The sequence below is a fragment of the Cajanus cajan genome, chromosome 10, assembly GCF_000230855.2.
Source record: "Cajanus cajan strain Asha chromosome 10, NIPB_CcT2T_4, whole genome shotgun sequence".
Taxonomy (NCBI): Eukaryota; Viridiplantae; Streptophyta; class Magnoliopsida; order Fabales; family Fabaceae; genus Cajanus; species Cajanus cajan.
The window spans coordinates 30,055,187-30,110,492 of record NC_138526.1 but is presented as its reverse complement, the minus strand read 5'-3'; the positions used below and the strand labels follow the sequence as shown (position 1 = coordinate 30,110,492).

General features: G+C 34.9%; 4 protein-coding genes across 4 annotated transcripts; 2 read left to right on the top strand and 2 right to left on the bottom strand.

The window, feature by feature from the left end:
• The first annotated feature begins 15,163 nt into the window (after positions 1 to 15,163).
• On the top strand, positions 15,164 to 18,891 carry LOC109818807 (RNA methyltransferase family protein). The gene is made up of 3 exons (XM_020384332.3): positions 15,164 to 16,120; positions 16,606 to 16,851; positions 18,494 to 18,891. The coding sequence occupies exons 1-3, from the start codon at positions 15,407 to 15,409 to the stop codon at positions 18,623 to 18,625; spliced, it is 1,092 nt and encodes a 363-aa protein (XP_020239921.1). The 5' UTR covers positions 15,164 to 15,406; the 3' UTR covers positions 18,626 to 18,891.
• Positions 18,892 to 35,084: 16,193 nt separating this feature from the next.
• On the bottom strand, positions 35,085 to 35,924 carry LOC145952421 (uncharacterized). The gene is made up of 2 exons (XM_083064784.1): positions 35,619 to 35,924; positions 35,085 to 35,405 (listed from the first exon to the last, which is right to left on the bottom strand). Exons 1-2 carry the CDS (start codon positions 35,922 to 35,924, stop codon positions 35,085 to 35,087), a joined length of 627 nt encoding a protein of 208 aa, XP_082920910.1.
• Positions 35,925 to 38,690: 2,766 nt separating this feature from the next.
• On the bottom strand, positions 38,691 to 39,275 carry LOC145952420 (uncharacterized). Its single transcript, XM_083064783.1, has one exon. The coding sequence runs from the start codon at positions 39,273 to 39,275 to the stop codon at positions 38,691 to 38,693; it is 585 nt and encodes a 194-aa protein (XP_082920909.1).
• A 5,575-nt stretch (positions 39,276 to 44,850) lies between these two features.
• Positions 44,851 to 52,986, top strand: MST1 (mercaptopyruvate sulfurtransferase 1). Its single transcript, XM_020384337.3, has 12 exons — positions 44,851 to 45,103; positions 46,060 to 46,257; positions 47,058 to 47,117; positions 47,295 to 47,357; positions 48,383 to 48,507; positions 48,618 to 48,780; positions 48,918 to 48,977; positions 49,923 to 49,981; positions 51,151 to 51,232; positions 51,702 to 51,765; positions 51,862 to 51,929; positions 52,580 to 52,986. The coding sequence occupies exons 1-12, from the start codon at positions 45,002 to 45,004 to the stop codon at positions 52,673 to 52,675; spliced, it is 1,140 nt and encodes a 379-aa protein (XP_020239926.1). The 5' UTR covers positions 44,851 to 45,001; the 3' UTR covers positions 52,676 to 52,986.
• Positions 52,987 to 55,306: the final 2,320 nt, after the last annotated feature.

The window sequence follows — 55,306 nt, the reverse complement described above, 5'->3', positions numbered from 1 at the left end:
ATATATATATATATATATATCAACATACTTCTTCAAAAAGTTTTAGAAAAGTTCTTCAAAACCAAGAAAATTCAGTAAGAAATTTTTAATAATCAATTCATTCTTCTCTTGGTTAAGCCTTTTTCTTTAACATTTATAATAAAAACTTATATCTTGAGGAATCAAAATCATCTTTTCACATAACACAAAACACTAAAATCTTGTAAGATTACTTCCCAATTCATTAGCCTCTACCAAATTCTTAAGAGGATTGATGATGTAGCTTACCAAATAGCTTTACTCCCATCCTTTTCAAATTTGCATAGTGTCTTTCATGTATCCCAACTCCAAAAATATGTCCATGACCTTCCTCATATCTTTGAATCCAACAGCATTTAGTTGAAAGATAATTTTACCTATGAAATTGTTCCTTTAAGGATCAACGATAAGTGAATGAAACAACTAAGAAGAAATGACATTTCTTTAGTAAAGGTTATTTGGGGGCAAGAACACGGAGAAAAGTGGTAGCTAGAGAGTCAGATGTAAGAATCATATCCGAACTTGTTTACTTCAAGTAATTTTTGGGATGAAATTTCAAAAAGGAAGAGAGTTGTAACACCCCAAGTTTTCAGAATAAATTGGTAAGATTTTTAAATAAATAATTTGGTTATTTTATAATTATGTGTGTTATTAAATATAATTATGAGTGTTATTATTTACTAATAGGTTAAGCATGGGATAGGGTTTTAGAGTTTTTTTTTATATAAAGAATAGTAAGTTAGGGTTACCTCATGCATCTCATAATTTTAATTCATGCTTTAGTGCTCTAAAGAGCTTAGATAACCAAAGGCAGTTGGAGATGGTCTCAAAGATCTGCACTCAACATTTGGTGTCCATAAAGGTAAGAGGGAATAAATAATTTCGCTCTCGAGTGTGGGTTATCTACAGGGTAGCGAGATTGATCTTTAATCTTGTTTTGTTTATGCATGATGTATGAGGGAGAAATCCCAATTTTTTATTTTACTTTGTGATTTTGTGTCTTATTTCTTCCTTATGTGCCTTAATTATAATAATTTATTAGTAGTCATGTTTATAATCGGTATAATTTCCTGTAATTGTGAATTTATGAGTGTTTGTGGGTTCCCAAGAGAACCCTAAGTATAAAGTAAACTAAATTAATAGAAGTAATGAACATAAGTATGTAAATTTATGAGTTAGAAGTGTTTATTAGTGTTTGATGTATAATTTCATCAATTAGATTTGTCGAATTGTACGTTGTTGAGATGTACAAAATTAGCATTTGATACAGATGTATCTGTATTAACACAATGTCGAGTGCCATGAAGGGTTGGTCTCTATGACATTTACATTGGGTGTGGGTAATGTTACGTCAAACGTGGGAGTGCTATGCGCTCTCTATTGTAAACTTGTTGGGCACAAGAAGGTTGTATTAGGCGAGACCTTTCCAAAGAGTAAAGTGTGCTTTTTACCTAGACTGTGCCAAGTGTAGGTGGCCCATGCCAAGCATCATCTTGTTCTTGCATTGTAATTGTACTACGAATTGCTGAGGGAGAATATGATAATTGAATGAATGTATTGAGTAATATTGCTTATATGATTCTAGTTGTAAGATTAATCTGATGATGATGATTTAGAACATGTGATGTATTGTGTGTTGGTCATGTAATGGTCATACTTGATGCATTGTTTAAAATGAGTATATAATACATTTGGTGAGTATGTTATGATGAATGTGTCGAGTATGAATATACAAGAGTATGGTATGACATACATCATGTGCATCAGTTGTTTTTATGATGGGTACGATGTAGAATATGTTGACAAGGAAGGTTCTCTTGTGTAAAAGATTGAAGATTCATGACCTTGGGGATAACTAGATTTGGGAGCTTAGTTCCCCCCATTGTGTGCATGGGGTATAACTTGGCTAACACTATTATGCTAACATGCCCTGGTGTATATCCTCCTAGTATAGAGTGTTGTGATGATTTAACTCAGCATGTTCTCCTAAGCCACTCTAATTTGGCCTTCAAGCAACAGTTAAAATCGTTTTATTAGTGTCACATGCATATAGTTTAGGATTGTCTGTGTGCCAATTGCATCATCATAGTGATAACGATTAAAAATGTGAATTGTGAATATAATCTATGTTGAAATGTGTAACCATTGAAAGGTGTATTTGATATTTATTGATCTTAAATATAAATGCATATTTATTACTTGTTTTGTGTGGCTACTCGCCTATAACTTATATCGGTAGGTAAAGTGAGATGTTTTTCACTCCCTTTTTCTTTTGGACTAGAGAAAAGATTTAGACCTTGTACTAGGTGTTTTCTAATAGGATGTGACATCAAGAAAGTAGTTCAAAATTTATGTTTTTTGTTGATTGATTTAAGTTAGGACTTCATTAGACTTTACAATGTATTTCTTTTGTTAGACATTTAGTTTGGTTATAGTTATAGTTTTGTTTTTGAAATGTAATACCTCTATCTAAGGGAATACACGAACCATGTTTATCTAGTAAAAATTATTTTTTTAAAACTCTTTCTTATATTTAATAGTTATGTCTATAATAGAATGCATGATAGAGAATATCACACCTATAATCCTTCTTGATAGTTCTCTAAGCAAGATGCTAGCCTCAAGTCATTAGCTGAAAGCATTAGAAACAATCCAACAACTAACTTTAAATTTATGGAGCCTATTCGTTAAACAACTTTAAGTTATATATATATATATATATATATATATATATATATATATATGTATATATATATTAAGAATAAATATTTCTTTACAAGAAAATTTATTTTTCTTCTCTTCATTTTTTCTATCCAACTAAAATAGTAAAAAAAAAAAACCTTAACTTTTCTTTTTATTACTCCTTATTATTTTAATCTAAACAATTTAAAAGTCTAATAATTTTCTATGTTTTTTTTTTCTCTCTCTCTTTTTATGCAGTTTTGAACTAGCCTAAAGATAATGGCTAGGCACGACTATCCCATCACCCCTAATTGCATTTTTAACACTTATTTATTTGGGTTAAATGAAAAATCATATTAATAAATTTTCTAGAGTCAACAATTGATGGAAGAAACTTGGAGAAGTGATTGGAAATCTCCTCCTAACTCCATCTTCAAGTCCAATCTTCTCTTGAGGTTTAGAATCTTCATGCTCAAAGTATCAAACTCCAAGAGTTTGATGGAAGCAACTATGGAGGTGCAGTTATCTTCTTGAAGAAGAAGAAGAATTTTGGAACCTAGGCACAAAGGAAGGATTCCTTTGTGAAGGTTCTTAAGGATAGAATTTTCTCCTAGGTTTGGACCTTTGAAAGTATAGAGAATTTTCTGAAATTCTAATCTCATTAACATCAAAAGTGATTACAAAGCCAAGGGAAAGACTTATATTGGGGAGAAGCTTGTGGTGCAAGCTAGACTAACTATGGTTCAAGAGAACCATGGTTAGTCCTATTACACACAAGCTTGACCGGCCTAGTTAGTTTAGGAGGCTTGTGGAGCAAGCTTCTAACTTAGAAGCTTGGGAAGCAATCTAAGTTAGAAGCTTGTAGCACAAGTTTCCCAAGAGTGTAGGAGAAGCTAGGTAATTCGACCATGAAGGAGGCTAGGCGGCCAAGGTTGTTTTCCAACATTTAATCCAATCCAAAAATCTTGGAGTTGGTTTAGTTAGGTTCACCAAATGATGGTGAGACCTAGCTAAATCAATTCCTTGGAAAAAAAACGGAGAAAAACAAGCCCAATATGTAAAATTTAGCCTAGGCCCAATTCTGGCCCAATTACTAGTTACACCTACACACCTTATTATCACCCCACTTCTACTACTAAAAATATGAAAATAAATGATCCTTAATACAAGATCAAATGGAGCAAAAGTCTCCAAGTAACATACCTTAAATACTCAAAGGCATATCCTAAAATAAAAGAAAGAAAGTGTCTCACAAATACAAAGGCAAAAAGAAACCTATACAAAAAACTACTACGTACAAAAGAGTTAGGCCACTTCTCAAGATGTGATGGCCCACATGAAGAGTAGCTTGGGCTTAGAAAGTCCACTAACCTCCAAGCTAGCCAATCCTTCTTGTATGTTCCTAGCCATAGCTCGAGTAATTGGACCCTTGGCCCATGGTCTTCCATCAACAATACTCACTTTTGAATGGATAATTAATTTTTTTATAAAAAAAAACTACTAATTAATCTAATCTTTTATTGTGTACTAGATGTGACACATGTGTTGGGCATAAATGGATATGCAATTTTTCGTACTCAATAGATACCATCACCATTCAAACGCCATCACCACAAGCTACTATTATGTATATACATCTACAATAGAAAAGACCCACCCACAAAGAAACTGATAATAAATGATAAACTTTTATACAAAATAAGATGTGAAATCACAATATCAAAGAATTATATATTTTTATAGTGACATTATTCCTCAAATTTTAAATCTCAAAATAATTATTTTAAAATTTTATTTTTTATGCTAAGAAGACGTATTTTAATCTCTTATTTACACTGTGAGATTAATTAATTTTAAATTCACATATTTTACTTTAAAACTTATTATTTTCTCAAATTTTCAATCACTTATATCAATTTAAAATATTTTACATATTTATTTTCTAATATCAAACATATTTTCCAATATTTTAAAATTTTACATTTTAATTTTATTTAAATTAAAAGTATATGTGAAATATAAAAGAAAAAGTTGTATAATTATATTATTATTTTTTAGGCTTAAATATGTTTAAATTACCTCTAATTAGGTCAGTTTTTAAATTACTACATATTAAAAAAATTGTTTTAATTACCTAACTAATTTTTTTTCAATTTAGTACTTAACATTATTCTCCCCTCTGTTAAGTGATGACGTGACTGACGAACTGCCACATCATCACCCAACAATGTTTGTCATATCAACTAAATGTTCACATTTTACGATTAAGGGTTTAGGGTTTGTCTTTGGATGAGAAAAAATTGAAAGAAACCTAAAAGAAGAAGAAGTAAAAGAGGGCTCTCCTGAATGAAGAAGAAAAACCCTAAAAGAGAAGAAGGAGTTAGGGTTCTTGTTCGTTTGTTGTCATCTTTGACCCAACTTGGGTTTGTCTTCATCAAATGAGTTCATTTTGTGGTTCATCGTGCTCGTCTTCTACACGACAACAAGTCAGTTGCAAATGTAAGAAACCTGTTGTCATTGTGACATCCCACAACAAAGAAAATCTTGGTAAAAGGTTTTGAAGATGCCTTAATTGGAATGTAAGTTGGAATTCATTTTCTGCTTTGGGAATGACATCTGTGGGTTTAGGGTTTAGATTTTTTTTTTTATAACAATGTTGTTTCAATTTTGATTGCAAGAACCTGAGTATTGTAACTTTTTTCTTTTGGTTAAAGATGGGGACAACACATTTGTGAGTGGATCTATTTTAGGGAGTCACATGCGCAAAATTGAAGAGTTAAAGTTAAGGATTAGTGTTTTAATGGATATAGAAAAAGAAAATGAAGAGAAAATTGTAAAAAGCAAAAAAAAGATTGTAGGGCTTTAGGAAGAATGTTTTGATCTTATCAACAACTTGCATTATTGAAGTTAAAAATTTCATGCAAGAAGAAGAAGATTTCAATTGAGAGAAATAGGGTCAACATGTTAGGATTTGTAGTGATAGTGTTTTGAGTTTTTATTGTCGTTGTAAGCATTGTAATAGCAATCAATGTTGGTAGGAAAGATGTTCACTTTTAACAATTTGTAATTGAATGCAATTTTATTGTTTGAATGCAGATTTATGATTTGCACTTTGTTTCTCTACACTAGAACTGACTATGTTCTGAACTATATTTAATTAAATTGATTTGCAACAGCAATCAAGGTTTCTCTACATTGTTTTGAATTGAAATTGTATTGAATTGAATTGAATGCTTCATATTTGGTTTGAGTTGTAGAAATATTAAGTTATGCAACTTACTACCTCAAAATATATATGATTTCAAAATACTACTTGCATAATATTAAGTTATGCAACTTACTACCTTCAAATATTAACTTTTTTTATAATATTACCTAAATAATGGTACTTTTTCCAGAACACGACCTAAAAATATGTCTTACTTTACTACCTACAAAATTAATAATTTTCATTTGACTACTTGAATATTGCACAACTCAGTAACAATCGTGACCGACAATACAAAAATCAGTAACAACTAAATACACATTGCTCATTGCACGCTAAGATAGAAAGACACAAAAATGTGGTCCCAAAAGGTGCACACTGCACGCTGCACATTGTTTATATTTCATTGTCATAAAAGGTATAATATGGTCCCCAAAAGATGCACATGCATCAAATTAACTACACATTTTGTATCAAAAGTATCATAGCAAAAGTAATCCTAATAAAAACACTTATTCCCTTCTCCTTTGTCCGTACTATGGTTTTTTTTTCTGGTGCACTTGGTCCTTCTGGAGTTGGTCCTTATGGAGTTCGCCCTTCTACAATTGGTCTTTCTATTGCATCACTCTCATCATTCAAATTTACTTACTTCCTTCTTGTGTTTACTCCTTTGGAGGGTCTTCTTGGCACCAATTTTGGTCTCATGTTTCTTCCCTACATGATGGCATCCTTACTTCCATTGAAGAAGGAATGTTGAACAACGACAAGGGATGCTTGAACTCCTTGGATCAAAGTTCCTCAAGGGGCATTTTTAATGGAGGAATGGGGCGGAAATGGAAGTGTGGAGGTTGGGTAGAAGGTGTTTGATGAAATGCTTGAGGGGGGTACTCTAGGGTTGGCTCACTTCATGATGATGAAGGCCACTTCTAGGATTTTTTTCTCTCAAGGTGGAGATGGTAGGGTTTGGCCGAAAATAGCCAAGGGTGACTAAGGAAAGATATAAAGGTACAAAAGGCTCTCTTTATATTCAATATTCAAAGTATTTACAAGGTGTGGTACCTAGGGTATTTATAAGAGTGGGAGGCATCTAAGGTTGCATTGGCCAAAATTTACAATGCCAAATGCACACCAAATGAAACTCAAATTAACCCTAGATGCAACTTGGTGGCCAAGGATGAAATCTTTGGGTTTAGTTAGGCTACATCTAGGTGCATGATAAGACCATGCAACCTTTTCCCTCTACTTGGGCCTAAGCCTTTCTAAGTCCAAAAATAGGTCCAAACACCACCAAAAATACGTCTATCTCCCTAATTAAATACCTTAGCCCAAAATTAAAAACCTATGATCTAAAGCACCCCATAATACAAGGGTAAAATGGGAAATACAAAAGAAAATAAATCCTATGACTAAGAAACCCCATAATACAATGGTAAAATGGGAAATATAAAAGAAAATAAATCCTATGTCTAAGATACCCAAAATACAAGGGTGAAAATGGGAAATTTAAAGATAAGGGCAAAATAGGAATAAATTTTATGCTAATAAAAACGTAGGACCTAAGGCCCAAAAGTAGGTCCACTCCTCTTAGGATTTTCAAAACTAACCCATTCCTCTTGCCGCTTTCAAAATATCAACTCTTAGTCTTCTTGGCCTTAGTGTGATTCCATCATTCCCTCCCTCTTGAAAATGATTTGACCTAAAATCAAGAGGTTCTTCGTCATGACCAACAAAAACATATAAATAAGCATGAGAGGTAATAGTATATGATATAGATGGAAAGTGTATCCTAAGAGGAGTTCCACTAAAAATGCTAAAAAGACTTTCTAAACTAAAAGGACTAGACTCCCTAATGCTAAGGATAGGATCCTCCCTATGATGAAGTCTAGGTGTATAACTAAAGCTTAAAAAGTTAAAAAGACTAAAACTATAGCACATTAATGCATTAGTTCTAAAAACTAAAATATCTTGTTAAAGGTACCCAATGTAGTGACCTAGGTATGTAATGGAAAATAAAGAAAATTTAACTAAAAAATTACCTAAACAACTTTGTACTGCATAATTTGTTAGATACATATGAGAAAAAGGTATTAAAAGGAGTCTAGAAAACTCATATAATCTAAGTTTGTCTTGTAGGGAAGTAACTAAGTTAAGTTCAAATAAGTGTGAACTTCCTTCAAGATCAAAAATAAAAGATACAACACCATGATATGTATCCAACAAACATACAAACCAAAAGTTGGGTGCCTTATGAAGAGAACTAAAGTAGAAAGAGCCTTAAAGAAAGAAGACTTATCTTCCTTGGGCACCACCAAGGAAGTAGCACAAGAAGTGGGACTAAGTGAAGTCCACTTCTTCACTAAATCTTGAAGTTGAGATTCTTTTTCTTTAAAAAGGATTTGTTTTTGAATCTCGACTTCATGACTAGTGGCAACGTGAGAGAAGGAGTTAAGGTCTTGATGAATGAAGAGAGTCTTTTTTAAATTATTTTCAATGGGAAAGTGACTCTCCTCAAGCATAAGCCTTTTGGAAGAAACATTATCCTCCTTACTCTTCTCTAAGAGTGTTGGTTGTTGTTTTTCTTGTTCTAACCACTATTTAACCTTCTTTATACTTTTCTTCTTTTTTTCTTTCTTTTCATTTTTCTTTTCTTCTAAGTTCTTCCTCTTTTTTTGTATTTTCTTCCTCATGCATACTCTTGGGGATTCTAACCTCTTTGGATTTTTGATACCTAGTTGGGATAACCCTAGGTTTGGATCCACTAGTTTCTCTCCCCTCAACTAATTTTGCAATTGTTTTATTTCCTCCTTATTTCTAACATTTTCTTTTTCCCTTTTTCTAATTTCTTCCTCTCTTTTTATGTGTTCCTCTTCTTTTTTTCTTATGTACTTTTTTAACTCTCTAATCTCATCTCTAACACTAAACCTAGTACTACAAGAATTATGACCATGTACACTAGAATGATCACTCATCTTTGATTAAGAAAAGGTTATCACAAATTTGTTTTCAAAAGGTTGGTAAAAAGGTTTTCACAAAGAATGAGTGATAAAAAGGTTTTCACAAAAAAGGTTTTCAAGATGCAAGATTGGTATGAAAAGGCCTAAGTGTACAAAGTGAACTATCAAGGGAGGTGGACTACTAAGAATCACTTAAAAACCAAGCCTTTTCAAGTAAAAATTACTAATCATTTTCAAACTTTTCTCACAAAACAATTTTTTCACAATACTTGTGTGTGTGTGCACGAACCCCCTAGTAGGCAAAAGAAAGCCTTCTAACGAAAATTTAGACAAAATAAAGACCTAAGCAATTATACTACCAAAAGCTTTAAAACATGCAAAGGAAAGCAACTTAAAATATATACTATTCGAATTCCTAGGTGAAGGTTTTCAAATCACCTTCAAACTACACGAAATTACTACCAAATTGAAGAGGTTTAAAATGACCAATTACAACCCAAGATGAATGAAAGCAAAGGCCCAAAATAAAAAGGCCAAAAATTTAATCAAGAAAGAACAAGTAAGAAACGAAAATTTTGAGTCTCCAAGTCTTCAAATCTCCACCCCTTCACAATGAACACCCAAGGTTAGCCTTTCAATGTTGTTTGCACTCTTTGATTTGGTGTGATCCTCCAAAGTTCCTTGAACTCAAATCAGACAGCCCCTCCACTCAATCCACCAAGAAAGTGTGTGGTGTTTAGAAGCTTTCCTCACCTAGGTCAAGAAGAAAACACAACCCAAGAGTACAAGAGACCAAGGAAGAAAACTAAAAGGCACAATTAAAAAGGCTAAACTCAAGTGGATTTGTTGACACAAACTTAAGAGTAGAAAGAAAGACTCAAAAACTAAAATTAAGGCACATTAACAAAAGGCAAGCACACAAAAGAGTAAGTCCTAGAATGGCACTAGAATAGAATTCAACAAGTAGGCTTAAAAGAAAATAATGCACTTAAGGTATTTGATTAAATGTCTCATAAGGTAAATAAGCATTGTCCAATGGTCCAAGATTAACTCTAAGTGCCAAGGTATGAAAATTTTGGGTCCAAACTCCATAAGTCTAGCAAAGGTTCCCTTTTTCTTTTGTCTTTGATTCTTTTGATTTTGTTTCTTTTGTTTCTTTTGACACTTGACTAGGTCACGGTTTTGAGGTCCAAAAGTCCAGCCAATACTCCTTTTTTTTTTAATTTTATAGTTCTCATTTGCTTGGGTTTTACACTTGGGTTTGTTAGTTTGATGAGTAAGTCCTTGGAGTATCCTCTTAGTAACTTACAATGGCTTAAAGAGACAAGTTTTGAGTGTTTTCTTAAAGTTTTTAATGTGCAATGTCCAGCAACAAGAATTGGCACATAAAAGTCATTTTCATACTCAAAACATCAAACAATACATAGGCATGTTAAGTGCACCAAGGAATACACAAAGTGGCCAAAAATTTTAAAGCAAGTATGTGCAAAGAAATTAATCAGACATGATATTTTAGGAATGTAGAATATGCTAGAACTAATTAGCATGCATGATTGACTCTCTAAAACACATCGAGGACTCATGGCCATTTTATCAAACAAGTGGCATGCATGTCATTTTTTTTTCATTTCAAAGGCTAAGCATAAAAACTTGGAAGTGTGGAGGTTGGGTAGAAGGTGTTTGATGAAATGCTTGAGGATGGTACTCTAGGGTTGGCTCACTTCATGATGATGAAGGTCACTTCTAGGGTTTTTTTCTCTCAAGGTAGAGATGGTAGGGTTTGGCCAAAAATAGCCAACGGTGACTAAGGAAAGATATAAAGGCACAAAAGGCTCTCTTTATATTCAATATCCAAAGTATTTACAAGGTGTGGTGCCTAGGATATTTATAGGAGTGAGAGGAATCTAGGGTTACATTTAGGGTTGCATTGGCCAAAATTTACAATGCCAAATGCACACCAAATGAAGCCCAAATTAACCCTAGATGCAACTTGGTGGTCAAGGATGAAATTTTTTGGTTTAGTTAGGCTACATCTAGGTGCATGATAAGACCATGCAACCTTTGCCCTCTACTTGGGCCTAAGCCTTTCTAAGTCCAAAAATAGGTCCAAACACAACCAAAAATATGTCTAGCTCCCTAATTAAATACCTTAGCCCAAAATTAAAAACCTATGATCTAAAGCACCCCATAATACAAGGGTAAAATGGGAAATGCAAAAGAAAATAACTCCTATGACTAAGATACCCCATAATACAAGGGTAAAATGAGAAATACAAAAGAAAATAAATCCTATGTCTAAGATACCCAAAATACAAGGGTGAAAATTGGAAATTTAAAGATAAAGGCAAAATAAGAATAAATTTTATGTTAATAAAAACGTAGGAGCTAAGGCCCAAAAGTAGGCCCACTCCTCTTAGGGTTTTCAAAACTAACCCATTCATCTTGTCTCTTTCAAAATATCACCTCTTAGTCTTCTTGGCCTTAGTGTGATTCCATCACTACAAAGGTAAAAGATTAGTATTTGTATATAAGCAATGAATTCCTTATTATTATAACATATACCTTTTGTTGCATTGGTTAAGGAACTTGTTGCTCAACATTAGGTTCAACCACCACATGGGTTGTCTCAACTGCAATATTCTCTATTTGCTTCAACATTCAGACTTTCAACATTAGCTGGTGTTTCATTGGCTGGTTGTGATGCTGGTGCTGGTTGTCTACAAGTTTTGTTGTTATGTCCTTGACCACCACATCTCTTACATCTATACTTTCCATTGTCTCTTATCAATCTTGTTAGATTTAGGTCAACTTCACCTAGTTCTCTTCTCCTCAATTTTTTTGGTCACCCAGGGCCTCTCTTATTTTTGGGTGGTTGAATGTCACCAAAATGACTTACAAGCCACATATCATGTCCATTTGTTGTAAAAATCTTGTTTGCATAACAGATAACATGTATCCCTAGAATAACAATTGTTAACATAATTCATGAAGTTCAACTTTTTGAACTGTAGTGCAGCCACTGCATGCTTGCATAGAATACCTACCGAATCCCAAAAATTGCAGCTATAATAATTTCGGTTAATATCAATGAGAAACTTCTCACCATTGTGTAAGTGGCTCACCTCAAAATCTCTATCCCCACCCCAACATGCAACCTAATTCCCAAATTTTTCAACCTCCCAATCTAACCTCTTCAAAGGTTTAGGCATAATTTGACCTGTGTAATTTTTACACTTATCTCTAAGGTTTGAAAACCTATTCATGAGGTACATCCTTATCCACTCAAACATGTTTATGATTGGCTTATCCTTAGCAACAAGTATAGTACTATTAAATGCCTCACTCAAATTATTCATCAACAAATCACACTTTGTATAAGAGGAGAATTTATGTTTATACCATGTTTTTTTGTCAAGGTTATATAACCACCAATATGCAGCCTCATTCACATCTCTAATTTGCTGCATCTTAGACTTCCACAATTGTTCATACGTTGCTTTGGCAACACCCATCATTAAGTTTCTTAGTTACACACCTTTTCCAAATTTCTTTTTGAAATTATTGTACAAATGTCTCAAACAGAACTTATGTTCAACTGGGACAGGAAATTCTTCAAGCACTTGTAGCAAACCATGTACAAAATAAATTGACAGTTAGTACAAAAGTTTGTCAGCAACATAGACAATTATAATGAATCAATTTACCTTTTGTTGGTCACTTATACAAATCTATTTTTTGGTTTGTACATCACCAATATTCTCTAGAAGCAAATTTAGAAACCATCTCCATGAGTCTTTCGTCTCAGTTTCCACAACAACAAAAGCCAAGGGAAAATATTGATCGTTTGGGTCTCTACCAATAACAATCAATAGTTGTCCTCCATAATTTGTCTTTAGGTGGCATCCATCAACACCTATCAAAGGTCGACATGCCTTTTTAAATGTTGATTTATAACCTTCAAGGCACATGTAGAAACTTCTAAACGTTGGTTATATCTCCAAACTTGGCCTATGAACCTTGATAACACACATATTATCTGGGTGTCTTTGTTTAATTTCAGCAACATACCTCTAAAGTTGTTTATATTGCATTACAAAGTCACCATCAATGACACCATTTGCTATTTGTTTAGCCCTCCATGCCCTCGACATTGATATTCCAGTGGAATAGTTGGCTTGAATTTCACCAACTATATCTTTCAATGCCATGTCACTAGTTGTGGCTTTCATTTTGTTAATCAAAACCTTGGTAACCTAGGAAGGCTTTACACATCTATTATGAAAAACCCTTCCACATATGTGTTTATCATGTAAAGTATTCAGCCTGTAAGTCTCAAAATTGCTCACCTTGCTCACATAGACAGAGTACTCAACATAATGTATACACCTTGCCTTGGCCCTCATCTTGTCATTTAAGTCAAACCTTATCTCCTTTCCATTCGGCACATTGTACTCTACAATTGCTTCTTTAAACTCCTTAATAGAACCAAATTCCAATCCCAACTTCCATTTGAAGCCTTTGTTTAGCAAATCCATATTAAACCTGTCATATTTTCTACGTAGGCCATCTTCCTTAGAGTCATCACTTTTCAGAATCTCACTAGCATACCCATGCTCAATATCTTCTTCTACTCTTTGTGAATTATAAAATTCACTAGCATTTACAAAACCTTTGTTATGTAGTCCAAAATTCTCTATTTCTATTTGGATCCTTTTTTCTACCACCTTTTCCTTTCTTTCTTTTTTTTTTTAGCAACAACATTGGCACCAACAACATCCTCAACACTAGCATCATTTCCAGCATTTCCAGCAGCACCGGTACCATCATTCCCACCAACACCAACATCATCATTCCCAACAAAACCAACATTTTGAACACCAGCAAGTCTTTTATGTGCATCGCTTTGCAAAACACTTGGTAAGTCACGCTCAGGGGTGAACATTCTAACATCCTCTTCATCCTTAGAAATCCAAACTACTTCAACTCTGATAGCTTCTAAGTTAGGGTTGTGAACACTATGAGCAACATCTTCCTACTCCTCTTCAAGATCATCATTTTGTTTCCTTGCAACTATCTTCTTTCGAGTACATTTGACTCAACCAAATTCAATAACTTCTATATCAAATTCATCATCCAATCCAGCAGCTCTCTCCTCCTCTGAATCATCCAATCGAACATCCCTCACAGAGTCATCATCACTATTAGAGAAATTGTCCCCAACAACACCTTCATTGCCACCATAACAAACTCCAAACATTTCCACTTCCACATTGTTAGTAATTGCAAAGTTTACCATGTCTAATGCAACACTATCACAATTTATCTCTTTGAAATCATAAGCACCAAATTTCCACCACAGCCTAACAAATTGCTCTCTATATGTCAAGTCTTTTTTTTACAATTCCCAAGGCTTTAAAGTAAGACCACCTATCCATATCCATATTGTTCACACGCACTGTCTCACTGCCCCCAACATAATGCATCATGGGGTCTAACTCAAAACGACCCCTTTGATGAAGTATCAAATTAAAACTCATCAACACAACTACAAAGGAACCAAATCTTTGTATCAGAAAAAAGCTCAACAAAAGAATAGTTAAAGCCTATCAAATTATAAACCCTAATAACCTAAGCAACCACTTACCTTCAACACAGACAGAGAATGACAAGGGATTCGTCAAGAACAGCTTTGCCAGTGCTTTAACAATGACAACAACTTTGGTTATTTATGACTACAAAATTTCACCTCTTTAATAGTTTTCCTCCACGAATGGTCAATGAAGAACGGTGTTTCAAACGCAAGGAATAGAGAACCACACAGAATGTGCGTTTCCGAAATGAAGAACAATGAAAATAGAGAATGAGAATGAAAACGATATGGAACTACAACTTCAAGATTTTGAAGAACAAAAAAGAACAATTTTGTAGCTTACAAAATTAAACGTTCAAGTTGAAGATGAATAAGAGAGAATCAATTTTTGAGTTCCTTAAGTTCCAACATCAAATGCGCGAAACGAATTTAAAAAAAAAAAAAAATTAAAATCTGACATAGTTAATGACATAGAGAATGAAGTGAATATTTAAATGATATGACACACTTTTAGATGATAACATGATAGTCCATCAATCACGTTATCACTTAAGAGAAGCATACTAACATCATATATTAAATTAAAAAAGTATTAATTAAATAATTAAAATAAAAAATTTAATAAATAATAAAGTAAAATTGATGTAATTAGAGATAATTTGATGATATTTAAGTCTATTTTTTATATCTAAATTTTAAACAAAGATTATCGCATTCACCTGCAGTATTATCCATCCATGTTTTTATTGACTCCTCATTTCAGAGTCTCTCTCGGTGCTTCGCAAGCAATTTGAAATCGTTGGAGTTTATTGGTTTAATTCCAAGTGAATTGAAAATTTCCGCAACCCTTACTCAAATTTTTTTTTTCCTTTGTTGAGTTATGCAAGTGTTGAAGTTGTTAACTGATTATGCAGTAGAGAAACACAAAAGTTTCTTCCTTTTCATTCTCTTGAAATGAAGCTACCCTTAACAAGTGTATATCGTCCTCATAGCTTCCCCCCACTCCTCAATTCTTCTTCTTTTATCTCTGTGTGTAGACCCTTTTGCACTTCAGCGCTGTCATCTCCCCCCACTAGTGTGAAACCCCAAGTCCCTCTCTTTCTAAGGCCACCCATTTACTCAACTAAGTTGTGTGATCTCAGAAAATGGCATGATTGGGCCAAAGGTGTTGCCTTTTCAATTGGGTCAACTTTTGTGCACTTGGATAATGGGCCAGACTCAGGCATTTTGTGCAGGGAGCTGAAGTGGCTCATGGAGGATGCTGTTGTGGAGCATCACTCATTGGGTGTGAGGGATGATGAGAGGGTGAAAATGAGGGTTGAAATGGAGGAGCTTTACTGCTTATGGAGGCAAAGGATCCAAGAGAGGAGGCCCTTTCAGTATGTGGTTGGATGTGAGCATTGGAGGGACTTGGTGTTGAGTGTCCAGGAAGGGGTCTTGATTCCAAGACCTGAGACAGAACTTGTTGTTGATTTTGTGTCTGATGTGGTGTCAGAGAATGAGGATTTGAAAAGAGGGGTTTGGGCTGATTTGGGAACTGGAAGTGGTGCACTTGCTATAGGTATTGGTAGGGTTTTAGGGAGTGGAGGAGGGAGAGTTATTGCCACAGATTTGAGCCCTGTGGCTGTTGCTGTTGCAGCTTACAATGTGCAGAGGTATTGCTTACAGGTTAGAGATGAGATTCAAGCATTTTAAAACTCCATGTTGTCAAATTCCTTGCTGCTTGCCCTTTTCCCCGTCATGGTTTTCACTTCCTCCACTGGTTTTTTATAATCATGCTGAAAATTTTAAGCACATATTTCCACCTTCCGTAAGTCTTTTTGTCGAGTTTTCATATTCCTTTCATTGAATGTATCTCGCATGATGCTGTGTGTTTTTGGTTTGCTTTCAAGCTAAAGTGGAAAATTAAATTAGATGTTAAAATAGGAGTGAAGAAAGTTCACTATTTTACTTGTTTTAGGCAAGGGACATTATCCATTTTGTTGAAATAGATGTTATAGAAAAGTATATCAACTTAACGAGCAAGAAAACCAAATAATTTAAAATTTGTTTCCATGTATTTGTACCCTGTAAAAAATATTTTCTTAATGTCTTACCCCTTCAACTTATGATTTTTATGGTCCTCATTTGAACCACTTTGTTGATATTTACAGGACAAAATTGAATTGAGGGAAGGATCTTGGTTTGAACCATTGAAAGATATGGAAGGAAAGCTTGCTGGTCTTGTAAGCAACCCACCTTATATATCTAGCAAAGACATCTCTGGTCTACAAGCGGAAGTTGGTAGACATGAACCTAGAGTTGCATTAGATGGAGGTGTTGATGGCATGCAATCTCTTCTCCATCTTTGTGATGGGGCTGCTTTAATGTTGAAACCTGGTGGATTTTTTGCATTTGAGGTAAGTTTTGTACAAATCTGTACCATTTTTCTTTTATGTTTCTTATTGCATTTTTGCTTATTCAGTTACTCATAAAATTTAATGAAAATGGTACCCCTGACATAATTTGATGAAAATTTATTGACCATCTTTTGTAGAAAGGTCATATATGTAATTCTTAAAAATAAGTCATTGTTTGCTTAACTATTTTTTCCTGTCTAGTATCACCTTACTAGAATTCAAGTGAAATTCTCAAAGTACATGCAATTTCATGCCATTACATGAATTGGATCACAGGGCTTTCCTTTCTGTTGTTGTTGTTTTTTTTTTTAATTATATATATATATATATATGATTATAATGTGTATTATTATTCATTTTTTACTTATATTTTGGCTAGTGCTCGTGTGTGAGTGTTGGCTTAAATCTGATGCAGATCTTTCAAAATTTTGAGATTCCCTTTGACAATTTAAGCAACAAACCTATGTTATTTGTGGACAATTCTGAAATCTATGATGATAAAAGGAAATTTAGTTTTGTAATATGACAAAAGTTAGATCAAGTCCCTCATATTCTTGCAGTCAAATTCTCAAATCAAAAAATGAATGATATATAGATGTTCTTTTTAACATTGAATAGCCTGATACTCAGAATATGTTGCGGAAATTTTTAAAAGTATCCACATGTCATTTTGTAATTTAAGAACTAAATGGCTAGGATATAAAGAACTTGGTCTAAGCTTTTTCCTTTGCAATACTCTTGTTTTTTTTTCCTCAATCTATGATTTTAAATCCTGGTTGTGGTAACTAAGATAGTGGGAGTTGTGCAGCTACTAATATGATGCCAGTCACTGTCTGTCAATATGGTCATAATTTTTTATTTTAATTTTGCGACTCAAACTTTTTAGTTTAAATAAAGGCAGCAATGTTGCAGTCACTTTGTAGTCGTTATGGTTGCTTTTAGGCTTCTGCATTTTTTCCCCTGTTTATGCAAATCAATTGTGCATCAATATATGGATTTGGAGTATAACCTTACTCCGGTTGACCTTTCCCTTCAATTTTATTTATTTATGAAGTTTTCCCCTAGTTTTTCATATACATGGGTCTGCAAGATGAAAATCAAAATGTTAGACTGTTGCAAAATAAAAATTTAGAGTATGGAATAGTATATTTATTATTTTAGCAATAGACCAATGTTTATGAAGTCCACATGATATAACACAATGGAAGGGTTTAATGGGTCAGAATCTGGGGTAGAAACTAGTGAACTGAATAGTTGATTATAAAGATAGAACTGAAGACAATAGTAAGTAGTTTTATGGTTAGATTGTTGACTGTTTGTGTTAGGAAACCTTGGTTTGTTCCTCTAGCATCACACAAGAGAAACATGCAATCATAATATGTTAATATGATCCCATATTCAAAAAGAAAGCGCATTACAAAACGTTCTTCTTGAGTCTTAACAATGAGTTATAGAATCGTAATCCAAAGTAGAATGATACTCTGTGCTAATAAGTATACACACAAGGATATTTCATGGGACAAGTAGCCCAGAAAGTGGAAAATATTTTATTTTTCAATTTGCATTTTTTATGCTATTACATAGTGTATCACATTCATTTTATGTTGCATCTTATTATTTCTTTCTCAACTTTTCTCAATAGACAAATGGAGAGGAGCAGTGCATGGCTCTTGTTGATTACATGGAAAACAATAGAAGTGAAAGCTTCTGCAATTTAGAAATACGTGCTGATTTTGCTGGTATTCAAAGATTTGTTGTTGGATTCCATCAATAAGCAGCCTGAGTTACAGATGCATGTTTATTTTTTATTTAATTTTTTTTGGGTGAATAATTCTCCCATTGTTCTACTAGAAATTGTAGTAGTATTCAAAGATTTGTTGTTGGATTCCATCAATAAGCAGCCTGAGTTACAGATGCATGTTTATTTTTTATTTAATTTTTTTTGGGTGAATAATTCTCCCATTGTTCTACTAGAAATTGTAGTAGAGTCCCAACAAAATGCATTCAAAGGTAATAGAAGTCAATTGTTTCCTCTTTGGATCCTGATTTCTTTTCTTTTTTCTCAGCTAACTGTTGATCAAATTGTTATCAAAGAGTTTAATTCTTATGCACCATCAGTGTAAATGTCTATACACGAGAATTTGTGATTGGATAATAGTATAAAAGTTTCTTACACTTTTGATGCATAGTAATTAGTCGATGAAATAAAACCAAGAAGAATTATTAGTTTTGCCTCTCCATACCCCAAATATAAAGGGAAAGCAATTGAATGATACATTCCCAACTTAAATTTCTTGTTTTGAGGAAGCATTTAAGTCCTAACATATTATGACTACCATGTAGCATTGCATTTGTTCTGTTTATATATATAAAGGGTTTACTTTCAAAGTTCAGAAAGCAAAAGCAACAAGCTGGTTCAAAAGGGTGGTTTGGTAGTGTTACCTAAGAACTATTAGGTGATGATGCTAGAGTTGTATTGATATTGAAGTGATATAGACTCACATGATGCTACTTGAGCTTAAGAAATAAATCTATCTTATGTTGGATACCAAAAATTGTCACTTGTAGTTTCGATAATTTTTCCAACCAATTCATATAAGAGAAGAAATAAGAAAGGGAAATGAAGTAAGCCTTTTTCATGATAAAAATAATTTGTGCAATTCAGTCTTTTTAAGAAGTTTGATAAGAGAAGTTTTAAAAATGTTTGGACAAATGTGTTAATTTTAATTTGTAAGGGTTTAATTCAATTTGTTCAGGATTGATCTTCGAGGCCAAGTTTCCTTGACTTAGAGTCTTGCCCAGTCATGATACCTTGTAAAAATAATTAGAGTCTTGACTTAGAATCATATATTTTTACATGGTTTAAATGTTTTTAATCCCTGAAATTTAAGATAAATTTGATTTTAATCTCTCAAATTTAAAATTAATTTTTTTAATCCTTGTATTTTTTTTTTAAAAATTGTTTTAGTTTTTATATTCAATTTTTGTTAAGAAATCTATTAAATATTATCACATAAAATCTACCTACTTGTATCTTTATTAGTAAAAATATCATATTAAATATAGTTGATATTGCATAATTGTTTTTGTCACTTTCAAATATGTTGATGACCTGAAAGACTAAAACAAATTTTTTTGAAAATATAGTGATTAAAAATGATAATTTTAAATTTGAGATACCAAAAATAAATTTATCATAAATTTGAGAGACTAAACATATTTAAGTCTTTATAAAACTATCTAATTTAATGACAACGAAAATTAATTGATGTAAGATTTTTTTTTTGTAAGAAATATAGGATGGCAATGGGGCCTCATGGGGGCGAGTAATAGTAAATCCGCCCCCGCCCTGCTGGATAAAAATTGTCCCCATACCCACCCCATATCCGCGTGGATATTCATTGAGCGGGTATCCATAAATTTCTTGAATACCTACGGATATCCATGGATATTTATAATTTTTTAAAAAAATTTAAAAAATTATATTACAAATAATTTTAAGTCTATATTTAATATCATTGAAATATTAAAAATAAAAAATTTAATGTTAATTTTGAACTTGTATTTAACGTTAATTTTGTTGAAATAATAATAAAAATGTAAGATAATTAATGACTTAAAATACATCAATCTTACAAGTAAGTTAAAGTCTCATCACAAAGCTATAATAATTCAATCTCATAATTCTAAACGAAAGTAAACAACTTAAAATACATAAATTTTATTGGTCCAATCAAAGCTAGAAAATTAATCAAATTACATCCAACATAATTCTATAACATGCTTAACACATGTTGGTAACTTCATCAACCTCACTTTTCTAAGAAAATAAGATGAAAGAGTATAATTTTAGTGTTATGTGGGACAAGGATAATTAGGATATTTAAGAAATATTATTAAACGGGTACCCGCGAGTATGGATATCATCATACTCGCCCCCGTCCCGTTTATAAACGGGTAAAATATTATCCGTCCTCATTATTCGCGGTATCAAATTAGTCTATCCATTTATTATCCTAACGAATTTTACCTGCAAATATTCGCGGGTGCGAGTATTTTTGCCATCCTTAGAAATAGAATGCACAAAATAAAAAAGAAGAAGAATAAATAGATAAATATTGTTCCTCATAATTTATGTAATGATTCATCATCGACTATAACTTCTGCAAACAATAATTGCTTCTTGTATAAACAATATTGTGTAATAATTATTTATGAAATTCAATAATGTAACTTAAAAATAATTAATAATTATTTTTATTATTTGCAGATTTAATTTTAACTTTTTATTATATTATATGCATAAATAAATCTGAAGAATATTATATAATATAATTTTGGTGACTATCTTACAAGAAAAAATTTATGATGCATTATTCTACTACTTTTCTCTTAAGGAAAAAAAAACAATAATAATAAATTACAAGGAATAAGACATTTTGTATTTCTAATAATTATTAAAAAAAATATTAGAAAGTTATGTCTAATTATTTAAAAAGAATATAATTCTTTTTTTACATCTAAAAGATATAATAATTCATTAAATAACTTTATAATAGATATAGATAAGAAAATTTCGCTTTCGAATGTATAAAGCACACACATTGTATAAAAGGAAGGAAAATCTGATATCATTATGCACACTTTTTATAGTTGAATTTTATACTTTATATTTATTTTAATAATCTTGGATTGGAAGTCACGATTATTGATTTTAATTTTTGAATATAAAGAAAGTGAATAAAAATTATTTAACTTAATTTATTTTCCCAATATTTAACAAGAGAGCATGGGACAACAACTCTTAAATTTATAAAACAGAGACATTAATGAATAAGCAACAAAACTTAAACAGAAAAAGGTAATTAATAACAAAATTAAATGCAGGATATATATATATATATATATATATATATATATATATATATAGAGAGAGAGAGAGAGAGAGAGAGAGAAATTTCAATGTAAAAGTGAAAAAGAAAACCATACACCAATTTGGTTCATATTAGCATTCTGTATTTTAATTTAATTTCTTATTAAAAACACAGTAAATGAGATAAATATATTTTTATTAATAATTTATATATTCACTAAAATTCATAAATATTTTTTTATGACCGTTATATTTTTACAATAATGTTTTTATAATTACGTACATATTTCTTTTTAGTCATGTTTGTTTGAAAGTCACGGTTACTTTTTATCATTAAAATAAACAATGTAAATAAAAATTAATTGATTTACATTTTATGAAATAAAGAAATATGGAAAAAAATGCATTAGAAAAAAAAAATTAAAACGAGTAAGAAAACAAAAGATAATGAGTCGTTTATTTTTAAAATTACTTTTTTTTTTAATTTTTAATATTCATCATAATACGTACTATTCAATAAAAATAAAAATGATATATACCTATAATTGATTGGTGTCGTTGGGATATATTTTTAAATTATATATAAATACAATTGAATGAACGATAAGTATATTTTTTTTTCTGAAATTTATCATTGTTATATAATTCTAAAATTTATAAAATATCCAATAAAAATTATTACGTTGGTTACCTGATATTTGTTTATTGAGAGTCCCGAGCATGCAACAATGATTGTTGAGTTGGTGACTCTTGAGTTTATAAAACAGTAATATTAATGGATAAACATTAATAAGCAACTAAACCAAAATAGACAAAAATAATAGTAATAAATTTAAATGCAGTGTATATATAAATAGATTAATTTTAGTGTAAAATATCTTTGAGATATTTGTGAAGTAATAATATTAAATTAAAATATGAGGCTTTTAACTAGCAACTTTGATTGTGATGTTGAAGAAGAAAAAATATGTTCAGATTAGTTGAAATGGTTCAGTTGAACTAGATTCTAATTTTGATATAAATCCTCATTGTAAAATGATTTGTTACTTTAAAGTGACAAAAACTCTCTTGCATTTATAATTAATGGTACGTGATGGAGTAGGTTGAAGCAATGGATGGAATTTTTGCTTCTTTGAACTTTCTCCGAATATGAAGATCTTTTTCTTGAGGCTTCCACCGAATAGATGATCAAAGAAGAAGAGTGGTTCGGTAGGATAAAATTCCTAGACTATGGATGGAAGCATCCAAGCTCAAGAACCAAAAGAAAGCTCACTTTCAAGTTTAGGAATGGAGGTTTTCCTAGAACTAGGGATAGTGAGATTTCGGTGACCTTTGAGAGAATTTGGGCTGAAGCAAAATTCAGAAATTCTCATTCATCAAAAGTGTTTACAATAGTGAAGGATTCAAGCATATAAAGCCACGGATCAAGGAGCCATCACATGTGCACTAAAAGTGGCGCCAATTTTGAATTCAAATTTGAATTTGAATTCAAATTGAACGTCCACTTGTCCTAATCCATGTGCAGCCCTTCCTTCTAGATTATTAATTGCATTTAGAAGTATTTAGGATTCATTTGAATGTACACATGTGTAGCCACCTTTGGCACAAAACATGTGACTCAAATGAAACTCAAATTACTCCTAAATGTAATTAACATTCTATGATTCATGCTTTATTACTTAATCCTTCTAAATTCCTATTCTAATGGCCTAAATACAATGGCCAAACAAATACAATAGAAAGGAAAAATTACAAGAATGAAAATAGGTTTTTCTTCTAAGCATAACCTAGAAGGAAATCCTAAAAATGTAATAACACTAAAATTAATACAATGGAAAGAATGATTTTTAAAAACTACAACATCTTGCCTAAAATACCCTAAATGGTGTCCTAAGCATGCTCTAAAAAACAATACAAGAAGAAAACTTCCTAAATAATTTTGAATCATATTGTTTGGTAGATAAAAAGATAATGTCTTGTGAAATCCTGAAAACTCATATAAACTATTTTTGTCTTGTAGGGAAGGAGGCAAATTAAGTTCAAATAAAATTGAATTTCCCATAAGATCAAAAATAGAATATGAAATATGACAAGATGTATCTATCAAACAATATACTCCAAAATTTGGGTGCTTTATTAGAACAACTAAGGTAGAAGGAGTCCTAAAGAGAGGGAGGCTATCTTCCTTGGGCACCTCCAAAGAAGTAGCACAAGAAGTAGAACTAAGTGTAATCCACTCCTTCTTCACTATATCTTGAAGTTGAGATTCATTGATGGAATAACACTAAGGCCGAGAAGACCAAGAGGTGATATATTAAAGGAGGCAAGAGGAATGGGTTAGTGAGGCCACTTTTGGACCTTAGCTCCTAAGTTCTTTTTAATCATATAATTTATTTTACTTGTACTTCCAATTTTACCCTTGTATTTTGGGGTGTTTAGGACTTAGAATTTATTTTTCCTTGTATTTCCCTTTTTACCCTTGTATTATGGGGTGCTCTAGATGATTAGGGTTTTTAATTTTGGGCTAGGGTGTTAACTAGAAGGGTGACGCATTTTTTTGGTGTTCATTGGATCTATTTTTGGTGTTAGAAAGGCTTAGGCCCAAGTGGAGGGCAAAGGTTGCATGGTCTTATCATGCACCTAGATATAGCCAATCTAAACCCAAAGATTCCATCCTTGGCCACCAAGTTGCATCTAGGGTTCATTTGCATTTCATTTGGAATGCATTTGCCTACTCCAAATGCAACCATAGATGCCTCCCCTCCTATAAATACCCAACACCCCACACCTTGTAAATACTTTGGATATTGAATATAAAGAGAGCCTTTAGTGCCTTTATATCTTTCCTTAGTCACCCTTGGCTATTTTCGGCCAAACCCTACCATCTCCACCTTGAGAGAAACAACCCTAGAAGTGGCCTTCATCATCATGAAGTGAGCCAACCCTAGAGTACCATTCTCAAGCATTTCCTCAAACACCTTCTACCCAACCTTCATTTTCGTCCATTCCATCATCATCCACCCTAAAACCTTGGTCCACCTTTGAAGAACTTGATCCTTGGAGAAGTCGTCCTCCTCCTTGCTCATCATCTCAAGTTCATGCAAGTAAGGATGCCATCAAGTGGTATCTAGAGCCTTGGTTCTTCAAGGGTAACAATCTCTTTATCTCTAAAAATATTCGGTCATGTCATGTCTTCCTTACATGTCTCCTAAGTGTGCCTAAATGAATCATCTTAATTACCATATTTTGATGATCCATAAATCTCTTCTCATGTGTTGATTCATACCATATGTTCTTTGTGAATCATCTTGGCATTTTAGGCTTTCTTATTTAGGTTCTTGCTTTTTTATTTAAATTTTTGAGTTGCTGGAAATTTTGGGCTGCATGTTATACATTAATGTTTTTATTTTTTTTAATCCATCCGGTTTTGTCATAAGTTTGTCTCTTTGAACTACCTTGAAAGAAATTCCAAGTTTTTTATGCTTAGCCTTTGAAATGAACAAAAAATGACATGCATGCCACTTGTTTGATAAAATGGCCGTGAGTCCTTGATGTGCTTTAGAGAGTCAATCATGCATGCTAATTAGTTCTAGCATGTTCTACATCACTTAAAATATCATGTGTGATTAATTCCTTTACACATACTTACTTCAAATTTTCGGCCAATTTTTTGTGTATTCCTTGGTGAACTTGTATGCCTACATGATGTTTGATAATTTGAGTGTGAAATTGATTTCAATATGCCTATCTTTGCTGCTGGATGTGGGCTATTAAAAACTTAAGAAAAACACTCAAATTTTGTCTCATTGAGCTAGTGTAAGTTGCTAAAAGAATACTCCAAAAAGTTGCTAACAAAACCACCAAAAACAAGTGTAAAACCCAAGCAAAGGAATAGTATAAAATTCAAAAGAAAAAAGAGAAAAGTGGGTGGACTTTGAACAAAAAAAAAAGCCAAGACTTGGACAAGCCCAAAAAGAACAAAGAAACCAAAAACAAGAAAAAGGGAACCTTTGCTAGACTTGTGGAGTTTTGGACCAACTTTCATACCATAGTGTTAGAAAAGAATGGTCAAGTCCAAGAGGGGGGGTGAATTGGATTCAATGACCCTTTAAAAATTTATCAGAGTTTTTGGATCTTCACTTTCAATTACAAACTTTTCTATGACAGAATTCTCACTTGAAGCACTTCTCAAGACTTGTTATGATAATATGAATGCAATATGCTAACTTGATTACAACATCATGAGGTTCATCAACAATGTTCAATTTACAGATTTAAAACATCAAGAATTACATTCACTTGTTAATCAAATTTTATCTTCCTTAAAACTCAATCAAGAAATTACAAAACAAGAGATAAGGTTGAAGAAGATTGCACAAGTCTTTTATACTGGTTCAGCCACTCCACATGTGACCTACATCCAGTCCTTAATCACCACCTGATTAAGATTTTTCCACTATCTTTAAGCAAGAAGGTTTACAAGCAAACACACATGCATATACTTCACTACTAAAAGATAATCACTTTCTTGACCCCAAGAAAGTACCCCTTGTAGATCCCACTACAAGAACCTTAATCACTTGAGAAACCCTTCTCAAGATTTTCCACAAAGATTCACAAAGAAACAAAAATGAAACGAATTCACCTGGAATTCTTGAACAATTCTTTGTCCTTCTCTTTCAAGAGTATGATGATGATGATGATTTTCACAAGTTCTTTCACAAATGTTTTTCTTCTTGGAATTTCACAAAGAAACCTTTCCAAGATGTCACAGAGACTCTCTAAAGTGCTTTTAGAAGTTGATTATCAGTTCTCACTCAATTGTCTTATGTTTCAAAATAGTTCAAGTCTATTTATAAAAGTTCAAACCCAGATAATCGATTATTTTAAAGAATAATCGATTATTGTTCTTCAGATTTCTGGAAATCAACCAAGAACAATTTAATCGATTATTTAGCTGGATAATCGATTATTCCAGAGAGTTGTTTATGAAATAATCGATTATTTTGGCAAATAATCGATTATTACAGCAAGGCATTCCACTTAGCCCATTTGCTGAAATAATCGATTATATTTAACAATAATCGATTATTTTGAGTCAGTTCTTAAAACTTCATTTTAAGTCTCAAAATAATTTTCCAATGTTCTCAACTCATCATCATCTACTCCCTACTTGATTTTAGACAAGATTTGCTTAATGCACAAAGCACACACACAAGCACAAATATAACAATTCTTTTAACACTTTATTTCCTAAACACTATTACATAGCTATACTTCAAAGCATTTTTCTTGAACTTCCTTGACTTTGTTTTTGTGTTCAATGTTGTTGTTGCACACTTGTTGTCTCCGGCTGTTGTGATCATCAAAACTCTTTTTCAGCTCTCCTAAGCTCAACACATAGCACTTGGAGTTAATTCTTGGACCATTGGACAATACTTAATGGCCGAATGAGACAATAAATCAAACATGTTAAGTGCATAATTTTTCTTTTAAGCCTACTTGCGAAATTCTATTCTAGTGCCATTCTAGGAATTACTCTTTTGTGTGCTTTCCTTTTATTAATGTGCCTTAATTTTAGTTTTTGAGTCTTTCTTCTACTCTTACGTTTGTCTCATAAATTCCATTTGAGTTTAGTCTTTTCTTAATTGTGCCTTTTTAGTTTTTCTTTCTTGGCCTCTTGTACTCTTGGGTTGTGTTTGCTTCTTGATCTAGGTGGGGAAAACTTCTAAAACACTACACACTTTCTTGGTGGATTGAGTGGAGGGGTTGTCCGATTGGAGTTCAAGGAACTTTGGAGGATCACACCAATTCAAAGAGTGCAAACACCATTTCAAGACTAACATTGGGTGTTCATTGTGAAGGGGTGGAGAATTGAAGACTTGGAGACTTCCTTTTTTTTTTCTACTTATTTCTTTCTTGTTAAATTTAGGCCTCTTGTGTTTTTGGCCTTGGTTTCATTCATTTTTGGTTTGTAATTGGCCATTTTTAAACCTTTTCAATTTGGTGGTAGTTTCGTGTAGTTTGAAGGTGATTTGAAAACCTTCACCTAGGAAACCGACTAGCATATGCTTTAAGTGCTTTCCTTTGCATGCTTTAAAGCTTTGGTAGTATATTTGCCTAGGACTTTACATTGTTTATTTGTTTCGTTTAGAAGGCTTCATTTGCCTACTAGGGGGGCGTGCACATCACACACCTTAGTATTGTGAAAATTGTTTTTGTGAGAAAAGTGTGAAAAGGCTTAGTGATTTTTACTTGAAAAGGCTTGGTTTTTAAGTGATTCTTAGTAGTCCACCTCCCTTGATAGTTCACTTTGTACACTTAGGCCTTTTCATACCTATCTTGCACCTTGAAAATCCTTTTTTGTGAAAACCCTTTTATCACTCACTCTTTGTGAAAACTTTTTCAAACCTTTTTGAAAACACTTTGTGAAAACCTTTTTGGATCAAAGATGAGTGATCATTCTAGTGTCCATGGTCATAACTCTTGTAGTACTAGGTCTAGTGTTAGGGAAGAAATTAGGCAACTCAAAGAGTACCTAAGAAAAAAAGAAGAGGAAAATATAAAAAGAGAGGAAGAATTGAGAAGAAAAGAAAAAGTTTGAAAAAAATAATGAGGAAATAAAACAACTACTTGCAAAATTAGTTGAGAGGAGAGAAACTAGTGGATCCCAACCTAGGATTGTTCCAACTAGATCTCAAAAAGGCAAAGAAGTTAGAGTTCCTAGGAGTATGCATGAGCAAGAAAATACAAAAAGAGAGGAGGAACTTAGAAGGAAAGAAAAAGAAAAGAAAATAGAAAAGAAAGAAAAAATAAAGAAAAGTATAGAGAAGGTTAAAGAGTGGCTAGAAAATGAAAAACAACAACCAACACTCTTAGAGAAGAGTAAGGAGGATAATGTTTCTTCCAAAGGGCTTATGCTTGAAGAGAGTCACTTTCCCATTGAAAATGATTTTAAAAAGACTTTCTTCATTCATCAAGACCTTAACTCTTTCTCTCACGTTGCCACTAGTCATGAAATGGAGATTCAAAAACAAATCCTTTTTAAAGAAAAAGAATCTCAACTTCAAGATTTAGTGAAGAAGAAGTGGACTTCACTTAGTCCCACTTCTTGTGCTACTTCCTTGGTGGTGCCCAAGGAAGATAATCCTTCTTTCTTTAAGACTCTTTCTATTTTAGTTTTCTTCATAAAGCACCCAACTTTTGGTTTGTATGGTTTGTTGGATACATCTCATGGTGTTGTATCTTCTATTTTTGATCTTGAAGGAAGTTCAAACTTATTTGAACTTAACTTGAATACTTTCCTACAAGACAAACTTAGATTATATGAGTTTCCTAGACTCCTCTTAACACCTTTTTCTCATATGTATCTAACAAATTATGCAATACAAAGTTGTTTAGGTAATTTTTTAGTTAAGTATTCTTTATTTTTCAATACATACCTAGGTCATTACATTGGGCACTTCCAACAAGATACCCCACACCTTGTAAATACTTTGGATATTGAATATAAAGAGAGCCTTTAGTGCCTTTATATCTTTCCTTAGTCACCCTTGGCTATTTTCGGCCAAACCCTACCATCTCCACCTTGAGAGAAATAACCCTAGAAGTGGCCTTCATCATCATGAAGTGAGTCAACCCTAGAGTACCATTCTCAAGCATTTCCTCAAACACCTTCTACCCAACCTTCATTTTCGTCCATTCCATCATCATCCACCCTAAAACCTTGGTCCACCTTTGAAGAACTTGATCCTTGGAGAAGTCGTCCTCCTCCTTGCTCATCATCTCAAGTTCATGCAAGTAAGGATGCCATCATTCATTTTTCTTTAAAATATTTTGTTCAAGAATCTCTACTTCATGACTAGTGGTAGCATAAGGGAAAGAGTTAAGGTCTTTATCTATGAAGAGAGTATTTTGCAAATGGTTTTTAGTGATAGAACAACTTTCTTCACTCATAAGTCCTTTAGAGGAGATATTTTCCTCCTTACTCTTCCCTAATAGAAATGCCTTTTTTCTTTCTTTTTCTCTTGTTTTTCTCAATTTTTCTTTTGCTAAAAATTTTTCTTCCTTTCGTTTAAGAATAATAATTTCTTCCTCCAAAATTGCAAGTTGTGCTTTTCTTTCAAGTTTTTCTTTTTCTCTTTTTAACACTTCTTGCTTTGTCCAAGGTGTTAGTGGCTTAAGCTCTTGAGTATGCTGTGAAAAATATTTTGAAGAGCTTGATTCACTAATACCTAAGGAATGTTTTCTCATGATTAAACAAAAAGAGTTTTATATGCTATTCAAAAAGAAAAATATATTTTTTGGTATTTTCTAGGAACAAGACTAACACTTGGAAGTCTAAGTGTACAAATTGCACTATCAAGGGAGGTGAGCTACTAAGAGCCACTTAATAACCAAGCCTTTTCAAGTGGAAATCACTAAACTTCCTTGTGGTATTCTCAATTCCACAAAATTTTTCACAAAATTTTTAATGATTGATGATTTTCACAAATGTTTTTTTATTACAACTAAACGTGAACAATTTAAATTCTACACATGCTAGTCGAATTAATAAAGCAAAGTAAAAAAACTAAGAACAAACAAATCAAAGGACACAATATTAATCAACTAGTCAGATTTTCTCTAAGTAGAAGCTTGAAACATATGAAATTTCCAAGCCACTTCCACTAGTACTACACGTGAGTGACTATAAGGGATTAGATATACTTGACCAGCTTCTTAATACTCCCTCCAAGCTATTACAAATTGATTGAATTTACAAGAAAAATGCAAGAAATTAAACTAATCCTAAAACAAACTTTGTGACGGTTTTGTGACCACTTTAGTGACGGATTTGTTTGTCCAAATTTTCCAACACTTGTTTAAGTGCTTTAATCCACCACCAACCTTGGTCCTTTGATGCTTCTTGAACCTGCACAGTGAACACAACAAATAGGTGAAAGTAGGCTACTCACAAGTGGAAAGGATTGGTCACTCTTGTGAAGGTGATTTTAGGAGTTTTAGGTCACCAAATTTAGGTCAAATTTTATGGTCCTTGTTTCAAAACTCCTTTCCTATCCTTGTTGAGTCAATGTTTGGTTATTTAGCAAGGATTTGAGGCAACTTCCAGCACATAATTTTTAACGAAGAAAACTTAGACAAGCAACAAAAGCACAATTTATCAAAGCTTATACCAAAATTGAAGGAATAAGTGTTTATGACAAGACTCAAAGAAAGCCAAAATTAAAACTAAAAATTAAGACTCCAAAGAAAGCTAGCACACAATTAGGAACAGTCCTAGATAGGCACTAGAGTAGATTAAAAAAAAACCAAACAAAATTTGGAAGCAATCAAAGAAGAGGAACCAAACTAGTAGACCAATTACTTGTGAAATAAGTGTATTTTTATCTACTTTGTTCTTCTCGGCTTTTCTTGCTATATTTTTTTTAATATATTTTTTTATCCTTTTTTTTTTTCTGAATTCAAATTTCTTTTCCAGAGAATTTATTTGCCTTTTTGTTTTCAAAAATTTCACAAGTCAAATGTATATAATCCGGATCTACTAGAATGATCAATTTCAAGTGAAAATTGAAGTACTAGTGCACTATAATTTGAAAATTTTGTTGGATTCTTTTGTTCTCTTTTTTTTTTTAACTATTTTGATTTAATATGCTCTGTATGTTCTCTGTTTTCCAGCAAGCAATCTTATACAAATTGAATCCAATACAAATAGTGCACTAGAAGTAGAATAGTTCACTTAAAATTTCAAGGTACAAATGATTGATTCAAGCTTTGGTATGGAAAGTTTTCCTGTATAGAAACACTCTTCTTGTCGCTCCTTCCTATTAATCTTCCAAGTCCTTGGTACCAACTGAAGACTATCTTCGGAGGCTGGGGAGGGTACCTGCAAAGGCACTCCAACGATCAAGTAAGTATTCGGTAGAGAGCAATAAAGGATTTTATATGGAATAAATCGTACCTCATTTATGTCCCATCACCTATATATTTATAGTGACGTATTTGGGCCTGGTGGGCCTTCTGTCTTGGGAGATGGGTAATATTTTGGTTAACCTTGATCTCTCTTAATTAGACATGATAATCATGTGTAATGGATATCCTAATCTGCCTTGTGTTCCTCGTGAGTTATTCTTCTTTTGGGTCTTCGGCCAAGCTTAAGGTCGAAAGGGTATTTGGTCCGGCTTAAGGCCGAAGAGGTATTCGGCCAACTGCAAGGCCGATGGGGTATTCGGCCAGGTTCGAGGTCAAGGTGTTTTTTGAGCGTTTCTCCATTTGGCTAAGCTTATGGCCGAAAGGGTATTCGGCCAATCTCAAGGCCGAAGAGGTATTCGACCAATCTCAAGGCCGAAGAGGTATTCGGCCAAGTTCAAGATCGAGCAGGTATTCGGCCAGGTTCGAGGCCGAGGGGTGTTTCTCCTGGTTGTTTCTCTGTCCATATTTTAAAGTGTTCCCTTCCTCACCCTGGGAAGAGTAACCAGGTGTTCCTTAGGCTGAAAAGGGGGGTTCGAGTCCAAGGCTAAAGGGGTATCATAGGTGGAGGCTTTCACTCGTTTTGGTGTCTCTTTCAGCCTAGTGTCCGACCGAGGGGGTGTTTACTAGTACACTGCCCCCCAAGCCCTAGGATGAAAGACGAAGGGGTTTTAGTGTGGTTTTTGGTGAGTTTTAGGGTTTCTGTACACGTCTCGGGAGTCATAACCCTTACTGATTGTGACCGTTGCATGCGCAGCCGCCCTAGGGTTTCGAGCTCTGGCTTGGTGTCTTTTCAATTCCAAAAGCATTAATGAGGGGCTTTTGGGATGCCGGGGGTTTTCCTATATATAGGTTGGTAAGGTTATAGCTTATACTGTGCTTTCTTCGTATTGAATACTCTACCCCGACACCCTCACCACTTTGTGAACCGAGTACTCGTTGTAAAAAGGTAGGTTTTAGCTTTTCACGATTTGATGGCAACCGAGACGATTAATTTATCCTCAGGGTCTTCATCTAGTGCGAGGGTATCGACTCACAATGTGGAAGCCGAGATATTAGCTTTCAATGCCGAAGTCGAGGTCTTGGGTGGTTCCCCTCGGTTGGGGCCTGTTGATAGTGGGGAGTCGGCAAGTTCTTCATCCGGCTCGGATCTTCTGGATGCCGAGATGAGTCCCCGGGATTATAGGCAGAAATTCCCTCCGTGTGAGGTTCCGAGGTACGAGTGGGTCGACGGGGAGGTAGCGGCCTATTTCTCGCGTTTTCATGAGAGAAGTGTCGTGGAGAGCCTTCTCGGCGTTTGTACGTTGGCTCGGTGGGAGGATTTGGACCCATACCCGGTCAAGTTGCACCGATGCCGGGCCGAAGGCCCTGGGGGGCTGGACCTGGTGTTTCTTGCGAAGCAAGAGGGTCAGGGGGACTATTTCTATATGTATGAGTGTTTTTTCTGAGAGCTCGGGGTGTCTCTCCCTTTGGACGAATTCCAAATGGGGGTGCTTCGGGTGTTGAACGTGGCGCCGACCTAGTTGCATCCAAATGGGTGGGCGTACATGCAAGCATTCCGGGTTCTTTGTAAATATCACTACATAGAGCCTAATGTAGGTTTATTCTTGCATTATTTTTGCACTCGTCCTTCCAATAAGTCAGTTAAATGGATGTCTCTAATTAGGCATGCCGACCGGCCGCTCATGAGGTCTTATACTTCGTCTTTTAAGAGATTCAAATCGGGGTTCGTGAAGGTGATGATAGACCCCGTTGCCGGCCAAAGTTATTTTTATGATGTCGAGCGAAAACCCCTTTTTCCTTTTTATTGGACTGTGTAGCCTCGGAAATATGATGAGTTTCCGGTGGAAATGTTGACCGAGGTCGAGGTTTCGGCCTTAAACTACTTGAACGGATTACCTCAGGGGATCCCGGCTCGGTTTCTAGTGTTGTTGCCCAAATCGCCTCAACCTTGCTTTGAATTGGAGGGTATGTATTTGTGTTTCTTGTTAATTGTTCTTGTTAAGTTGATGTGTGACTTTTTGCATTTTGCAGGTTGGATGGCTCAACAAGGTCTCGGCCTATCTTATCGTCAAGTAATGAGGAACCGAGCCCCGGCCGGGACCTCAGCCAAAGACCACCGCAACATGGCCATTGATCAGCAGCCGAACACCATGGCTGCTCCTCGACCAACTCCTTGGGATGTCATCCTTCCTGATCCTTCTGCCAAAAAGAAAAAGGACAAGGGGAAGAGGAAGGCCGATGCATCTGCAGCGGAACCCAATCGACCCAAGCAGCGTCGGCATTTTGCTTTTTGCTTATACATCCATTTTGGTGAAGATGTATAGATATAGGGTGCTTTTTTGCTTTCTGTTTTTGATTCTTTTTGGGCCATCCAAGCCATGCTATGATTGTACCCTTCGGCCAATAGTGCCGTTTTGGCCTTAGAGCCTTTTAATGAATTTGTTCTTCTTTCATATTCGAATTTTATTTTGCTGTTGTGTTTCTGTACATTCGGTGTTACCTCAATTATGAGAAATTCATATTAAATAAACAAACTGGCTCGGATTTGTATTGGAGGTTGGGATATTTCACAAGTATTTTCTTGGCCGAGAGAGTTGGAATCCCTTTGTTGGTGGGCTTTAGGTTGTAGTCCCCTTCGGCTAAGTAATAGTACTTGATGTAAACTTAGTGTTTATAAACTCTTGAACGAGCGAGGTAATTAAGAGGGACTAAGTATTCGACCTTGGCTGAGTAGGGGTACTCGGTTGGGCCTATTTGTTCAACCTTAGCCGAGTAGGGGTACTCGGGAGGGATGATTGTTCAACCTTGACCGAGTAGTAGGTACTCGGGCGAGATGGTTATTCAACCTTGGCCGAGTAATAGGTACTCGGGAGGGATGGTTATTCAACCTTGACCGAGTAGTAGGTACTCGGGATGGATGATTGTTCAACCTTGACCGAGCAGTAGGTACTCGGGAGGGATGGTTATTCAACCTTGGCCGAGTAGTAGGTACTCGGGAGGGATGATTGTTCAACCTTGACCGAGTCGTAGGTACTCGGGAGGGATTGTTATTCAACCTTGACCGAGCAGTAGGTACTCGGGAGGGATGTTTATTCAACCTTGGCCGAGTTGGGATACTCGGGAGGGATATCGTGACTCAACCTTGGCCGAGAAGGTCTCTTGGGAGGGATAAATTTTTTCAACCTTGGCCGAGATAGAGTGCTCGGGAGGGATTTAAGTGTTAGGATTAACTTGAACAATATGATAAGAATTCCTGAAAAAGTGTTTGTTTCATTGGTGTGGAGCCTTGTTAAAAACCTTTCGTCAGTAAAACCTCTTTCACATTTTTATAATAGGAAAAAACCTGAGAAAGGAAAAGAGTGCTCCGAAACAATTCACATAAGAGTTTCTAGCTAAAGTAATGCTTCAAGTGTGTTGCATTCCATGTTCGAGGGATGGCCTTTCCAGTGAGTTCTTCCAATTTATAGGCCCCGTTTTGCTGGTTATGCATGACGCGATAGGGGCCGTCCCAATTAGGTGCTAACTTCCCCTGAGCTTTGTCTTTCCTTGCTTCTCCCGTGACTCGCCATACTAGGTCTCCGGCTTGAAACTCACGCGGTTTGACCTTTGTTCTGAGTTTTCTGGCTAATCTGGTTCGGCAGGCTTCCATGTTGACGAGAGCAGACTCGCGTGCTTCATTGATCAGACCCAGTTCCACGTTGAGAGCTTCCTTGTTGGTATCTTCGTTGAATTGTAGCCGTCAGAATGAGGGCTCTCCCACTTCTACCGGAATCATAGCATCTGTGCCGTAAGTTTGCCGAAAGGGAGTTTCCTTGGTAGAGCTTTGTGGAGTGTAGCGGTAAGCCCATAGAATCTCCGGTAGATGATCAGGCCACGAACCCTTGGCTTGTCCGAGTCACTGCTTTAATTCTTTAAGGATAACCTTGTTCGCTACTTCGGCCTGTCCATTGAATTGGGGATGCTCCACTGAAGTCATTTTATGTTTAATTCCTAATTCAGACAAAAAGTCATTGAAGTGACGATCGATGAATTGTAAACCATTGTCGGTTATTAATGCGTATGGAATCCCGAAGCGAGTGATAACATTTCTCCAGAAGAACTTCTGAACGTTGTTGGTCGTTATGGTGGCCACTGCTTCTGCTTCGATCCATTTAGTGAAATGGTCCACTACCACAATGAGGAACTTCACTTGCCCTTTGGCTGGTGGGAAAGGTCCCAGTATGTCCATGCCCCAAATGGAAAATGGCCATGGGGTCGTGATAGAGTGCAACTCTTCTGGAGGTTGATGTGTTAGTGGCCCATACTGTTGGCACGGTTTTCACCGCTGAACGAACTCAGCGCAATCGACAGCTAAAGTTGGCCAATAGTAACCAGCTCGGACAACTTTGGCTACGAGAGTCTGGCTGCCTGAGTGAGTTTCGCATACGCCTTCATGGATTTCTCGGAGAACATAGTGCGCTTGTTCAGGAGTGAGACATTTCAACAGGGGTGAGGAAACGCCCCGCTTATACAACTCTCCAACTATTAGGGTGTATCGCGCTGCCGTGGTTTTCATTTTCTTGGCTTCAAGGGGGTCCTTGGGTAGCTCTCCAGTCAAGAGGTGATTCACTATACTATTCATCCAGCAGTGGTTTCCTTGCTCAACCTACAAACACTCGGCCTCGACAATGCTCGGGCTTTGTAGTTCTTGCTGTATCATACTACGCAAATGGCTAGTCTTCTTGCTAATTGCCAGTTTAGCTAGCCGGTCGGCTCTCGCGTTGAGTTCCCGGGGTGTGTGTTGAACGTGCACACCGTCAAACTTGCTCTTCAACTTCTGAAAGGCATGAAAGTATGAGAGCAGCATTAGCTCTTTGATTTTGAAGGTGTCGTTGACCTGTCCTGTTACCACTTGTGAGTCACTCCAACACTTTATTCTCTTGATGCCTAGGTTGTCTGCCAATCATAGACCAGCGAGAAGGGACTCGTACTCGGCTTGATTGTTGGAAGTCTTAAAGCCAAACCTAAGTGACTGTTCGATCACCACTTTGCCCGGGCCCTCGAGTATTATGCCTGCTCCACAACCTTGCTGATTGGACGATCCGTCTACATGCAGGGTCCATACGTGCGGCTTAGGGGGTGCTTCCGGGGTAAATTCGTTTATGAAATTGGCCATGCTCTGTGCCTTGATGGGACCCCTTGGTTCAAAGCGAATGTCGAACTGCGATAGCTCTATTGACCAAGCAACCATTTAACCAGCCAGTTGAGGCTTCCGTAAGACCTTAACTATTGGGTTATCCGTTCGAACAAGGATTTGGTGGCTCTGGAAATAGTGTCGGAGGCGTCTGGATGTGTGCACGAGGGCTAAAACTGTCTTTTTGAGATGCTGATATCTCGTTTCGGCTTCCTGCAAGACTCGACTGACGAAGTATACCGACACTTGTTTCGTCTTTTCCTCTACCAACACTGTGCTGATGGCTTTGTCCGACACCGAGATGTATATAATCATATCTAGCTGGGGGTCCGGCTTGGTCAGCAACAGCAAAGTCGTGAGCGTCGCTTTGAAGTTTTGGAAAGCTGATTCACACTCTTCGTTCCACTAGAACTTGGTTGCTTTCTTCAACAAAGACATGATAGGTCTTGATTTGTCCGCCATGCACGGTAGAAAACGAGCCAGGCAAGCAATGCGCTCGGCCAATCGCTGTACTTCCTTTACACTATGGGGGCTCCTCATGTTGATAATGGCTTGGCATTTGTCGGGGTTGGCTTCTATACCTCTTCTCGACAACATGAAGCCCAAGAATTTTCCATCGTTTACCCTGAAAGTGCATTTTGCCGGGTTCAACCGCATGTGATGGCGTCTTACTTCGTTGAAAATTGTACGAAGGTCTTTTAAGTGGTTGTCGGCCGAAGTGGACTTAATCACCATGTCATCCACATATACTTCCAAGCATGTTCCTTTTTATCGACGGAAAATCTTATCCATGAGTCGCTGGTAGGTCGCCCTGACATTCCTTAAACCGAATGGCATTACTTTGTAACAAAAGTTAGCCGAATCAGTAATGAATGCTATTTTTCCTTCGTCAGGAGGGTTCATGGGTATCTGATGATACCCCAAGTATGCATCAAGGAAACTTAATCTTTGATGGCCAGCCGCTCCATCAACCAAAGCATCAATGTGGGGTAGGGGGTAAACATCTTTCGGACATGCCTTATTCAAATTGGTATAATCGGTGCACATCCGCCATTTGCCGTTTGCCTTCTTGACCATGACCACATTGGCCAGCCAAGTGGAGTATTTGACTTCCTTGATGAACCCCGCTTGAAGTAACTTGGCTGTCTCCTCTCTGATTGCTTGGGCCCGCTCTTCTCCCATCTTTCTCTTCTTCTGCGCGATGGGTTTGGCGTCTCGGCATACTGAGAGCCAGTGGCAGTGGAAGCTTGGGTTGATGCCTGACATATCAGCCGCTATCCAGGCGAATAGATCCAAGTATTCCAATAGGAGTTGTTCGATGTCTCTGGCCTCGGCCTTCGTCAATTGGGAACTCAGATAAGTAACTTGTGCTTCATTCTTTCCAAGTTGGAAAGGGATTGTTTTTTCTGTTGGTTCAACCCTTGGGTCAAGTTCCAGGTCTTCAATAGGTTTTTGTTGACCGACATCACCGATGACATTGACATCTTGGTAGTGCTTCGAAGTTGGCTGTACCTTTAGGTTGGCAAGGTAGCATTTGCAGGCTGTCTTTTGATCTGCATGCAAAGTGATGATCGTTCCTTCCTCGGAGGGAAACTTCATAGCTAAGTGGGGAGTGGAAACTATGGCTCGTAGCTTATTCAAGGAGGGTCGGCCCAACAAGATGTTATACGAGGTGTTAGCATGCACCACAACGTATCGTACCTTAATCCTTCTTCTCTGCTGGTCGTCCCCGAAATAGGTATACAGGTCTATCGTTCCTCGAGTGTCTACCCGTTCGCCCGAAAATTCCACCAAGGTCTCATCATAAGGTGTCAATTATTGTTAAGGGATGCCGAGCTGCTCGAATGTCTTCCAGTATAAGATATCTGCCGAACTTCCTTGATCAACAAGCGTCTTTCTCACAACACAGTTGTTGATCTCTACACTGATGACCATGAGATCATCCTGCACTGGGTCAACACCTTGAAAGTCTCGATCGGTAAATGTAATAGGGGGCATAAGGATCGAAGCTGTTCGGCCTACGACGTTAACTGACTTGATTGCTCTCAAATGTCTCTTACGGGCTGAGGACGTGTTTCCTCCTCCTGTGAACCTTCCAGCAATGGTGTTTATCACCCGCCTGGGTGGATTCCAGTCTCGTTGCTGATTGTTTCTTTCTTGAGACCTGCTACGCTTATGAGATCGATTCCTCGGAGGTGCTCGGTCCCAGTTCTCCCTTCTGTATTCCCTCCTACCAGAGCGGTAGTCATTTTTTCTATCATACAATGGTCGAACGAAGTTTTGAAGGTGTCCGGCTTTAACAAGGTCTTCAATGCGATCTCGAAGGGTAGAGCACTCCTCGGTAGTGTGCCCTCGATTCCGGTGAAACTGGCACGCTTTTATTTTATTCGCATGGGGCGGAGTCATGGCTCTTCGGGGAACAGCTAGGACTTCTGTGGCTAAGGCCTGTTCCAACACCTTGGTCCTGCTGGTGTTAAGCGGCGTGTACTGCGTTTATCTTGGCCCTCTGTTGTTCTTTTCGTGGTCAGGTATGTTTCGGGGGCGAGATCTAGGGTGGTCCTTGTCACTTTTTTTCTTCCCGAGGAAAAGATCGGGTTAGTTTTGATTCCGAGACTCGGCCAATTCCTCTATTTGCATGTATTTAGTGGCCCTCTGCCTTAAGTCATCCAAGTCCCGAGGTGGCTTCTTGCACAAGCTGTTCACGAAAGGTCCAGGCCTTAGTGCTGTAGTAAGGTGATGCATCGCCACAGCCGGGTCTAGGTCTCAGATAGAGAGCGTCATTTTCCCGAACCTTTCCATGAAGGTTCTTAGGGGTTCCTTATTCTCTTGGCAAATATTGACTAACGCGATTGAGGTGAGCTAATGAGGGAGGCTTGTGGCAAACTGTATCACGAACTGGGAAGATAAGGTTGTGAACGAGTCTTCTGATCCTAGAGGGAGTCTAGTAAACCAGTTTAATGCCGGTCCTTTCAGCGATGTGGGGAACACCTTGCACATAACAACATCATCGTCGGTGTACAGGCCGGCTTGCGTGTCGAAGGCGTCAAGATGTTCCTCCGGATCACTGGTTCCATCGTACCTCTCGAGGGCTAAGTTCTTCCAGTTGTCGGGTAATCTGGCTCCGGCGATGTTTGGAGTAAAGGGCGTTCTCCCTTGTCGCCATTGTTGGTCTAGTGTCATCGTCGTCGTCGCTCCGCCTGGTGGTCGAGGGACCCTAGTCTCTTTGTACCATCCCGATGACTCCCCCTAATCTCGGGTTGACTGAGTGTTGGGGGTACCATGGGATGGATGCCATGATCGGTTATCGCTTCTGAGCTCCGCGTTCTCTTTTCTTAGGACCGACAAATCATGGGCGTATTTTTCTCGGAGCCTCTTCAGTTCCATCATTTCGGCCTTCAATTGCTCGATGGTTGATGATGGGTTGGGTGGTTGAGACCGGGCTACGTATGACTCTTCCATTCCTTCCTCGTTCTGATTTGTCTGTTGTCTAGGCTCTCGGGGCATCCCGAGGTTGTGGGCTGCTACGTTTTCTTGCTGACTCCTGGTTGCTACCATCTTGATGACTCAGGGTCGAGAACCGTTTCGGTTTTCAGCCCCACGATGGGCGCCAAAATGTTCCTGTATAGAAACACTCTTCTTGTCGCTCCTTCCTATTGATCTTCCAAAATGTTCATGTATAGAAACACTCTTCTTGTCGCTCCTTCCTATTGATCTTCCAAGTCCTTGGTGCCGACCGAAGACTATCTTCGGAGGGTGGGGAGGGTACCTGCAAAGGCACTCCAACGATCAAGTAAGTATTCGGTAGAGAGCAATAAAAGCTTTTATATGGAATAAATGGTACCTCATTTATGTCCCATCACCTGTATATTTATAGTGACGTATTTGGGCCTGGTGGGCCTTCTGTCTTGGGAGATGGGTAATACTTTGGTTAACCTTGATCTCTCTTAATTAGACATGATAATCATGTGTAATGGATATCCTAATCTGCCCTGTGTTCCTCGTGAGTTATTCTTCTTTTGGGTCTTTGGCCAAGCTTAAGGTCGAAAGGGTATTCGGTCCGGTTTAAGGCCGAAGAGGTATTCGGCTAAGTGCAAGGCCGAGGGGGTATTCGGCCAGGTTCGAGGCCAAGGTGTTTTTTGAGCGTTTCTCCATTTGGATAAGCTTATGGCCGAAAGTGTATTCGGCCAATCTCAAGGCCGAAGAGGTATTCAGCCAAGTTCAAGACCGAGCAGGTATTCGGCCAGGTTCGAGGCCGAGGGGTGTTTCTCTGTCCATATTTTAAAGTGTTCCCTTCCTCATCCTGGGAAGAGTAACCAGGTGTTCCTTAGGCCGAAAAGGGGGGTTCAAGTCCAAGGCCGAAGGGGTATCATAAGTGGAGGCTTTCACCCATTTTGGTGTCTCTTTCGGCCTAGTGTCCGACCGTGAGGGTGTTTACTAGTACAGAAAGTAAATTTGAAAACTATTGAACACAATGGAAGCCTAACTATAGGAGCTCACCAATGATCTAATGATGAACATGAACTCAAAAATGCAAAAAGAAAAGCAAACAAGCAAGGCACATATGATTAGAATTGAATCTCAGCCAAATTCAAAAAGAATCAAAAAATTTTCAGCATATGAACATAAGCACATCTTGAATTTTTTTTGACATTTTAAAGGACTAACATGACTTGACAAAACTTAAGATTCAAAAATCAAAATCAAACACATGCGTAGACAATGAGATGACCAAATCAAACAAAAGAAATAAGCAATGACTCAATCAAAGCAAAAAATAAGCACAAGTAGAATGCCTAATTTGTAGTAATTACCGGATTGAACACAAGTGACAATCACTAACTTGGATCCATCAAATTTAAGCCAAAACTTTAGATCCAAACAGCACAACCAATATGAGGCATAGGAAAACACAAAAAACACAAAAATATTCGGTGAAAAGAGATTACTTAGCTCAAGGAAGCAACCTTGCTCATGATACCACTTGATGGAGTAGGGTGAAGCAATGGATGGAATTCTTGCTTCTTTGGACCTTCTCCGAATATGAAGACCTTTTCCTTGAGGCTTCCACCGAATAGATGATCAAAGAAGAAGAGTGGTTCGGTAGGATAAGATTCATAGGCTATGGATGGAAGCATCCAAGCTCAAGAACCAAAAGAAAGCTCACTTTCAAGTCTAGGAATGGAGGTTTTCCTAGAACTAGGGATAATGAGATTTCGGTGACCTTTGAGAGAATTTGGGCTGAAGAAAAATTCAGAAATTCTCATTCATCAAAAGTGTTTACAATAGTGAAGGATTCAAGCATATAAAGTCACGGATCAAGGAGCCATCACATGTGCACTAAAAGTGGCGCCAATTTTGAATTCAAATTTGAATTTGAATTCAAATTGAACGTCCACTTGTCCTAATCCATGTGCAACCCTTCCTTCTAGATTATTAATTGCATTTAGAAGTAATTTAGGGTTCATTTGAATGTACACATGTGCAGCCACCTTTGGCACAAAACATGTGACTCAAATGAAACTCTAATTACTCCTAAATGTAATTAACATTCTATGATTCATGCTTTATTACTTAATCCTTCTAAATTCCTATTCTAATGGCTTAAATACAATGGCCAAGCAAATAGAATGGAAAGGAAAAATTACAAGAATGAAAATGAGCTCAATATTGGGTACCAAAAGCCCAAAGGCCCATGAAGCCCAAAACTAGGCCCAATAAGCCTATGGCCTAAAATGCTATCCTAAATGGTCCAAAATACAAGACTCAAAATATAGGAAACCTATACTAACATGATATATACAAGACATAAGAAAATAACTAAAATAAGATATGGCCCATGAGAAGTTCCACTTGGGTCTTCCAAGCCCATTGGGCCCATTGGGCCATGATTGGCCCAAACTTTCATGTCTAGCCCATTCCTCTTGGCTCTTTCAATGTGTCACCCTTTACCTTCCTAGACATGATTCCATCAGTACGTATCTACCATTTTCAGAAAATAAAAATGATTCATATATTTTTAGAGATAGTTATTTTAGCTCTAAAAATGACATTATTGATATGATAATTAAATAAATACATGTTGTCAGTGATGTCTGGTGAGGAATAAAATTATCTAAACTTCAATACTTCTTTTTCATGATCAAATAATGTTTTGAAGTTAAAAGTTAATGTTCTAGTTATGCATATCAAGAAATATTGATTGTAAGAATTCATGGTATAGAGGAGAGAAAAATAAAATAAAATAAAAATTAATATGAATATATCTATAAAAAAATTACATCAAGACTTTATATTGATAACAAAAACTAATAACTTTATTAATTAATTTATATATAAATATATTTCTAATATTGATTATTCATTGGAATTGTATAATGGTATTTGACTAAAGGCAAAATTTTGTTTGAAAGTAAAATTAGTCTAAAGCATTTATTTTTAGACTTTCATTTACTCCTGATGTAAGGATTCCTTTCAAATTTCAATGGAAACACTTGTGACTATTTCTTTTACAATGCTCATCAACAAAAATTAAAGACATTATTTAAAGAGAAGACATTCATTTACTGGAAGAGTAAATCTATCTAAACTTACATTGTTAAATTTAAAGTTCTTAATGCATAGATTAAGTCCGCAAATTTTTAAAAAAATTTAAAAATTATTTGATACTTTATTTCGTTGATTCAAATTGACGGATAATTTTGAATTAATGAAACAAACTATCAAATGGTGTTCAAATTTCTTAAAATTTTGCAAACTCAATCTATATATTAAGAATTTTAAATACAACTATTAAATCGTTTAAATTTAATATAGAACATAAATTATTGAACAAAATAAATTTAAATAATCCTAAAATAAACAAATCATTCCTTTCCTTTAAAATATATTGAAATATTCCTACCACGAGTTTTCTCATATGACCAGCTATACAAAATTATATCAAGAGTTATATCATAAAGGTCTCAAGATTTTGGTTAAAAATAATGAAAATCTAGATACTAACATTTCTTTAAATGTGGTTTACAAAGAAATTTATTGCAATATATGAATAAAGATAATTCTATATTTAAATTAATTTTTTTCTTTTATTTAAATTATAACTTTACATTTAGTTTATCAATTTTTATAACAAAACAATTATTAATTATAAAAATTATATAATTCTTTGATTTAATGATTCATATTATTTATTTCACAATTTTTATTAAATCTAAAAAATGTCATTTTCATTATCACATGTAGGGTTGAAAAATGTAGTATAAACCTTATTATATTTCACGTTGCAATGTAAACATTAACACATGTTCAGAGGATGTATGTTAATAAAAAATTTCTTATCTCTCATATCAAAGTTTCGGAGTACATGATCCCATTTTTCAATATTTCTCTCAAGTATTATACACATTAGTTACATAAACTAATTATTTCTTAAATCAATTAATAAACACTATATAACCAATTTTTTCAATTATTATAAAATAAACATAACAATATTTTTAAATTATAAATAACATAAAATTTTAATCATACAAATAATAGATATAATATATATTTTAATTATATTTATGATTATATAAAGTATATTTTTAATCAATGACATGCATGCACGGATAAACATACTAGTAAGAACTAAAATAATTTTTTTAAGTATATTGACTAATAAGTAAAAATCGTGTAAATTTAAGAGTTAAAATATAAAAATACTAAACTAGTATAAATATATGATCTAAAATGTAAAATATGGTACCATGTTAAGTATGGATCAAATGGGAACTAAAGATGTTTCAACTGAAACTAAAATAAATAATTTTTAGATAGAGTTGAAAAAAAATAAAATTTGTACAACTTTAAATGAATTAAGTTAAAAGAAATAAATGAATAATTAAATCACTAAAGAATAACTCATAAAAACACCAGTTATTCCTGATTCCTGATTTATACAATTATACATGTGAAAAGTTGTTTAAGCCTTCATCAGCGGTGGCATTGGCATCTTCAGGTACACACCGATAATACAGAAACAGTTTAACACTCACACTCACTTGTCATTGTTATTTTTGTTTTATCTTTTGTCGCAACCTGTGACCGTTCGAGATATCCGAGGCCACTCTTTTATATGGTCGTTGATAAAAATGGCTTCGACCCTTTTCACAAAGATGCTTTTGACTCATCGCTTGATTCACCACTCCTCCTTCCTCACTCACCAACCACGGATTCTCTCTTCTTTTTTCACTGTAAGGTTCACTTTTCTGTGTGAAATTTCATCTGGGTATCCTTTTCCCCCATAAAATTTCTGTTTTTTTTTTTTTTTTATTCCTTTGTTGATTTCCCCCTTACTTTTGTGCGTGTGAAAATTTGGTCTTTGTGTGATTTTGTTTTTCTTTCGATTTGTGGGTATCTGGGTTATGGCTTCTCATTAAAGTTTTGACTTTGGAGTGTGAGGGTTTGGGATATCTGTTGGTTCAATTTTTTTGTTTTTGTGTTCTCTGTTGTCGATCATCTATCTGAGTGATATAGAGTAAGGATCTGCTGTAGTGGTAATTTCCCACGGCATATGTTTCATACAGCTTCAAATTTATTGGGTTTGGTGTTGAATTAATTGTATCAACTGAAGTACCATTAGCATGTTCATAATACGTTGGTGTGGATGGTTCTGGGCTTTGCATGGTCCTTTTAAAATGAACACTATTTGGTGGGGATTGATTTTAATATTTGTACATATGAAATGGATTAAAAGATAGTACCAATTGGTCATCAATTGGAATTTGAAATGCTAGTTTAAATTTTGTAGGTTCACTTTTGAATTAGTAATATTATAATCCGATTTCTTTGCATTGTTTTTATGAGTGCATCATTGATAATTGATATAAATAGTAGTTAGTCTTTGAGATACAAATGTGTGCATTTATATATTTATGACGGGGTGCGATTCGGGTGCTACTTTTTTATGTATAAAAGTTGATAGAAAGCAATTGAAAAATGTTTTTCAGGCAATTGATCACATATATAACTTTTCCTTTCATAGTAAATAGTTTTTAATTTGTTCTTATATTTTACTTAACAAAACAACTCTTGGATTCTTGATCTCAAGATACCATCATTAATTTATTTTGTATTGTGCTATTGACCTCCAGATTCCCCTTGTTCTTTTGGCCAAGATCTTATTGTATAATTCATCTTTTACTTGCAGAAACGGCTGTTTTGTATACGAGCTGTCCCGGTCCCAGCCTATAAAGCCCAAAACATTAAAACAACTAGTTGGGCTCCTTGTATGGCTTCTTCCACAGTTGGTAGAGGAGCTACATATTCAACACAATCTGTATCGACAAATGAGCCAGTTGTTTCTGTAGATTGGCTTTATGATAACCTGAAAATGCCAGATATCAAGGTACTTGCCTAGTTGCTTTTATTGCTGACCTTATGTTTTTCTTGCATATTTTATATTCTATACATTAGTAATTTTGTTATTGCTGTTGCTTTTTCTTTTCTTTTTTTTGTTCTATACAGTCCATGTGTGTTGAAAATTATTTATTCAATTCTGATTACAATTTCCTTTAAATTAATAAAAGGGTAGAAGCTGAGAATTAAGAAAACAGCTTCCTATAAAAATGCTAGGTTTACTAATTTAATCAGAATTTGGGCGATGAAATTCCATTCAATCCCTTTAATTACTTATTGACTGAACTCTGTTGCTGTAGTGCTGAACCATAGATCACTGTTGGGACAGCTATTGTCAAACTGTGTCGGATGTATATGATTTAATTAAACACCCTGTTCTTTTGATCACTAATTTTGTAGTTAAACATCTGGGCACTTGTTCAGACCCTGTATATCTGGTTGGAGAATCACATTATTTCGTGAGTATATTTATATGAATATTAATAATGATATCTAGTAAAATTAGCAAAGACAGTATTTGCAGCCATATAGTGTCCCCAGCTTGTAACTGATTGACTTGATCACTGACTCAATCACTTATTTAGGTGATTACATGGCTGTCTTGAAACTATATGATGAACCTGCTATAATTGGATTCAATTGACTTTATTTCTACATCTTTAAAACTCATTACTACATATGCGAGGCATGGTCTGAAAAGGACCCCTTCATATGGTATCCTTATTTGCTATTGAATTAGAATATTCATTTAAGTAAACTTATCTTGCCTATTCTATTATTTCTATTCAGGTACTGGATGCATCATGGTACATGCCGGATGAGCAGAGAAATCCAATTCAAGAATATCAGGTATCAACATGATCTTGTTAGGAATCACATTCTCAAGACTTTAGAGTTCTGAACAATTGAATGATATATGGGTGTCACTTGAATATGTTCTCGTGTGCACTTAGTTATATAATTTTGATTTTCTTTTACTGTCCATTTTGCATTAGTGTGTATTTTGTGTAACACCATATGCAACAGGTTGCTCATATTCCTGGGGCCCTTTTCTTTGATGTGGATGGAATAGCAGATCGTACTACAAAAGTAAGCCAATCTCTCTTTTTGTCATTCCTTTTGATGTTTATAATATACACATTTATATCGTAATTTGGTTTACAAATCTAGTCAGTAATCTTCTGATCTTGCTGTAGTATATTATAAATTACAGAAAGTGGCATGAACTTACTAGTTGGCATGTCAGTGCCACATGCCAACTGCCAAGGGATATTTTGCAACTTTAGGGACCTTAGAATAATGACTGACTGATATTTCTACTTTATTTTGATTAGTTTACTCTACCAAGGGATATTTTGCAACATTAGGGACCTTAGTATGAAGACCGACTGATTTTGAAACTTTTTTTTGATTGATACTAGTTTACTCTTTGGAATTTGGATACTTGGGACTTTCTCTGTTGGTTATAAATTATATTTAATATTTAAAATATTTTCTTTTAGTTTAGAATATTTGGGTTATTCATTGTTTGGACTCTTGTTATATGAGTAGTCATTGGTCTTAAAGGTTATATGATTATTTTATTGTTCACTTCTTGGTTGGAAGTGCTTTTGCTCAAGTCAATCATGTGTGTTATATATCTTGTCCTTTAATGCAGTTCATTTTTCTATTATAGCTAATATGATGATAAAACTCAGTATTATTGATTCATAGGTAGCCCTCTGTAAATACAGAGAAAAAAGTAAGAACAAATACCCCAAAACCAATGCAAGGGTCCCAAATACAAGGGAACTCCTAAACTCCTCTCGATTCACTCAATAATTGCCTTCCATTGCATTCTCTCCCCACCCTTCACATGTATTCCACCCTTTTATCATCATACCAGTGATTGCCGAATCATTTGGTGATAATTCCATAATCATTCTTCTCTCTAATCAAAGCCCGTGACAGCACGAATTGCTGTTGAAACTTGACATCCTCAACATCTCCTTGATTCCTCTTTGCATCATGTGGCCCAATTTGCTCCCATTGCCCATTTCTTTCATTGCCTCCTTTTATAGATATGGGGTAGAGAGTTTATAATATGTGAATGCTAACTTGTATTCATTGATTAGTTACCACACATGTTGCCTTCGGAGGAAGCTTTTGCTGCTGCTGTTTCTGCTCTTGGCATAGAAAACAAAGATGACTTGGTTGTTTATGATGGAAAAGGATTATTCAGTGCCGCTCGTGTTTGGTGGTAAGGCTTTGTTGTACAAAAAAGAATATAAATATTTTGTGGATTGTGGAATCATAGAATTTGCTATATAATTTAATTAATACCTCCTCCTTGTGCTTACCGATTAAAAGGATGTTCCGAGTGTTTGGGCATGACAGAATTTGGGTATTAGATGGTGGCCTGCCAAGATGGCGTGCATCAGGTTATGATGTTGAATCTAGTGCTTCAAGTGATGCTATTCTTAAAGCCAGTGCTGCTAGTGAGGCTATAGAGAAAGTATATCAGGGACAAACAGTGAGTTTGGAATCTTTCCATCTATTTTAATATGATTTCTATTTTCTCTATTCTTTTACTTTGAATAATTTGGTTGAATTTGATGTTTATATTTAGTTTCAATCCATTGATTCTCTCATGTACTTTTTTCTTGCTAGGTTGGCCCACTCACATTTCAGACTAAGTTTCAGCCACATCTTGTTTGGAACCTGGATCAGGTTGGTTGCTTTATTAATTGTTCCATATATAATGCAAATTCTGAATATGCATGTCTTTGATTTCTGAAACAAATAAATGTATTGTGATAGTACTCCATTTTAGAAATATGGCTGTTGATCATGCTATAATCTCTTAAGCAATTGATTAAATTATGCTGACTATTGATGGTTGTAGAAGTATCTAAAGGCTTTTTGGTAGAGAGCTTATGATTAGTTACCACAAGGATGATGTTAGGTTTGAAGTAGCAGCTGCAATTTGAGAAAGATCTTAAGTAGCTTGAAACTCTGAACCCAATGTTTTAATGGACTATTTTCCTGCTTTTGTGTCATTTCATTGTTCTAACATTTTAATCACTTGTCAATAATTGAGTCCAGAAAATATGAACTCTATCAATGCAAAGAAACAATATGAAATAGTGACAAGATCACATGGACTCATGGAATCATTGAATTTCTTATTTTTAAGAAATATTTATCTCAAACATCATTCAGTATGCATATTCTAAAGCTGTATATAGAATACTGGAGTTTCTTTCTAGTCTCAACCAAAGTCTTGATGCACATACTTTGATGTTTTTTTTTATTGGTACAACGTAAAAAACTTCATTGGGATGTTTATGGAATGGATCCGTAAAGTCTGATGATAATCTTAGATTTGACATCTTTGTGTAATAAGAATAATAATATAACTTGAATCGAAACATGGTAACTGTTGATAAATCTACTAGAAATCTTCCTAATTCATGTTGTAATCATTGATGGAAAAGTTGAACACATTGATGCAATATGATTCTCGATATTGTTTGGTAATATTAGTCTTTTGAAATTCTTTGTGTATCACTGGTAAATACCAAAATTAACTGAATTAGAAGAGGCAGCATATACAAATTAAATATATTTTGTAAGTTCAATGTTTTCTTATTTTTTGTTTATTTCTTGTTATAGGTAAAGAAAAATATAGAGGACCAAACTCACCAACACATAGATGCTCGATCAAAGCCCAGGTATTTTACATTTCCTCTTAATTCCTTTTTTTTATTTTTTATTTTCATATCATCTCAGGATATGCATGTGACATAGTTATCAATCCAGATAATCACACAATGTAATTGACTCAAAAAATGTTATAGCAAGATGGCTGATGTACTGGATATTATAGATATATGATATAAATGTTCAAAATTAGAAAATTAGATGTACTGCACCAAATTTTAATTAAGTTGATTGAATTAAATAGAAAAAAGGAAGATGATAGACTTAGTATTAAAAGAAATACAAAGAAGGGTGTGATTTGTGAAAAGCATAGGAACAGAGGACTGAACAATATGAGTGTGTGAGCTGTGTGAAGAGCATACGCACTACAGAACACAAAAAAAAGAATAGAGATATGTGACAGAGGTAGGATGTGAACTATGAAGGATATGAACAGACAACAGAGATCCACATGAAGGATGTTCATGGTTGAGCAGACCGGCAGAGGATGCCAGCAAGCAGTGGGTGTACCAGAAAATAGCAGACTGGAGCAAATACGATGCTGATGATCAATGAGCAATATATTTTGTCAGAGTTTGCACAGAGGTCAAGTGTTTTGTGTGAATCATTGACAAAGGTTTCAAACTCTAATTTTTCTAATGACAAAACGCTGTAGAAATTGTAATTCACAAGAATATAAATAAGTGGGTTGAAAAATTCAGAAAAGGAGGCAAAAAGGGTTTTTGTTTTTCTACAACTGTTCGCCATAGTGGCTTCAATAACTATTATGTTGCACTTTTGGGCATGACAGCTGTAATTCTAAAACACTATCAAAAGGCATGTAGTAACCACCTTGCCTGATGTGACAGTGTCATAACACTCAATTACTGCCCTGGCTTGTAGATAATGAGAACTGATACCTTAACATTCTTCCTTATGGATATTTTCTTTTCAATTTTTTATAGTGGTAAATGTCTTATCCCACCTAGTGGGAGAAAACTTTGTTTGTCTATGTTGGTAGATTTCTTTTCCATGGACTTACTGATGAAGATCCAACCTCCCTGTTTCAAGACGATCCATTGATGTTTCAAAATCTTATCACTTACTATTTCTTCTTTTAATGTAAAAAAATGTCTTTTTACTTTGTATTTTATATTTGATGTGCATTTCTTGGATTTATGTTGATTTTATCCTTTGGCAGGTTTGATGGAGCTGTACAAGAGCCTCGAAAGGGAATCAGAAGTGGTCATGTACCTGGTAGCAAATGCATCCCTTTTGCCCAGGTGCAGCATATAGTCATCTATGTTTTGTCTTCATTACCCAGAGAAGCATATTAGTTTTATCTATTAATATTGTTGTCTTTGCTAACTTGTCTTAAGGTTTATTTCTTCTGTGTATTGTCTTGTCTTCATCTAGCTTTGTCTTCTTAAATTTAGGCCGTATCTCAATAAACAACTTAATTAAGTGCATATTCAACAAGCTTTTCGCGTGAGAACATGCCTATTGGTTATAGAGGGAGGGACCAGGTCTCTATATCACTATATTATGTACTGTTACCCTATCATTCACTAGTACGATCTTGATATAGGTTTGTAGATCGTTGCTTCTGTCAATAAAGATTGCATGCTTACCACAATTCTTAGTTCTGATAGAGTTATATTATACTAACTTATATTATTTTAAGATCTGGTTGGTGTATATATGTATGTATTTGTCATATTTTTAATCAATGCTATTTGTCTTCATTTGCAGTTGTTAGATAGTTCACATGCATTGTTACCAGCGGATGAGCTGAAGAAGCGATTTGATCAGGAAGGTGTGAATGTTTTCCGGATGGATATTTATAATGCTAAAATCTATTGCATTTCTCTGCCCTTGTTAACTAACATTATACATTACTTTTGATCTGCAGGCATCTCTTTGGAAAAACCAGCTGTGACTTCGTGTGGAACAGGAGTAACTGCTTGCATTCTTGCACTGGTACATCTCTCTTTGGATGAATCTATTGATATGTTTGGCTTTGTGGAAGGGAATGGATAAAGTTACTTCCTTTATGATCAAATAATACCAATTTCATGATGCTTATAAAAGAGGAAAAATTGTATGGAAAGGATTTTCATAAGTCAGTATCTTCCATTGCTTACGCTTTTCATTTAGTTTGTGTGAGATTTTTTTTTAATTGTCCTTTTGATTCCTATAATTTTATCACCTTTATTTAGTCTCTCTATATAAAAATAATACATTTTAATCCCTATACACGTCGTTTTTGTTTGTTTAGGGTGTTTAGTCCCTAAGTTTCATAAGTTTTATCTTTTAGACCCTAAAGAAATTGACGATGAGGATAAAAGGGAACAAAAGTGTTATATGTATAGAAATTAAAATGAAACTTTTTTAATAAAAAGAGATAGCTGTTTCAATGTGTGATGTTTCATCCTTTTTACTGTAATAATTATCCGGAGTTGAGATTCTGTTTTAATCAAAATTTAAATTGCAATTAAATTTCACTGCACTATACTTTATTTAAGCTCTACAGTTGAATTTCATCCAGAAGTAACATGTTATTAGGCAACATTGCAACATGGAAAATAGGAAATCTCTTTTCTTACTTTTATTATAACCTCCTTTTTCAGGGTCTTCATCGTCTTGGAAAGTCTGATGTTGCAGTTTATGATGGATCTTGGACTGAATGGGGAGCAAAATCTGATACACCCGTTGAAACTTCATAAATTCAATGCAATGCAGCTAGATTTTCATGTCACCAAAAAGCATCTACAAGTGAAGGGGCTGTATCCACTTGTCAAACATTTTGAACACTCCAATTTTTCTTTGCCTTACTGTTTTTTGTTTTTGGTTTAATGGTGGTTGAATTGCAAATGTGTTCCATCTCAAACATTATCAATATTAAATCCTATCATGTAGTTTACAAAAATAATGATAGGATTGTTCAAGAATATCTCAGAAAAGTTGGAAACTGTTGGGTTTGTTAAAAATGATAATAAGGTTTTGGCTAAAATAAAATTTTAATCTCTTATTTTTATATTTGGTTTTCTAAGTTTAAAAAGTTTCACTTTGATCACTTAATATTTTTGTTAGATAAAGTTGGTCTTTTTCTAAATTTATTTCACTAATTTGATAAATTTGATGACGTTATGAGGATGTCATGTCAATCTAAAATAGACGCGGCTAATACAAAAAAACTGATGGAATGATACATTTGATTAATGAAAATATTTTAAGTAACCAAAGTGAAACATTTTAAATTAAGGAATCAAACTAAAACTTCAAATAAAATAAAGTTTTAGTGTTTAATTTACTTTCAATCAAAAGTCAATTTCTCAAATAAGCTTTCCATCTATAATTCTTTCATTGGTGTCAACCATATAGACAAATAAAAATAATGTGAGGATCATTCTATCAATTGCATGCACAATAACTAAGAAAATTAGGATTTAGGATTCGATCATTTTATCAATTGTGTGCATAATAACTAAAATTTGAAAATTGTGTGCACAATAACTAAGAAAATTAGGAAATCTGAGAAAAGGGTTTAAAGGATCTACAATAATTAATTATATGTGCAGACTCATCATTCAACTTAAAAAAAAACAAACCCTTAGATCATAGTATGACAAAGTTGAAAACAATTTGCATAATTGAAGTTTCAAAAACATCAGGAATGCTGAGTGCGAAACAATGTATGACTTCAAAAACAAATCCTGTGATCATAGTATGGTAAAGTTGAAACAACTTTGTGTAGGTGAAGTCTCAAAACACAAGAGTGACACTTAATTTTTTGATCTCATAAATAAGGATCATATTACATTCTTAATTTATGTATATGACATAATTATCCCGGAAATAGTTATTTTTTACACTCATTCATAAAAACAACTCAATTTTGTGTTTGCATTAAAAGATCTAGGTAATTGTAATAGATAAAAAGTAGGAATTCATTATAACGGTAAAGTTGTAATTTGGATTATATAAAAACCCCTTTGTATGTGTAATAAGGACTACGCAGATAAAATTTGTAATTCTTCTTGTTCTTCTTCAACTTTCATCTTGAGAGTGAGTGTTGTTAAGGCATATCAATTCAACCATAACAATTGGTATAAACTAAGTTGGAGACGATGGTGACAACAAAAGAACTCGAGACACGCATAGATGCAATGGAGAAGATGATGACAGATTCGCAAGAATTAACAAAAAGACCTTGGAAGCATTGTAAAAATTGATCGATGAATTAGTTTCCTCAATTACAGCCCTAAATGCGGACCGAAATATCACAACAGAGAGTGAATCACACAATAAGACGCTAGAAAATCCCTCCTCGGTTCTTGATAGAACCCAACTACAATTTCCATCCTTTGATGGTACCAATTTCCGTGAATGGCGTGCAAAAGCAGAACAATTCTTTGAGCTCGAAGGCACACTAGAAAAATAAAGAGGTCATCTAGTTCTTCTCTCCATGGATTGCAAGACATTCTCATGGCAACGCCTTTACATTCAAATTGCAGATTTTCAGAATAAAATATGGATTCAGATCTTGAAAGATGCTGGAAACAGGTTTGACGATGGAGCATTTGATGACCTAGTTGCAGAACTTGCAAGATTGAAACAAGAAGGTTCTTTAATAGAATATCTAGAAAATTTCAATAATCTCTTGGCCCGTGTGACAATCTCCAAGGAGATAGCATTAAACTTCTTCCTCTCTGGATTATGTTTGGAGTTGGAGAAATCAGTTTGTGTTCATCGACCATCGACAATCCAAGACGAGTAAGGTTGGCACATTTACAAGATGAGGTGCTTCAAGAAATCACAAAGAAACTCAATGGGAACAAATCAACTAATGCTGAGACACAAGTATGCACGATCCTGGTCTCATACAAATCAAACCAATAGAAACCAACCTATAATGAGATTCTACTACAAGCTCACTCTCTAGGAAAGAGGTTGGTGAACGTATTTCGGAAGGATTATGTCATTTTTGTGGTGAGAAGTGGGATAAGAACCATAAACTTGTTGGGGTTTTTTCATGGTATTTGTCTGAGAGGATATTTTATGAAAGTTATTATTATAAGGTTATTACACAAGCATACTCCACAATGATGAGATATTATCCGCTTTGGACCTAAGCCCTTACGATCTTGCTTTTGGTCATCACCCAAAAGGCCTCTTAATCATTGAAGTATGTTTGTATTATATAAGTTGTTATTTCTTGTCTTATTTTATCGATGTGAGACTTGTTTGTATCCCAACAAAACTTAAGTGTAAAGTTTGGGGAAAATTAAATGCCATTTTTTTTTGCACAAGAAGAGTTGGATGAATGTGTCAATTTAGAGTCCAAAAAAGAACAA

Excerpts from the sequence above, each read along its gene's own strand:
- LOC145952420 (XM_083064783.1), bottom strand. The coding sequence starts at position 39,275 with ATGACTCCGCCCCATGCGAATAAAATAAAAGCGTGCCAGTTTCACCGG.
- LOC145952421 (XM_083064784.1), bottom strand. The coding sequence starts at position 35,924 with ATGGACATACTGGGACCTTTCCCACCAGCCAAAGGGCAAGTGAAGTTC. Across the intron at positions 35,406-35,618 it reads AGGCCGAAGTAGCGAACAAG|GAAGCTCTCAACGTGGAACT; the intron begins GTTATCCTTAAA and ends GATACCAACAAG.
- LOC109818807 (XM_020384332.3), top strand. The coding sequence starts at position 15,407 with ATGAAGCTACCCTTAACAAGTGTATATCGTCCTCATAGCTTCCCCCCA. Across the intron at positions 16,121-16,605 it reads TGCAGAGGTATTGCTTACAG|GACAAAATTGAATTGAGGGA; the intron begins GTTAGAGATGAG and ends TGATATTTACAG. Across the intron at positions 16,852-18,493 it reads GTGGATTTTTTGCATTTGAG|ACAAATGGAGAGGAGCAGTG; the intron begins GTAAGTTTTGTA and ends TTTTCTCAATAG.
- MST1 (XM_020384337.3), top strand. The coding sequence starts at position 45,002 with ATGGCTTCGACCCTTTTCACAAAGATGCTTTTGACTCATCGCTTGATT. Across the intron at positions 47,118-47,294 it reads ATCCAATTCAAGAATATCAG|GTTGCTCATATTCCTGGGGC; the intron begins GTATCAACATGA and ends CATATGCAACAG. Across the intron at positions 51,766-51,861 it reads GAAGCGATTTGATCAGGAAG|GCATCTCTTTGGAAAAACCA; the intron begins GTGTGAATGTTT and ends TTTGATCTGCAG.